Here is a 72,089-nt window from a genome sequence, read left to right on the forward strand (position 1 = left end):
GTTAATTTCACTCCAACCCTTCTTTTCAGATTTTTACTCCTCATTTGATTAGAAACCAAAACCCTAGCAGAGCCCTTCCCCCATCGAAACTAAAACCTAGCCAAGCTTCTTCCCCAAATTCATGGAAGCTCCACCGGCGTCAGTACCGTCTCGCCGCCGATTTGAGTTTGCACAACCACCCGTCACCTTATTCTAGAAGGAAATTCACTTCAATCGTTCGTTTATGTTCGTGTTCCATCATCGCAGCTCACATCAGTTCACCGCGACTGTATGCTTGCCGTCGTTGCTGCCGCGCCTCTAGCCGGATCCTCTGTGTCGCGTGTTCGCGTTTGGTCTCTCTCCTCCATCACTCTCTTGCTTGGCGTCGAGTTCGCCGTCGACGAGGAAGCTTTGCCACCGGTTCTCTAGTGCTTCGCATACGGTTCTTTCTCTATCCCTCTGTCTCTCTTTCACTTTCGATCTCTCTCTCTCTCTCTCTCTCTCTCTCTTTCTCTCTCTCTCTCTCTCTTGCCCTCTTTCACTTTCTTCTGTTGATTGCAGGGAATACTAAATAAGAGCAAATTGGTTGCTATTGATGCTGGAAATAGGGGCTACCCTCCGAATAAGGTATGTAAGTTGATGATTACGATGTTTTTGACACCAAATTTCTGATGATTTGATGATGACACTGATCTGAGGTAGTTAACATCGTTGTTAAGTTTGCATAAGGTCACAAATTGAAAAGTTGTTTTTCACAGTGAGTGCTTTTGAGTTTTGGTGTTTGAAATTTAAGGGAAGAAAATGAAGGTTAGATGGTGAATTGGTGATTGAGTTTTGGAGCACATCACCTAGTCATGTGTTTGCTGTTTTTTTATTGTTTTTCAAGAACCAAAATTGCTTGCAATTCTTTTACTCTGCCAGATATTTGCAATTATGTCACTGAGAGCTAAAAAAAGATAACTCTAACATGGTTTTACTAATCATATGTTTCTTGTGGGGTGTGACAACTGAGAACTGCATACATATCTGTGAAGATGCTCTGTAACATTTGGAAGAAATCAAAGCAGCTTTAAATTTTGATGCTAAACACGTATTTATTTTTCTTCTTGTTACAGAGACTTGATTGCTAATTACCGAAATTCTGTCGAAGAGCTTGTTAAGTCTGAGCCATAGGAGCCTGTCAATTTTCAGGTTGGCTAAAAACCACAACTATTGTATTATTTATCAAGAGATTGTAGCTTCCTTGTTTTACTAGGTGTGTATCTTCAGTTTCTAGCCCCTCCCACCTTGAACATTATTTGAACGCTGCTGAAATCTGAATGTATATTTTTTTTTTGTTTTCAGAAAAGTGGTGCGGCAGTATAATAAGAATGCTACTGAGTTAAATGGTAAGTGGCTTTGAACTAAACATGTGAAGTGAATGCATGTAATGTTGTTTACAAAAGCTATAAAAGAAGAAGTAATTTAGTTATACAGTGTGCTATATTTGGCTATTCCCATTAAGAGTTAGTTCTTGAGGTGATTGGAGGATTGAACGGACAGGGTTTTAACTACTTGTTATACAAGACGCAATCACATTCTATCCTTACCTTTTGCAGTGCCATCAAAATAGATATATTAACCATAAATATGTTATCACTGATAAACAACTTTTGATACCTGACAAGTTTCTGCCTAAATCCTAGTTTAATTATCATAATCTTAACATGCTCTCCATCTGGACTTTGTGCCTCATGCAGGTCTTGAGACTTGCACTATTGCTGGAAAGAAGAATGATAAGGCAATTAATGAAGATCTTCTGAAGGATGAGATTGTTTCTAAACATCTAACTAGGTATTTCATGTTATTGCCAATTGCTTTATTTCTTTCTTTGCTGAATAATTAATTGGTAAGACATGCATGATGCACTTTTTTTAAGACGATTTAGTTTGAGACACATTAGCACTTGTCCATCAATATACTTGGTCTTCATCCTTTCTTACAGCTAATTATGATAGTGTGAATGTCTTGGGCGCTTGGCTGTTAATTCTAGAATGAATGGGGCATGAAATATCCTCCCTGTATATTAATGAATGGCTACAATTTAAATGGCGCATCACTAGATTGTATATATGTGTATGTGTGTCCTTATCCCTTCATGAAATTGAAATTTTGAAATCAAATTAAAGGAAAGTTAAGTGATATATATATCTATGGTTTGATCTCATTGTTTAGTTTGGATTTTTTTTTGTCTGGATTTTGGTTCATAGTTATGTTATAATTTTGGATGAAATGCTTGTTGGATTAAAATGGTAATGGACATGAATGCTGGTTAAGCAGGGTAAAGCATATTTAATTAAAGATTAATTATTTTTTTCTTACTTCAATTTATTTCTTCTAATCATATGTTTCTTGTGGGGTGTGACAACTGAGAACTGCATACATATATGTGAAGATGCTCTATAACATTTGGAAGAAATCAAAGCAGCCTTAAATTACCGAGCTTTAAATCAAAGCAGCTTTGGAAGAATTCCATTGTATTTGGATTTTGGAAAATATAAAGTGGTAATTCTTACCTTTATTCTTTCCACATTTTAGCCTGCTATAGTAATCATTATATAGAATAAATAAATAGTAAAGTCTTCTAACTAAATATTTTAATATTTTAAGATTTGGATTATTTAACATGCGATATATTTCTGAGGTTGTACTTTGTGGAGTTTAAATATTTTACCAATGTGATGGCCACATTCTTACATGTATTCATGATTCTAAGTAAGGGAATATCAGGCTCCTTATTCATATAAATACCTTAATTTTTTATGATACTACAGACAGACCCTTATTCAAAAATGTATATAAAACATCACAAATGTAGGTGCTGGGACAATTTAATGCTCGATCACCAATTTTGTTTTTCTTCTGTTCATTATTCCAACAAATATTTTTTTTCCAGTTTTCTACTTGAATGGATGTTCTCTGTTCATGTACATGATGTTCTGTCCATGCTCCATATTTCATGATTTGATTTGTCAAAATGTGATTTGTTTTATGTTGAAGCTTACATTTGCAGCAACATAAAAATTTCTTTTTCATACATTCCATGTTTTATGATTCTGTTTTGTCAAGTTGTAACTTGTTTATTGTTGGGACTTTACTTATATTTGGAGCAACACGGAAATGTCTTTTTCATATGTTCTTATCTTTGGGGGTAAGAATTAAATAAATTGATAGTATTTCCCAGGTTATTCATTTTGTTATCAGCACCAATTTATGTTAGAATGACATGAGATTTCTGAGTGAGTTTTGCCGATCAATACTCATGTATTATATTGTTTACATTGGTAAGGCTAGTCTATAAATCAAGTGTTTTCATAGACTTCCTCTCCTCCCTCTTTCCGCAAGTTCATAGTGTTTACATAGAATAAATAAATAGTTAAGTCTTCTAGCTAAATATTTTATTTTATTTTATTTTATTTTTTTGCAGAATGGATCCCAAACAGAAGATGAAAGTTATTGTCTGCTTGATTTTACATTTCGAATTAATGAATGACCTTATGGTTAAGTTATTGATGATTTGCTATATTTTGATTATATTGCAATTGAAAAAAAAGAAAAGAAAATGGAATGATAGTTATAGTAGGCAACTAATAAGAGATGTTAGTGTTGATAGAATTATTTATTTTAGTGATCTAGCATGTATAGAAAACACAAGAATGGATAGATGTGCTTTTCTTGCATTGTGTAACATGCTTAAAAGGGTTGGAAGGTTAGAACCAAGTAGGAATATGGGTGTGGAAGAAATGGTTGCCATGTTTTTACATATTATAGCACATGACGTCAAAATTAGAGTAATAAAGAGACAATTTGTGAGATCTGAAGAAACAATTAGTAGGCGGTTTAATGATGTATTGCTTGCTATTTTGAGATGTCATAATCTCTTACTGAAGAAACCTCAACCATTTAGCCAGGATAGAATGGATGAACGATGGAAATGGTTTAAGGTAATTTATTTTGCTAATGTTATTAAATCTCATATGGTTGGTGTTCTTTAGGATTGAGTTAATTGATCTTTGTTTTGGATTTTAGGATTGCCTAGGAGCCTTAGATGGTACTCATATCAAAGTCAATGTCCTTGAGGCTGACAAGCCTAGATATCGAAACAGAAAAGGTGACATAACAACCAATGTGCTTGGAGTGGTTGCTCCCGATATGCAATTTATCTACGTACTGGCGGGTTGGGAGGGTTCAGCTGTGAATTCTAGGGTATTGCGAGATGCACTATTTTGCAATGGGTTTAGTATTCCCCAAGGTATTTTATTGAGACTTTAATATGTTATCAAAGTAACCATTTGATCTTTCATTAATTTTGTTCAATTGTGTATGTCACACTAGGTCATTATTACTTATGTGATGTTGGATATATGAATTGTGAAGGATTTTTGGCACCTTATAGAGGACAAAAATATCATTTGAGTGAGTTTAATCCACATAATCAACCCAGTACAACTCAAGAGTTTTTTAATATGAAACACTCACAAGCTAGGAATGTCATTGAAAGGGCATTTGGAGTATTGAAAGCAAGATGGGGAATTTTAAGGGGAAGATCATTTTATCCTATTAAGACTCAAGGAAGAATTATAACTGCTTGTTGCCTTTTGTATAATCATATTAGAAGAGTGATGGTTGTGGATCCTATTGATGAGATAGAAGATCAAAATATACTTGGAGTAGATGGTGAGACGATCCACCATATTGAAACGAGTGATGCTTGGGGTAGATGGAGAGATCAACTTGCACAAGAAATGTGGAACCAATGGAGGAGAAGACATCATGCTCGATAATTGTAATAATTTTTCTATGTGTGAGGTTGTCTGTCGTAACATTGATTTCATTTTGTTTATGTGTTTGTGTTCTTGTATAAGAGTTGTGCATGTATGTTTATTAGTGCAAGTAATTTTTTACTTTTGAGACTTCTTTGTAACTTTCATTTGGATAATAGTAATGTTTTTTTAGTGAATTTAATTGTGATAATGTTAATTTTAATTAAATATATTTGTTATTAGGGGTATTTTAGTAAATTTGAAAAGATTAGAATCGATAATAATTTTAATTAAACATATTTTTATTAAGGGTATTTTAGTAAATTTTTTATTAGAAGTATTTTTGTAAATTCAAAATGTAAAAAAAGTAATAATTTTAATTAAACATATTATTAAGTGAAATTTAGAATCAATAATAATTTAAGTAAAGATATTTGATATTAGGGGTATTTTGATAAATTTAAAAAAAATAGAATCAATAATAATTTTAGTTAAACATATTTGATATTGGGGGTATTTAAGTAAATTTTAAAAAATAGAATCAATAATAATTTTATTTGAACATATTTAATATTAAGGGTATTTTAATAAATTTAAAAAAATTAGAATCAATAAACAATTTAGCTAAAGGTATTTGATATTAGGGGTATTTTAGTAAATTCTAAAAAAAATTAGAATCAATAATAATTTTAACTAAACATATTTATTATTAGGGGGTATTTTAGTAAATTTATTATTAGAGATATTTTGTAAATTAAAAAAAACAATGTAAAAAATAATATTTAATTAGCTTTATATTTAATTTTTAGTCATTAATAATTTAATTTGAATGAGTAAGGGTAATTTTGACATATTACATAATATGACCAAGAAATTTAAACTCAACCAAACAAAAATTTATTCATTCCTAGGATTATTACATAATATTCCAAGACATTAAATCTTATAAACAAACATAGGTATCTTCTATTCCAAGTAATCTTATTCCTAGGTATTATATTCCTAGGAATAACATTTCTAGTAATAAAATTTAATCTTTGAACCACACACACCCTAAGACATACAAAAGAAAATTACTAAGAGCCAATAGTCTATGTTTGGTTGGAAAAAAAAAATAGAAAGAAAAGAAATAGAAAGAAAAGAAAAGAAAGGAAAGAAATTGAGTAAATTATTATTTTTTTTAGATGTGTTTGGATGAAAAGAAAATAAGAAGAAAAGAAATGTTATAAAAAGACAATTTTATCTTTATATTATAAATTATATAAGAAAAAGTAAAAAGATAATATTAGAAGTAGAGAGAGATTTAGTTTTTTCTCCATTTCTCTCTATTGTTGGAGAGAAAAAAATTGGTGAGTCTCACCAATATTTTTCCACCCATTTTTCTTTCTATTCTATTTATCTCCTCAACCAAACAAAGAAAAATAACAATTTTTTTTTAATTTCTTTTTCTTCCATTTTCACCTCAAACAAACACGGTGTAAGAAAAAAAATTGGGTTTGTATTGATTTAAATATAAGAAGAAAATATATTAATTACCTAATATTTTTCTTTAAAAAATGGAAAAATTAAAAAAAGTTTCATCTAAGCGATTCCTTTGAGAACAATTAGGCACAGTATTTTTGCCACTTTTTTGTTGACTTTTAATTATATGGGTATAAAGGGATGGCAACCTGTATTTTATCTGTGGGTATTTAATTTGATTCCATTCGATCAAGTAGGATTGTCAATTCGATCTGCACCGTTTAGGATAGGGTGTGGGTTAGGTTCTCGTGCGGGTCAGTAGAGTGCGAGTTGAGCTTCAACCCTACCGACCAACCTGCACCCTATGTATATATATATGTTTTAAGTAGATGTGGAACAAAAAACTTCTCACTAAATGTAAAAGATCTTTAGCCATTAAAAAAATAATTAATTGATAATTTAATATATATTTTTCACATAAAAATCAGTTCTATTTTAAATTATCATGAAGATATATAATAATTTTGCATCTTTTTTGTAATCTGTAGGTAAGGTCGGATACCTGCAAATTGAGAACAGATAGGATTAGAGTTGGGATGTTCTAAACTCGCGAGTAGAATAGGATTAAATTTATATAAAAATTTTAACCCACGAATAGAATTAGAGTTGCTTCAAACCTTACTCTACTCTATTATTCATGGCCACTCCTATATAAAAAGAGAGAGGGATCCGTTAATTAATTAATTAATTTAGTCCATTGGTAGTATTTACTATTTAGTAATGTTATGCAAAAAGTTATTGGTATAAATAAATAATGTTTCCTATATGTTTATTTTATTTGTATGTTAAGTAACACTAACTATTTATTTTTGAATTAAACATAAAACTCACATCCGATGCAATCAGTTGCGAAACTTAAAAGAAATTTGTGGAGGGACAAAAATCTTAATAAAAAATTATATAATAATATTTATATTAAAATAAAATTTATAAATATAATTATTTTTTTAATTTATTATTAATATATAGAATTATATATGATTAAGATTATAAAAAAGTAATTCTAATTTTAATTAGTAAAAAAAATTAGATTAAAAAGTTAAATTAATTTTAAATTAAAAATCAATTTAAAAAAAATTAGTTTTTACATGAAAAAAAATTAGTGCACATAAAAACTTATTTTTATTTAGAGAACTAAATTTTTTCTTATCTAAAAACTGATTTTTTTTTTCAAAATATTGATTTTTTTATTTAAATTATATAAAATCAATTATAATTTATAAATTATTTTTTAATATTTTAAAAGATTAATTTTATCTTTGATAATATTTATCTTTCAAAAATTTTAACATTAATTATTTTTATTATTATTTTTATTACAAATTAAATAATATAATATAATAAAACAAAATCTTAAATTTTTAATAAAATAAAAATATTAAAATTTATTAATATAAACAATATTGATATTATAATGATATTAAATTTTTAAAGTTGATTTAAAAATAAAATAATTATTTTTTATTAATAACTGATATTACTACTAGTTATATTATAATTTTTATTATTCTAAAAATAAAATAATACATAAAAATATATGAAAAATTAAATATAATTTAGTATTAATTCTAAAATGATATTTAATTTATAATATTGATTTAAAAATGATTTGTTGTTAATTTAAAGATATGTCATTTGTTATTGTTAAATAAAATATGATAAAAAATTTAAAAAAATAATGAAGATGAATATTAAACTCAAATATATAAATTAAAAATATATTTATTTAATAAAATAAATTAATTTTTTATTTTTTTAAATAAAATTACTAATACTTTTACAAAAATTTCAAAAAAGTCACAGTCCTCTATTGCCTCAACAAAGCTATGTCACTGGATGCCATGGCAAAGAAATATTTGTTAGCTCCAATTATAAATAATAAATTATCAATATATGGCTGGTACAAATTAAATAACATTTTCAATTTATAAAAAGAATAATTTACTGATTTATTTATTAATACAAAAGAAAGCAATAATGGTCAAATAGGTAAAGAAGACACGATGCTACTGTGGCAGAATTGGTGGACGAACATGACAACTTAGAAGTCTAGAACTATCGTCAAACATAAGATAGTGGCACTGGCTGTGAAATTACACGTATACAATTATTTTTATTATTTGAACATATTATGAATTAAGTGTTTTGAACCCATTAGAACTCTTGCAGATAATGTGTTCTGCTGGAAAATTAGAAGGAAAAGTTAAAAAACCAACTCATACAATAACAATTTAATATGTGAATAAAGATGTACAATTATAAGGTTTGTTCGTTTGAATTTTTTTCAACAAGCAAAGTAAATTAAAAGTTTAAATAAATATCTTTAAAAAAAACTATTTAAAACTTGATTTATCTTTTAAAATATTTTTTCAGAAATTAAAATAATTAATAGTGAGATTGTTAATATAAATGATTAACTTTACAATTTTGCTAAGTAATTAACTAGAGATGTAACCAAGCGCAACTAACTAGTATATAGATTGCAAAAAAACCCAACAAAAAGGGGAAAAAAGTTTAAATCCATGTCCGTTGAGTCTTTTTTTTTTTCCGAATTTTCTCTTTGAAATAAATGTAAATTTAAATTATTACGAGAAATATTTAAAATCAAACGAAATAAAACATCTAAATCTTCAAGAAAAACATTTAAAATCAAATGAACACAAAGATTCAAAATTATTGTAAAAAAATTCAAAATTTAACAAAAAGAAATATTCGAAACGTAACAAAAAACATTCAAAACCTAAAAAAAAAGAGATATTTAAAATTATTGAAAAAAATTAAAAAAGAAACATCCAAAACATATAAAAAAGATATATTTGAAACTTAGGAGAAAGAAACATCCAAAACTAATAGAAAGAATCATCCAAAACCTAAAAAAAAAGATAGACGCTCAAAATCGATTGAAATTAGAAGACAGACGCTCGAAATTAATTGGAATTAGAAGTGGTAGAGGACGATGTCGTACTGCGTCATTCACTGCGAGAGGACGGCGTGGTTGGTAGCGGACAACTTGCGAATTCTCATTTGCAAGTGTGTGGCGCATATAGCTGTGGCGCGAGCCGCAATCCACCTCTTCGGTTTCACCGTAGTGGATTTTCTGGCGTTGCTAGCGATGGACGACTTGTGGCTGCTGATGGTAAATGGGTGCTGGATAATGGTGATTGGCGACATGGAGTAGTGGCATGGTTGTGGCATTAGGAGTTGAAGAGGAAGGTGGCGACTTGATGTATGGAGTGAGAGAGCGCGCATTTTTTTTATCGCAAACCTTGTTTTTTGAAATTTAAAAACTAATTTTTTTGAAAAGCTAGCTCCACTTAATTGTATATAGAGTTGGTTAGCTATATTTAATATTTTCACTTAATTTCTTCATTAAAAGAAGAGAAAAAGGACGGAACGATTAGAAAAAAGATGACATCATTATCCACCTTCATAAATATCCAACTTACCCTAATTCGACTACAACAAATAGAGATGGCATTAAAAAAAAAAGCGAAACTACGAGTAAAACAAGGTTTAAAGTACCTTGATGATGTAAAACAGAATTTGCAGCTCAAGTCCTTTTTGGTGGGAATCAATACAATTCTTTCTGACATCAAATCTAAGTTTGGTGTTGGGTGTACGTAGGGGTGGAAAAAGGCCAGGCGGCCTGCCAGGGGCCTGCAGCCTGGCCTGTGGCCTGTTATAAAATAGGTGTAGGCCCAGGCTCTTTTAAAAGCCTTAAAACATTAATAGGCCAGACACAGACTTACTAATTAGCCTTATAGGCCTGTCAGGCCTGCCTGGGTCTGTTAAAATATAATTAAATATATAAATAATTATTTATTATTAATAAAATTATGAGATATTTTAAATTTATTATATTTTATTATAAATATTTTTGTATATTTTAAATATGTTAGAAGTTTAAAATTTTTTATAAATATTAAATATATGACATATTATATATAACAATTTTTATTAAAAAATAAATTTTTTAAATAATATTTTTATTTTTGTAAAAAAAAATTATCAGGCCTTTTAACAGGCTTCAGGCCAGGCCAGGCTGAATAACAGATCAAGCCTAGTACTTTATAAAGAGCCTATAACAGGCTGCAGGCCAGGCTCAAGCCAATCAATTGTATGACAAGCCAAACCTGTTAAGAGTAAAGCCTGGTCTGACCTGGCCTGTTTCCACCCCTAGGTGTACGTTATCCACCAAACAAAAAGTTCCCAGAAAGAAAGTGTCCAAGGGATGCATGGAGAAATAAAAAAATTTCCACTAATTTTTTTTTCAAAATTAAAGGTGGTGTTGATTTGTAATCCAGTGTTACAATGTAAAGTGAACAAAACCTTTTTGAACATATTAAAATAATCTATGAAAACACAGGAAGACGATTTACACTGAGAGGTGAGAAGTTGAAGCAGTATGACCAACTTCTACCTTAACAACAATCAACCGTTAAACTAATGATTCTATTATATATTCTCCAACTGTTAATTATTTCTATGATCAAATTATGTGCTTGTTATAAGAAATTAGAAAAATTATTGTTTAGACAAAATTTCGATAATCCAGTTATTTCTCACTCACTATGATGAGAGTTTTAGTTCCAAAAAAATTATGCGCGAGAATAAGCTCCCATGTTTGACTTTTGGAATATTTTTTCTCAGAAAGCTACATTATTGTACACCAAATCAACATGGTGTATGTCCTAATCTAAAATCAATTTCGTTTTTGTTGGTGCAAAAATGGGCAAAGCAATAGGGACACCACTTTAGCTTTTGGCCAATGACAGTTTGAGATAAAATGAATTGAAGGGGATGGCAAAGCCAATATGATATGTAATGAAGTTGCGTATACATTTATTTTAGTCTCACTTTCCACTAACTATACATCATACACATATCATTTCATATCATATGTGTGTATGTATCATTTCGTACGTGTAAATCCTAATTGTTGCACATTATTTTCTTTTAAGATTTGTTGGTATCTAAAAATACCACTGAGAAAATTTTTCTATAATCCTCGTCTGTTACTCATTTGTCGTAAAAAGAATCTCACATAAGTTTTTACATGATAAATAATAAATAAGGATTAAATATTTTTTTTAAATAAAAGACCAACTTTTTGTTTAATTAATTAAAATATTCAAACTCCACAATAAGCTTTGATTATGAAAAAATTATTTATATCTTAACAAGCAGAGACGAAATTAACAAGCCAATTAAACTAGTTTTCAAATATGGACCTAGCATGTTAACAAACTAAGGCTAAAAAAACCTAACCATAGGCTTTGATAAAAAAAGTAAACAAAAACTAGACTTCAATCTCTTCTTTTTGATTTGCTTTTCTTTATTTTTGAGACATATATGAGATTTAGTTAACGTTTAAAAGAAAGACTGAGATTGGAAGAGAGATTAAAATAAATTCTAATATTGTATTTAATGTAATACATGATTAAAATCGTGTTGTTGGTCGTTCGCCGCCTTTGCGTCTGCTTTGCCACAGCCGTCGCCGTTCCTTATACTGATGTTTTTGGAACCTGGCACATAATCAAGATAATGTAAAACAATAACTCAACTTAGAAACAAGATAACAAAACATTGCACAAGATGACATAGTTACCTTCCTGTGGTTTGTTTTTTCAAGGAAGTAATAAAATTGTTGGTTTGCTTTGGAAAAAGAAAGCCTGAGGTATGATGAGTTGGTACTGCCTAATGTCTTTTTTTTTTTTTTTTCTCTTTGTATTAATGTGATGATTGTGAATAAACTAAATTTTCACCTGGTTGTCTTGTGACAGCTAATAAAGAGTTTCCTATGAATGAAGTATAGAGAGCATAAGAGACAAATTAATGGTCCTATTTGAACATCCAATTTTAAAAGGGAAAATTCTATGGTGCTCATCAAGGATGTTCGCATAACATGTTTATGCGTGTAATTGTTTTTTTTTTTTTTTTGTCAAGTGCATTGGACAATTTCTAATTCTAGGATATTATACCTATGCATTACACACTCACACATTATATAGGTACACTATTAATATACCTATAATCCTCACCGAGGATTCGAACCCGGGTGCAGCTCCAAGCGAGGCAGATGATGTTGCCATTGGTGTAAGGCCTGGGCTGTGGCGTGTAATTGTTAGAACATGACACGTGATAATTGCGTGTTGTTGCTATCGTGATTTTCAAGGTTCTGAAAATCGAACTGGTCATCGAACCGTTCTAGACACTGGTTTATTGGTTTATAGGTTCAACCGGTTCGACTGTGGTTGAACCAAAAAAACCGTTTTATAATAAAATAATAAATAAAATATAAATAAGCACATGAAAATATAATTATAGTGTAATCTAAACTTTAAAATATCATTCAAATTAAAAGTACTACATAAACCAAAATGTTATAATCTCATTCAAATACAAACAACCAATCAAACATAACATAGCAGCATCAAAATGATCCAAGTTTGTCATCAATCATCAAAATCCTCCATAACTTGCTGCAGATTTGCGTCATTGATTTCATCACCTTCATTTCCACTACTTAGACCAGAAAAAGCAAGTGGTGTAGCATAAAATGTACTAGTACTACCACCACCACCACCTTGATCTAAATCAGCATCAATATCATCTAAGAAAATATAACACATTATCAATAAATTAAAGATCAAAACTATTGTAATTTATTGTCTGATCAATAAACTATAATACTCACCAAGCAAGTCTTCAATATTACTTGGAAGATCAGGCTCTTTTTCAACAACCTCTTCCGTCACCCAAAAATCAACCTTATCAATAGTTTCAATATCAATTGGATCATATTGCGACTTTTGCTTTCTTTTTTTCTTTCCTTCCTAACAAATTAAATACAATATATGATAAGCCTAGTATATTAGCTATACAAAATCTAATGATATGAAATGAAAGGATGAAATATATATTACCTGGATTTAAGACGCAAATTATATGTAACATACACAATATCACTTAGCTATACACAATATGTCTTGTTGTATGAATTTGATAAAAAAGACTCCAATTCCTTTCACACCCTGAAGAAGCAGATGCTTGGCTAAGAATGCGAACTGCCATTTTTGTAAACATGGAGCAGAAATACCAAACAACCTCCATCATTCATCTACAAATTACAATCCCATATCTCAAGTATTAGTTATCAAATTAAGAAAAACAAAACATAAAATAAGTAAATAACTAAAGTTTATTATCAAACAGATATTATTATCAGGTTGAAGTTTTTTTGCAGCTGGAACAGCTTCAGGCCTATCAAAGCTTTCCTTTCGATCTCTATATAAGTGTATTTCTTTCATTGCCTCAACTGGATCTATATTATTAACCTTGCAATACAATGTAACAAGATCAAGTAAAACTCGCATAACATCAGGTGATTCTCTATAATTTTCAGAAAAAAAGCAATCAGGATTCAAGAAATAGGCTGCTGCGTGAAGATTTTTTTTCAAATGTTTGTCCCATCTTGAGTTGATAATCTCTATGTAAGGTTGATATTCAGTCTTCCTATGCTTGAACATTTCTTTGATTCCATTTTCTGACCTCAGCATACCTTCGTAAACAATTCCCAATGATGGTTTATCATCGGCATCTACCAACCTCAGCAATTTAATCAACGGACTCACAATTTGGCATACAGTAAAACAATCATCCCAAAATTTATTGTCTAGGATAATTGCACTCACAGCTCTACCATTAGCACTCCTTCCTAATTTGTGTCCGGTAAAGTGTGTATCAACAACCAATTGTTGTAATTCCAATTTGTGCTTAAAGATACTCATCAATGTGAGGAAGATAGTGGCAAAACGAGTTGCACCTGGACGAACAATCTCCCTCCAATAAGTTTTTTGTCTTAGCCAGGACAAGAATACCGTATGATTATATACAAACACGGTAATCTTCGAAGCACGTGTTGCAAGGCTAGAAATATGTGGCATGCTGCTTATATCTTTTAGAATAAGATTCAAGCAATGAGCAGCACAAGGTGACCAGTGAATATTTTCAAATTTCTTATTAATAAGCCTACCAGCAGCAACATAATTCGCAACATTATCGGTCACTACATGAATAACATTATCAGGTCCAATCCATTCAATCACCTCTGAAAACAAGTCGCACAAGCTTGAAGCATTTTTAACCATACTTGAGGCATCTACAGATTTCACAAAGCACAACCCTTTCGAACAATAAACCAAAAAATTAATCAACGTTCTTTGCCTTTGATCTGTCTAACCATCAGCCATGAGAGTACATCTAGTTTTTTTCCAAGCAGACCTATAGCTATCAACAACCATTTGACACTCCCTTTTGAGATCGGCTAATAAGTTAACCCTCAAAGAGTCATAAGAAGGACCTTTATAACCAGGCCCAAATCCAACTACACCATCCAACATATCTTGAAAAAAAGGTGACATAACCGCATTGAAAGGAATCCTACAATGCAAAAGCCATCTAGCCACTTGCTTATCAATTTCATGAAGCACCTCTTTGTTTTGAAACACGCTTTTCAGACTTGGTTGACTTCCCGGAGTTGTTCTTGGTGCAAACATAGGAGGAATAATGGTTTTTGCTTTCTTTTTTGGATCGCCTCCAACAACCTCCTTAGTTGGTAACTGACTCGGAGTTTGTTGTTCCTCTTGCGCTATTGCTTCATGAATTGCATCCTCACACTCATCGGTACCCTCTTTATTGAAATTTACTTTCCTTTTACTAGTTTTACTTTTTTGAATCTCTTTCAATAAACCTTCCATTTGTTTTTTTACATCATACGGGACCTTAGAACACTTCTTAATGTCTCCACCTATCTTCGCCAAATGCTTTTTCATTCTATTAATTCCCCCGCCCTCAAAAGTACTCAGACAAAATAAGCATTGGTAATGCGGTTTTCCATTTATATTTTGTAAAGTAACGTATCTCCAAGCAGGATCAATTTTTCCCCGAATACTAGAAGTTTGTGACTGATTTTCGTTACTCGCGGGAGGAAGAGAACGTTCATTCGAAGCAGAATTATTTTCAACATTATTATTCCTAGGTAGGTCTTGGTTGATACTTTCATTCATACCTAAATATTACCAGCAATCCAACCCAATAATCTCAACTCTCAAGTTCACAACAAATGAACAAACAACATCCAAAATCAGAGTATACAAACAACATCTCAGGTTCAAAAAATTCTTTGTTCATAAAATCATCTCTCAAAATCAGAGTATACAAAATCAGAGTTCACAATGACAAAATCATGTCACAAAATCAGAGTTCACACAATGAGATTTCACAAAATCAGAATTCACAAAATCATGTCACAAAATCAGAGTTCACAGTTTCATCAGATTTCATAGTTTCATCAGAGTTCACATATCAGTTCATAACAGTTTCAGAGACTCAGAGTTCAGTTCATCAAAATCAGTATCAGATTTCATCACAAAATCATGTTCATAACTAAATTAAAAATTACCTGAAAATCTATTGCTTTCTCTCAGAGTTCGAAGGACTTCAGGCTTCACCGCTTCAATGCTTCAACCAAACTCTATTGCTTTCTCTCAGAGGCAGAGCTCGATGGAGGTGACTGGTCGAAGTGGTTGAGGGCCCGACGGAGCTGAGTGCGCGACAGAGCTGACGGCGCGACGGTGCTGACTGCGCGGGGTATCTGACGGCGCGACGGACCCAACAGCGCCACGGAGCTGACGGCGCGACGGTGCTGACGGCGCGACGGTGCTGAAGGCGCGACGGAGCTGAGTGCGTTCAGGGCTTCAGGCGTTCTCTATGTCTCTCACAGTCTCACTCTCTCTGAACTGAGGTGGGTGTTGGTCTATGGGACGCTGGAGTGTTGGATGCAAGTGCGAAGGAAAAAGGGAATTAGGGTTCCCAAAACGTAAAACGGCAGCGTTTTGCTGCACGGCTAAAAAATCGGCCGAATTCTGATTCGGTTCGACCGACCGGTAATCGGTTCAACGCCGGTTTTCAAATTCTGCAGTTTTCCTTATTGTTCGAACCGCTTCAGTGTCCGGTTCACGGTTCGACCGATTTGACCGGCCGGTTCGAACCGATTTCAGAACATTGGTGATTTTCATTTTGTGTGAGTTTTTTTTTTAACTTGCGGGAGAGCTTAATTAACAAAAATAATGTGGTTAACTTAGTTGGATTATTGAGCTGGGTCGTTTGTGAGCCAGCAAATTTTTGTTAGTATAAGAAAATTTGTGTTAGATTATTTGTGTGATGCACGTTAGCATTTAGTATAAAGGTTGTTAAAAAGAACTAGCAAGATACCCGCGCAATGCGCGGGGAAAACAAATGAAGACTATAATAACGTGAATATAAAATATATTTGGGATATTATTTGTTATAAAAAATAAAAAAGCATTGATGTTGTTCGAAAAAGTATATGAAAATTCTTAAGGAAGCAAAAAAGATAACTAATAAAAAAATGCTATAAAATATTGTGTTACGTTGTTATTTATAAGTGATTCAATCAAAATATAAATGATGTTCTAAATTTTCTGCTATTTAACTCAAATATTAGAAATTAACATAGTACGTAATTTATATTAAATTACATTATATTATTTTTCTAAACACTAATAGTGCTCTTTTATTTTTCACACCAATTAACAATTTAAATATAGTTTATATTCACTTCATAATTGTATTTTTCTTTTGTTTTACTCAAGAAGACACGAAGATAAATTGTAAATATAGATAGAAAAAACTAACACATTCAAAAAAAAGTATCAATAATAATAAAAGTAATAAAAATGACCAATTCAGAAGTAACATGTTATGTCTGTTATTAAAAACTTTTACTTTAAAATAGAAAATATACAATACTTTTTCTTTTATATTTGTATCATGAAATATTGAGTAATTAGTAACTTGTATGAAATTTAAATAATTAAATAGAACTATAATACACAGAATATTTAAAACAAAAAACAACTTTATTAAATTGAAAAAGGAAAGAAAAAACCTTAATTACTTCATTATCAAATTGACAATTATTGTTGTTTTTGAAATAGGATTTGGATTTGGCCAGAGTAAATCAAGTGTTTCCATAACCTCAAACAAATACATTATCTAGAGAATAAATTTAAATTAAAAGTAAGAAAAATTATAGCTACTAATAAAAAGATATATCTATCCATTTATATTTTTTTGTTTAAAAGACCTATTTTTAGTAGTATTGTTCGTATATTTTCTTTTGGTGTCATATGCTGCAACAGCTAAACATTTCAACATTAAAAGAACATTTCTCCTTGGACTTTCTCCGAAATTATAGCCTTTGAAAAATCTACTTTACTATGATATATAGAGAAATTACAATGCTCTTGTACAGGAATATTTGTCTTTCCTGTATTTGTTGATATATTTCCATAAAAATGAATATGTATATGTCTGTTTATCTGCTATATCCTTCTTTACTTTTAAAAAACTTAAATTCAGATGTCTATCCTTTAATTGGCTAATAACTTTCACAGTTTCACTATCATACTAAACATTGTCAAAGTCAATACAGATAATTTTAAAATAAGCGAACAAATCAATAGAGAAAATGAGAATTACAAATCTGGAAACTAAAAATCTACGAATTATTTTAAAATATGCTATTAAATAAAAGTAAGTAAGCAATGTAAGCACAATCTTATTCATAACACAACTTTTTTTTAGTATATAAAACTCACTACATGAATCAAGTAATGACATTTAGAATTTAACTCATAATATGCAAAAATATTTTGTTAATGAACTTTGCACTAAACAAATATTAACTTGAGAAAAAAAAAGTGTAGAGAAAGCCAATCTAGAGTAACAATTTTTTTTCACTTTTCATCTTCTTTGAAAAAAAAATGCTCATGTGTTACATTTCCTTCAGCTAAGTCGCCCAGGTATTTTTCATGCTTGAGAGAGATCATACTTCTAAAGTTTTTCCTTCTAAATTGTTCACAATTTTCATCAATACATCAAAAAGAAAAAGAAATGACTTGACAATAATCTAAAATCAGCATATAAAACTCATACATGCAATGTGATGAATTAGAAACAAAAAACTCTTTTGCTTTCTCAAAAATATCGATAACTTTAGGAGTTCAAGAACACAATTTCTCGCAACTATACTCTATGACTCATTTGTTGTCATAAACAGCAAAGCATGAAGCTTAATAAGAATACAAACCCACAATTTAATAAGAATACATCTATGGTAAACACTGTTAAAACAAAAATAATAAAATCTTAAAAATTTAGTGAGATAATTAGAATTAAATATTTGTCCTAAATTCTTTTATAAAATCACTAAATGAAACCAAAGAACTAAGAATTATTCATTCAAAGACAAAATTATATAATGATATTTGTACCTTATAAACATCTTTGTTGAGTTTTGATAATTTTGAAAAGTAAAGTATTTTTCACCAACCTCTCTTATATAAAATAATCAAAATTAGAAAAACAACCATGGTTAGATTGAATTAAACTGGATTTAGTGGTATGTTCTTTCATGATGTGGATATCAATTAAAGTAATAGTAATATAGACTTCAAAGATTAAAAAAAGTAATAAAATAATGATTTCATTAATTAGAGTATATCAAAGAATTGGTTCATGTACATAATTCACAAAAAAATTTGTGACTATCACTTAAGGTCCTAACTTTAAAAAGATTTAGTTAAACAATAACTTTCTATTAATAAATTTAGTCCTGTAAATAACCAATAGTTCATATTTGCAATTTGTAAACAATCATGTTACTTAAATAAAAAAAATTTCTTGGTCTAACATGAAAAAAACAGATCAATCAAGAATCTACGTGAACTATCGAATTAATCCCTCCTATCAACTTTGACTCTGAGTCTATTGTAACATTTCCTAAAGTCTTTAAAATTGACAAAAAATATCCATTGATGTAAAGATAGTATGACTTGCAACTAAACTCATCCGACTAATATGTCTAATGAATTACAATAGAAAATAAATGCTAGAACTCATAAATAAAATGCTAACTATTCCTACTTCTTTATAGATTTGGCCAACTAAAGATAAAATTCTATATATTAAAATATATATTTTTAATTATAAACCTAATAAATTATTATAATTACTTAAATTTCTATTACTTTAACAAATAATTTGTATTTTATAGCAAAATTAAAAAAAAATCTCTACAATTACTTTAACACATAGTTCATGACCCCGATCATGTTATTAATAAAATTGTATGCATAAAGGATCTAAAAAGCTTCCATTTATGTGCATCCTTTTTGAAAAATCTTAAAAGCTTCAAATAATAACTATTCTTATGATATCGGCCTTAATTAAAAATATTAATAAAAAAATCACATCTTAGCTCTACAATTAGTCACACTACACTGCTACTGAATCTTTTAATGCTTCAAATGAACATAAACACAAAGAAGGAATGAAAAAGGACAATTTCATCCAGAAAATTAATATTGAAAAGCTTGAAAAAAAAAAATATTCAAAAGAACATGAAAACATTATTATTGTCAATCATGAGTTAGAGAATGCTTAAATGTGAAAGTTGTGATCATTATTCTGCTCATTTGGTTAGCTTTCTTGGCCGGTTAAATACTTAAATGTGAAAGTTCTGATCTAATGTTTCAGTAAAACAAAACAATGAGCTTTAGCAACCAAATGAAATCTAATAACACCATAGCAAACTAATTTTATAACAATATAGTTCAACTAAGAGCATAACCACATCAATCATTGAAAGAAAATTAAACTTAGATTACAATATTTCAAGTTCAACTATTTTATAAGAATAACCCATCCATCAGAACATCAACCACATAAGATAAAGATCAAATAGGCAATATAAATGAACCTTGTGGTCTTTGAGGTCAATTTCAACTTTGATTTCCTAATAATTGATCCACGTATCTTTTAAGTCAAAATTATAGGTGAGCCAATAGAAAAATCCATCAAATAAAACAGCACCTAAACAAAAAAAAGGCTTTTCATAAGGGAGGGTAGGATTACCAACGTGATTGGTTGGTTCATCAAGCAAGAAAATAGTTGGGTTCATCAAGTAAGAGAATATTTGTTAAATCAATTATGAGGTAGTACAAATGAGTTGAATGCTAAAACACATGCAAGAGTGCCACCCATATTTAGAAGTGTTATGCATGACAAAAATGATGAACTATGCACATTTAGCATTCACATTTGTAGCCTCAGCAATAAAGTGCTGATTAAGCTACAGAATAAAAAGTAAAGTAAAATAAAATAAGAGCCTATATTTTGCTGCAAAAGAGCATATTTAATTTTTACTAAATTATTCTAGAAATGTATAAGCAAATCATTGATCTTTGAAATCTTAATTTGCATTCAAATAATGAACACCCAATTGATTTTCCTTGAAGAATGCAGCAAAAATTATCATAAAAAATTGAATAGTTCTATCATTATATAAAATTCAACCAAAAGAGCTTATACCTGATTAATTCTATATACTATCTCTTAATAAATAAAATTTTCATTTATTTACCCCTTTTTTTATGCATTATACTTGCTTTTGTTGTTATGGTTTTCATTGCCACCTGAGGTTCTTCCTTTGATTTTCTGAAGCCTCATTTTCAACTTCCATAAGGTCGACTCACTCTAAAGAATGCAAAAACATTCATTAACATAAGTAAATTTTTTTTTCCTAATTGCTTTTAGTAAAACCAAGAGAAACAGATCTATTGTTTCTTTGTCTCTTCTTATTTAAGATTTATGAAAGGAAAAAAATGGATGATATTATGACACTTGGGACAAAGTATACAGATAAATTATCTGAGCAGAGATCTACCTCTTCTAAAGCATAATAACGGCACAAAGCATAAGGATGATTGAATACAGTTCATCTCCAATTATATTTTCATCTAAAGATAACCAAGAAATACAATTAGTATTTAAAAGGATTAACAGATTAATGGAATTGATTGAAGTCCAATGAGCTACTTGATGCCACGTAAGTCTCCAGATATGAAAAAAAATGGTTATGTAATCTGCCACATTTTTTTTAACAGTTCAACAGTTAGGAAAATAAAATATTAACATGCTTTAACTTGTCTAATTCACATTATATTCAGAGCATGAAAAGTATATCCGACTGAAATTGAAACCCAAGAATGCTCTTAATGTTTATCTAATCTACTGAACATATCAAACTCATTTAGCTTTGCCATCACATTTGTCTTTGGTTGTAACTTTTCCAAATTCGACAGCATTGACACTATCACATGGACCAACCTATGGATAGAAGAAACTATCCAATCTATCAATTACTTGGAAAATGCATCTCTTCTAAGCTCAAAGTGTGACTAATAATTAATCGTTATTGTTATAGATTTTTAGTTCTACCCTTTTCTTATTCCTTATTTCTCAGTCAAATCCTATAGACAGATTTAAAAATGAATCAGAGATTAAAGAATAAAGATAGAAAAGTCACCTTTAAGATTGTGTCAATAGTGTAAACCCTTGCCAGATAATACAACATAAAATAGTCTTGTCATTAAACTTCAGTACAAATACACCTTTGATCTTAGCTTTAAGTCGAGGGTGAATCCCTGGAGGTGAAATCAATTAGATAGATCTTGGCTTTAAGTCCTTCCATAAACCACCAAATTCAGATAATAGCAAAAATCAAAGTTTACCTATATATTCATTATTCTGTTCTCTATTCTGATAGGTGTAGCCAAACTTGTCATATACATCTCTTTCTCTCTTTGTAAATTGACATGAACTATTTCACATTAAATAATGAGCTACAGAATCATTAAAGCAAGTTAGAAAATTATATTGGTATTTCAACCCAAATATAGGATAGACAGACATTTGCATCTAACCTGATTTGATTTGTATCTCAAGTTGTTCCATCTCATCATTATTCCATCCACTTTGGTCTTCCTCAATTGTTCTTTCCTCTCCATCTTCTTCCTCTTCTCCTTGTTCTTTCTCATCCTCCTCACCATAATCATTGACATCAAAATCATCTTTTGCATGCTCCATCTGCATCACAAAAACAACAGTCAATCACAAATAGAAAATAATAAACCACTATACTTGTAAAATATTTTAGAAATCTTGCATCACCAATACTTACCTCGTCAAGCTCCATATCACAGTAGTCATCCGAAACATTGTCACTTTTTCACATCTTCATAGATGTCTTTGCAGATAATCCCATTGTCAAGCCTAACTTTCAAAAAAATAAAAAGAAAACTTTTCCATCAAATTTAGAATAAAGTTAAACCTCGGTTAGGAAACTAACATTCCAGAGGGAGTAAATGAGTAAGCAAACAGGTAAAGTAGCCCTTAATCCATGTGAAACCTTAGCACTAAAAGTAACACCAAGAAGCAAGTAATCAAAGAGGCTCTATCTCTATTCGTCTTGGCAACTACAAATAGTTCAAGTCGCACAGTCAATGTTCCACTTGCTGCTCATAAAAGATGAAGTTTTCTATGCTCTAAATTGTTTTAGAATTCAAATTCATTAACATGAAACCGAAAAAAATAACAAAGAACAAATTGGAATAGGGGGTGATATATTTGACAACAACACTGTACATTAATTTCCAAAGCAAAGAACAAACCTTCAGTTAAAAAATTTATAAATGGTTATGGGTTTACCATTTTCCCCATTACAGTATCTTATTTTTTTCATCCTAAACCACACATGCCAACATGCATTGGAGTAATAATTAAAATAACACTAAAAGGCACCTCTTTAGTCCTAATTTGTGGGTGGAATAATAATCAAAATGATGGAAATCGAGCAAATGTCAAAGACGACCAGATAACCATTTCAAAAGTTTTCAATGATTTTGCAACTATCATGTTCGTGCATCACAGGTGCTACACTCAGAACACTCTAGTACACATTATTGTTTCCTTTCCTTTCTTTGTTGCTGCATTTGGATCTTCTCATGCTATTCTCTTTCCATGTTGTTGGTCATGTTTCAACTTTTGCCATTAAAATTGAATGTTTATCTTTTAATGGTAAAGATTGCAACACAACTTAAAACATCAGAAGATCCGAATCCTTTTGCATCTCCTTAACATATAGAAAGCATAATTTCTTAAGGAAGAGACAATACTATCTCCTCTTAAAGAATTTGGCTCTGATCTACTAATACAAAACATGAGTGTTGTCTCTCATATGCTTCATGCAGCAGATCACCAAGAGAGTTTTTTTTCAAACGATAAAAATAAAAAACAAAAAAACAAAAAATAAATTAATTTAAATTTTGATACCAGAGCATAACCGCAGATGTAAGGGAGAGACGAATGAATCCCCAGAGATTCTCAAAGGCCTATACTGAGAACCCACTCCACGCGTCCCTGTTTGTGCCGCTCAGGATGTACACAATCTGTGGCACCACTATGAACCGCCACGACCGTCTCCCACCCCAGCCACAGCAGATAACAGCTTCTCATGCTTTTCATTGTACACCTGAGGCTTCGCACCATCCTCGATTCCAAGCTTCCAGTGATCTCCAAAGTCAGATTTCTTCGTAGGAGTCTCAGAGTACAGATCCTATATTAGATTTTTATGCAACAATGAGATATAGGTACAGCTTCTCCTTGACCCATGTTTGGCTACATAGCATGAATAGAGTCACCAATCAAGGTCACACGAAGATAAAGGGCGGAGCAAGATGTTGAGCTTGTAGGTGCCGAGTGAAATGGCGGAGCAAGAATTGGAGTATCAAGGGGTTTAGGGTTTGTTTTGAAGTGGAAGCTACGTTTTGGGGAGTTGAAATCTGGTGAGACTTGAGAGTAAAGAGGAGAAAGGGAATGAATTTGAAATGGTGGAGATATCTCGTCCTAAAATAGCCTCTTCTTCAGTTGCAAGTAGCAAATCTCCCTCATAAAAGATGATCTTCGCGATGATGAAGATCCCTGAAGTTTTGTTTTCTTTGCTTTTGTTGCTTCTTAATGTTCAATCACCAAAAGTAAAAGGGAAGAGAGGGAATTTGAATTTGAGATGGATTTGCGCGGAAAAATTCCCGCTTCAAGGCATACTGGAGGAAACACTGTTCTTTGCCTGCCACCTGTCGTTACCACGGATGATGCTAAATTGGAGGGAATACTGTTCTTTGCTTCGGGGACTGAACTGCATAAGTATTATATATTAAATAGACTTATAGAGTTGTTAAATTCTCAATTATCAATCTTTATAAATAATGAACAGAATTTGCTAATGACTTTCCATCAATACGTACTGTGTAGAAAAAGATTGAGACTGAGTAAGCAATAACAGCCAAGAAATGTACGTATGACTTGTGGGGTTGTTGTTCATGGGAGAAATGTAATATTTACTGTGTTTATTATTATAATATTCTACTATTAATAAAATAGTTCGTTTTAGTTGTTTATAATATTTTTCAGATTGATAGGTAAAAAAATAATTTATTATAGATCAAAATTTTATTTAAAAATTTATTTTTGACTAATAGATTATTGCATACAAAAGATGAAATTTAAAATTTCGACACATGTTTAAACAGATTAGTTAGACTAGACAAACACAAGTTAGTTTTGCTCGATTAATTAGCTCTTTTGACCATGTGATGATTTTTTGCATTTTTTATAGAATAACTGAATTAGATCATAGATTTTTTTGTAATTTTTATTGTGATGAAGTTGATATTTTTTGAATGTGGATTGTGGATTTGTAGTATTTTTGTAGCATGCTCAAAAAAAGGAGTGGTGGTTGTGTGAAAAATAAAATTTTTAAAAAAGAGTTAATATTTAATAATATTAATAGTTTTCAAATTTTTCTTTTTTTGGTCATGAAACTTTTTTTTATTTTTTTATTTCCAAGCTCGGGTCCTTTTATTTATTCTCTCTAGCATAAAATTGCAAGGCCAGCATCAAATCCAACCCATCATCCATGCCCATCGCATTCCAGCCCACACATTTATGCTTGGTTTGGTAAAGCTTTTTGAAGATGTGCTTGTACTTTTTAAAAGCTCAAACTCCTCATTTTGTGTTTGGTAAATCAAAAAATCATGTGCTTGTGCTTGCAGCTTTTAAAAGATCGGGGTACTTTTGAAAGCACCTAGGATAGAGCTTTTCAAAGTTGGCTTGTACTTTTCAAAATTTAAAAGTCTAATATAACCTCATATGTTAACTAATTTTCAAATTTAATGTTTGCATTTATGTCTATTATAGTATTTTTAAATTTTAAAAGCTATTTTACCAAACACAATTGATGTTGCTTATGTTTATTAAAAGTTGTTTTTGATTTGATTTACCAAACATAAATGCTACAACTTTTAAAAAGCCATCTTTTAAAAGTTAACTTTTATAAGCTACTTTTAAAAAGTAAAAGCTTTACCAAACTAAGCCTTAGTCTATATTTGGATAAAACATTTGTTATTACTATAATATAATATTTTTAAAACATATTTAATCTATATTTTAAAATTAAATAAAAAATAAAAAGTTAGCCGTTGTTGAAATTCTTAGAAGTAATTTTTTACAAAGTAAACCATATATAATCTAATAAAAAATATTATTTATATATTAAAATTAATTATTATATATAAATATATTATTTAATTTATTTTTAATATATATTTTATATTTTAATATATATTCTATATTAGTAAAATCATTTTATTATGTACCTAATTTGATCAAAATAATGCAAACAAAGCAATCAAATAAGGCGGTTGCTAGGGTGCTGAAAAGGTTTTTTTTCTTCTGGTGCCGAAAGTATGTGGCACTTTGAAGTGGAGGACACGTGCTTTTGTTGCCTCCAAAGTGCCGACATTTGATGCGCCAAAGCTGATGGTGATCAGTTGATGATGTTTGCCCAAAATTTAGTTAAATGATAATAATGTCATGTAAACGATGGGAGTTAAATAATGGGGCCTATTTTTGAGGACCCAGCAAGTATTGGAGGTTACCTTATTGAAGGCAAAAACGCGTGAACATAATATTTGACATTGAAATCCGTTTTTTGTTTAACGTTTTGGACCATGAAAAATTTTTTTGGGCATACAAATGAAATTGGATAGTGAAAATACTGTTACGGTAATAATAAACAATTAAAATATAAAACCCAAGAAAATAGATAATAACAATAATAATAGTTATAATATTTAAAAAAAAAAGAGAAGACATGTCCGAAGTTAAAGATTTAGGGTACAAAGGGAAAAGGTGCTTCTTACTGTTCTATAGTGTTCAAAATCCATGTTATTTTGTTTTAAAATTTTGTTCTATGCATTAAAGGAAATTAATAACTTTTATTTTTCTGAAAAAATAATATTTATTTAGATATTTAATTTTTCAAGTTTAATAAATTTTAATTTTAAATTAAATAAATTAAAATTTTTAAATAATAGTATTTTGAGTTTAAATATAACTGTTGAAAGTCTATGTTAAATTAAAAAATTATGTTTAAATTAAAATTTTTTTGAAAATAAATTTTGTATGAATTTATTTAAATAGATATAATTCAAGTTATCAAATTTTAAATTTTGATATTTGCATTAAAGTATTTGTTTAATAATTTAAATGGGATATTATTTAATTTTCAGTTTGGTAATAAATTTGTAGCTTTTTTATTTAAATAAAATATTAAATTTTTGGTTGAAAATGTTTTGTCCAAGTAAATAAAAAGCTTGTTTGAATGAGTTTTTATGATATATTTTGTTTTCAAACGATATTTTTTTAAAGAGTTTTGCTAACTTGTACTCTAATAAGCATACTATAAAAAAATGTTTTATAAAAGTTAATATAAAAATTAATTTTTTTACGTTTTCAATACATTACATATATTAAAAGTATTAAAAATTTTCTATTATTATATTTTAAAATGTGTCTTTAGGACAGAAGTTAGTTAATTTTTTTAAAAAGATTTTATTAAAGAGTAAAAGTAATTTTATATTTAGTTATCTCATGTAAAAATATTTTTTATCTAATAATTATATTTAGGTACAATAACATAAAAATATTATTTGTTTATTTATTATGTTAAAAATATTATTTTTAAGTAAAAAATAAAAATATATATAAATTATAACTTCTAAATTTTTTTTAATACCTTTATTTTATTATTAAACATTTTTCTGACACACTAAAAAATAAACTCAATAGCTTTTACACACACAAAATCGAAGGCCCAATTGACCAAAAGAGATAAATAGCTTGTTCTTACATACTACCCTAACTATTTTATTTTGAATTTATTATTAATTTATTATTACAATTATTCTTCGATTTTTGTTTTTGTTTCTATTATTATTCTTATCATATTATGTGGCCCATATTTATTTTCTGACCAAACTTTGTATTCCCAACCCAATTCCATCAAAAACCAAACAGCCCATACCCAATAACAACAAAAACCAACAAAAACATGTGTCACATTAACAAATAATAACTTCTTAATGCTTTCATATTATGGGATTCCATACCATAATTAATCCATTCAAATTTCTGCCACCACTACTATTTTTCAGTCTATGTCTACTACTGCACCAACAACTATAACACGTGTCAAGATAACTTCCTTTCAGCAGGTGCTGAAAAAAATTTGCTTCAGCACCGTAGTCTAACCCAATAAATAATACCACGTAATCATGAACACCACAAATCTCGTACACTTGAAAGTACCTTACCCTTTCATTAAAAGCTTTGTTTAATTTAATGTACCTAAAATAAATAAATAAAGAAAAAAAAAACCTTTATCACTTACAGCATTAGAACACCCCCAGTAATCTAATTCTAAAGTGTTCTGGGGGTGGAACCTTTGAAGCTACTTCCTCAGTTTCAGAATTACAAGCTCCTATCTTCCTAAAATAATGGCTTTGCTTTCTCTCAACGTGGTTTCAGTTCCACCAAGAACAACAACAATCTCAAGCACAAGAACAAGGGTGCCTTCACTTCCTTTCTCATTCACTAGTAGGTTGACTCACCACAGCACTTTCTGGTTTTCTTGGTTGTTGAAAGACTACAACATTGGGTTTTGCAAAGTGCCATTTTTAGTGTTCTTATGTAACATGCACTAATTTGCTTAGGTTTAGTTTTTCATGAATCAAATGACACTCAATTTTGTTATTTTTAGGCTTTTTTGGTGCTTGTGGCTTCATGGGGTCTAATGGTTTTGTTGTTTTTGTGTGAAAATTGATTTCAGGGAGGAGGTTAACTATTAGAGCAACAGAAACCGATACAAATAATGGTAATTTGTGCTTTCTTGAGTTACCATTTTGATCTTCTTTTTTCAATTGGTCATGTTTTTCTTTCTTTGTTGGGGTGTTGGGATTGAGCAGTTAAGTCTCAGGCACCGGATAAGGCTCCTTCGAAAGACGGTTCAAGCATCAATCAGCTTCTTGGTATTAAAGGAGCTGCTCAAGAATCAGTGAGTTCATCAACTCTCTGTTTTTTGTTGACTTGTGATGGTTACAAATTTGGGTTTCAATTTTCATTATGAATGCACAAAATGATCTCAATTAGATTTAATAAATGAAGCTTGATTAGCACCACAATTTCATTCATTTTTATTTTCTTCACTTATTTAAAATTGAGAAGTAGGAGTTCAAGAATGAATGACAAGCAAGTGTAATTGTTCTACACAGAATTTCTAATTCTTCATGCTGTTCTTATATTCCAAATCTGACCACAACACGACGCGTATATATATGTTTCTTAACAGTCTTGATGCTATTTGAAACTTGTTTCTACTTTTGTAAACTCTCTCCTCATGCGGAGGGTGAACTACAATGCACAACCTTGTAAATTAGGGCGCAGTCTGATGGGAGCCTCGTGTATACATTCTTGAAATGTAGTTGAACATGTTGAAAACAAATTAAGTTTGAATCTGTTTATAAAGTAGTAACCCGAAAGTTTTTGGCGGCTGAAAATTTATTGCTTTGTTTACGTGTACTTGTTAGTTAAGATTATGAAATGATGAGACAACTTTGGTTTTGTACTTATTCTTTCTATTTATGCTGTGCAGAATAAATGGAAGATTCGCCTTCAACTTACAAAACCTGTCACTTCAGTCTATTAGACGTATGGGTAGGTACCGCTTAGTCTCGAGATCCATCTGATTAAAAATTTTCCAGTTTGATGTGTATAATTACACACATGGAGCTCATTCATAAAAATCATATCGTTTTTACCCTGATTCCAGACATACCCTTATATAGCATCAATTTCCTGTAGGGTAGTTGCTAAAATATTTCTGTTATAGGCAGGACATGACTTCCCCATAGTTTTTTACCTTGCCATGGGCGGATCACTTCTGTCATACATATATTCTGTTAAATTCTTCTCATTCTCTTTTCCATTATTGTTAATGTGTCATATTATTTTTTCTTTTTTTTTTTTTACTTTTATTGTCCTTTGGCTAAGTTTTACTTACAATTTAGTTAAAACGAAATCAGTTTACCATGGTAGAGTACATTTTGCTTATATAATATTTGTAGATTATGAGTTTTTATAGTTTTAACTGATAACCTGATTTAGTTAATTCATTGGCTTTGTTTTGTCTATCTGCTGATCTTGATTCATGTTTGATCATGTTTGATTTGTTTCTAAAGCATCATTTCTATGATTGAACTGTCTTTGACAAGTTCTTAATAATTTTATTGCTGCAGGTGGGCTGGTCAGGCTTTGTTTGGGACACTCACATCAGACATTATTGTCCTGACGTTGCTATACAGCATTGCTGGAGTATGTCGTTAAAATACAATATTACTTAGCATAGTGTCATGATGTGATGTTAAGAGGGTGCAATACATTTGTTGCTAATATCTTTGGTCTGTTACACTCTAGTTGGGCATTGCCATCGTCAACGACTTCAAGAGTGTTGAAGGGGATAGAGCTCTTGGGCTTCAGGTCAATTCTGTTACCCTCTTCCTTTCCATTACTGTAACATGAGATTTCAATTTTTTTCAGAAATTTTGGTCTTGCAAATTCACTAACACTCAAGTTGATGCTCTTACCTTCTCTATTGGCAATCTAATATGCACAGTCTCTTCCGGTTGCTTTCGGTACTGAAACTGCAAAATGGATTTGTGTTGGTCCTATTGACATTACACAATTATCTGTTGTTGGTATATTTTTTATCCCTCCAATACTTAGATATTTGATCTGCATTCCAAGGTTCTTTTTCGTTTTAATGTACATTGTACTCTATCTGGAAATTATTCATTATACTAAACGATTATTGTGTATCTTTATTATTTGTGGGTTGTAACCTTGATGACAGTTAAATTTAGTTTTCCAAGATAGAGTTGAAATAAAAATGCATTTAAAACTATAACGTCCATATTACAATAGGTCTAAATCATATTAAGCCATGCTTTTGTCAACAATAGTGTCTACTCTCTAGTCTCTACATTCCAGATGGTCCTTTTGACATTTTTGGTACACTCCCAAATCAATGTATATAAGAATTGGATTTAGGGTTAACCACAAAAAATATCCCGGAATTTAGACGCGAACAAATATATACTCGAATTTTAATATCGACAAAAATGGCTTCACATAATTTAAAAACACAACCAAAATACCCAACAGTAAATATATATTTTCAAAAAATATCTTAGATATTGAATTTAGATGCAATTTTTTGTAAGTATGATTATAAAAATAAGATATTATTATACTTAAAATTTGATAATTTTTCGTTAAGTATATATTTTTTTATAATTTTTTTGTTAACAACTAATAATACTTTTAAAAAATCACAAAGCAATATATATTTAACAAAAAATCACTAAATTTTAAGAATAATAATATCTCATTTTTCTAATCATGTTTGCAAAAAATAGTATCAAAATTCAATATTTAACGTATTTTTCGAGAAATACATATTTAATGTTAGTTTTTTTTGCAAGATTATCTAACATTAAATATGTATTTTTCAAAAAATACATTAGAGATTAAATTTTGATACAATTTTTTACAAGTATAATTAAAAAAATGAGATATTATTATTCTTAAAATTTGGTGATTTTCGTTAAGTATATAATTTTTTTGTTAACAATTAATAATACTTCTAAAAAATTGCAAAAAATATACTTAAAAAAAATTACCAAATTTTAAGAATAATAATATCTCTTTTTCTAACTATGTTTGTAAAAAATCACACCAAAAATCAATCTTTAAGGCATTTTTTGAAAATATATATTTTGTTGGTAGTTAACCCTTCGCAGTTTTTTGGTGGTTAACCCTTGGCAGTGTATCAGAATTGTAAAAAAAAAAAAACTGCCATTTACATGGAATTAATGGTCTAGAACGTGGCAGATGATTTATAAGTAAAAAAAAAAAACGTAAATATCTGAAATCCCGCCTCCATTAGGTTTTGAAATGAAAACCCTCACCGAACCCCATCCCCGCTCTTTCCCTATCCTCCCTCACTCCTTTCCCGCCTCTCCCTCTCTTTCTCTCTCTTCCCCATTTTCTTCCTTAAAATCCCTAATCCCTCCATTTCTTCACCATTCTCCATTCTCTCTCTCTCTCTCTCTCTCTCTCTCTCTCTCTCTCTCTCTCAGCCGTTGCCATGAACCGAAGGGTTAGAACAACCATCCCTCAACACCACCACAACTTCCACAAGTACCTAAAACCGGGTGCCCTAGCTCGAATCCGCGATTCGCGCATCATCAGCGCCAGATCTCACCGGATCGGCTCCATCTGCCAGATCCCTCTCCGTCGCACTTCTCCTCCTTCCTCCCCGTTGCATGCGCCGCAGGACACCGCCGCCGCTCAGCCTCAGGCCAACGCTGCCGCTTCCTTTGACGGTTTTCCGTTCTTTGTTGCCAGGATCTACGGACCTCGCTGTCCGCAGCGGAAGAAGCTCATGGCCGCCAAGTCCGTTATGTTCGTTCCCGTCAGTCCTGCCGCGGACTCTCCCGATCTGGTCATTGACTCCTTCGGCAGTGACTTCATTGTGGCCAATTGAAAACGTTGCTTCGTTTCTGATTTTCTTCTTTCAGAGTCGGTTATTCGGCTATATCATGTAGAGTGGTTTAGATGTGTAGATCGACGTGCTCTTTGTAGTACTTCTGTCCGATTATATGTGCAAAAGAATTGTTTAGATAGGGTTCAAACTCAAATTAATAAAGTGCAATCAAATTTCCAACTTCACATCAGTTTTTTTTCTTTTGTATTTTAGTTATGGACGTGTTGCTGATTTATCTGCGATCATGATGATTGAATTTGAATGGTCGATAGATTCGATTTTGAGGAAAATTGGAATTACAATCTCTGATTTCGGTATTTTCTTTATAATGCAGATCCTCGTAAGGGGCTTAAGATTTCAACAGTATGCTTGTTTATAAGCATTTACTTCAATTTGTTTGATGATCAATTGACTTATGATAGGTTCATGTTGAATTTACTATATTGTGATGCCATTAGTAATCAGTGATAATAGTGCTATTTATTTTGCCACTTGTCCTTTACAGTTTTCTCGTGTTTATTAATGTGATAGATTTATTACTGTTGCGATAATAATGTTGAATTTACTGTTATTTATGTTGACCTAGGGAGTTTATATGTTACTAGGATTGGAACCTAGATTATTATATTTAGTAAGATACTAACAAATGCAGCAAATTAAATTACAGTAAGTTATGAACATATGGTGCACAACTTAGCTAAAAAAATACATTTTTGGGACCTTTCTCTTGGATTCAGATCAAGGAGAATTTAAAAACTTGTGAATAGTAGTAAGATCCTAGTTTAAATAATACATAGCAACGAAAGAGTTGTTCAAGTATAAAACATCCAAGGTCTTTAATCTGAATGAGTTGAAGGATTGAAACACCAAAACAAAGGGAATTAGAATATCAAGGAAACAGGGTTAAGATAGTTCTAAATGGGTACATTGTTCCACAATTCAGGTAGTATGAATAAATAAAAATACCTTCTCTTTCCTAGGCCATTACTTAATTTACAATTTTACATTCATACTTGTCTTTGAATATTTTTTATTTTATTTTTTTCCAATTAAACATCTTGTTTGATCAGGTGGATCCAATAGGATGTGAATATAAGTGACTTGTCATGTTTCAGGTTCAGGATATGAATTCTGCTATGGAAGCCTCAAGGAGATCACGGAGTGCTTTTGCAGCTGCTAATTCAAACCTTGGTGAGGGTAAGTGAGGGTAAGTATGCAGAGGGTTTGTCATCCATCAAGAAGGCTCTTGACTTTAGCTTTCAGGATATAGAAGGTTTACTGCAATTGGTTCGACCTGCTATGGAGGCAATAGCTCGGTGAAGCATCCAGGCAGTTGCAAGATCATCTAGCCTGTTAAGCATTGCTTGTTGGTTAAGTCTATGCCTTCGCTGAGACAAATGATGGGCTGAACCGTACTATGAAGGGCACGGTTTATCATATAAAATCTTGTGTATATACATGTCTGCGATGCATACACACAGAAATGGGGATCAGATACCAAGAATGAAAAGTGTGGCAAATCTCTAGAGAGTATGGAGGTATCAAAATTCTGGAGTTGGAGTTTCTTTAAAGCAAGTTCTTAGCTCCTTCGAAATTCTTGCCATTGCTTGGTCTTTTCTCTTTTCGAGGGAGTATTATTATTATTATTATTATTATTATTTTGCGACCCAAAAATGTAAAGTTATATATGCTAGAGAAAGGGATTTTGTAGAGCTTTGCATTCAAATGTAGTCACCCATGTTCCAGTTGAAAATAGAGTCACTCTTGGATCATCACTCCAAAGGAAGGAGTTGAAGGGAGTTGAATGTAAGTGAGCCTTTTCTCTTGTAGTTTGGTTTCCTTTGCTAAATCCTCTCAATTGAAAAATCCATGTTGATTTTACCATTGATTGGTTATCACTTGGGTCAATCAGTAGTATAACTGAATTTTTGGATTGAGAGAATCCATTTCACTTTCTGATTCTTATTCAACTTGTATGTAGGTTGCCTTGTACAAATTTAGGATCACTGGCGAAACTTTTTTTCTTTTCTTTCTTTCCTCGTCCTCTTTTTATATATATATAAAAGGCTATTGGTAGTTGATAGAGAACAGAAGACAATAAATAACAATTGGCAGTGGGAGCATGTACAGCAGGAAATTCACTTTTTAATTTGCAGTTTGTAATATTATCAATTTTTCTGATATAATATAATATAGGAAAGTTTTCAAATGATCCAGTCACCTTTATTAGTTCACCAAAAATCCAGCCTGCAGTACCGTAGAGATAAATAGTTAAAAATCTTAACGGTTTGGATTTGTTGTAATTATTACGCGCTAGAATCGTAGTAGAATAGTCTATTTTGTTCCTTATACCTGTTCAAAGCTTGACCTGAAAAGCAATTGGGATATTGACATAGAGGGCAGTTATCGTATGTGTTGTGAATATATGTAGCTGCAACTGTGCGCTCGGCTAACAAGTAGAGCCGCAGTAGTCAGGGATTTTTTTTGGACTAAGGCATGGGCCTTTGTTTTTTTTGACAAGCATAGAGATTGATTGGGCTTTGTAAGATTTAAGTATTGATGGTTGTTTCACTATTTTATTTCATGGAAACAAAATCAGATCTTTACAATTTTCAACAACACCTTCATTTATGCTACTGTTCAACCACAACAAAAATTACCCAATTCAACTACGACATGTCATTACACCTTCGACAAATTAAACATTCACCCACCAATTCAAGACACAGAATAGACAATCGGTACTAAGTAACAAAGACTTTCACATAGGACCCTCACTTGGATCGGAACCACCTGACGGCCGGAGTATATGACCTATTGAACTGACAGTAGAGGCCACAAGATAGCAACAACCAACACCCAAACGATGCCTTGTTGGATTTCTCGAATGTCGTTGGCAGGAAATCGATCGCAGGAAGGGAGCGACTGACCCTCCGACGCTGACGACCTACCTCGCCCACTTTCACTCGGCCGCAGCGAATGACGACCTTCACTAACAAACGGGGGATCACGCCGTCAGAAGAAAGCAATCTGTTGGAGCCGCCAATAGCTGCATGCGACACCGATAGCTGCCGACATAGACGTCACAAACGTTCTGGGAGCCAGTGTCAAGTAAGACATAAATGCAACTGAGAGACGCTGGGGGGTGAGGCCAGCAACATCACCTTCGAAACTTCGGGTTTTCAAAACGACCACATTTTGAATTACATACCTATAACACAATTTCAACTTTTCCCACCAACCCTCCATGTGTCATATCTATAACGGGCTTCACTTACTTTCCCTAACTATATCACTAAACCCATTATTACTACAACAGTGCCAACAAAGACTTCTTAAAGGCCCACACTAAACAAAACATTCTCAAATTTTATGTTAGCGCTGATTCCTTAAATGTTGCACATGTTAGGCCCATTGCCTCACTGAACAAAAAAATTCACATAAGGCCCAACAACGCCAAATCATTAAGCAGCTGGCTCAAATGCAACTTGGCTATTTTTTTCCTTTAAGCTGATCACACAGTACTGCTCCTATGGTGACTTTTCACTTTATTTCAGGGATATTAACGATATTACACAGCGTGCTACAAGACAAATTTAAAACCTGTTACCTTACCGTACCTGGATCTTTGGTGAACCAATAAAAGTGACTGGATCATTTGAAAACTTTCCTATAATATAATATCTCAAGAACAAGGTTGCTCTACTGATTAAGACACACGTTAGAAATATAATATAACGCTGATAGTCATAAATGGACTAAAAGAAAATGCTTGGCTTGAAATATAGATTTTATTTCTCAACACCTTCGTCGGATTATAGGATCGTATTGTTATATTATAAAAAATGTTATACACACACTCACACTGACACACGAAGTTGATTGAATGATGTTCGTTTTTTATATCGATAGTAGATTAAATTAGATTTAATTACTGGCAGCACTAATAACCTATGATGCATAGATGGGAATGTCTTTGGTGGGGAAAATATAATATGGTTATTAAAGCATCATGTACAAAGATTCTTGATGTAGGGTGTCAATTGTTGCAGGACACAAGTTATTGGTATCGTTAAATTTGACCCAACATTAAATATAATTGTAAACCGGTATATGAAATGGTCTAATTACCTACAATTTTATGACCCGTTTTTTTTTTTTTTGTTGAAAAAGGGTTTTGATGGATTTTTTTGTTGGATTTAGCCACATAGCCTGGACCCACAGCCCACCTAAAAAAATATTGTAATACAAATCCATATCCTCAAAAATTAGATAAATGAAAAAGTAAAAATGAATTATTTTTAAATTAAGATAATTTGATGCATATATGATAAAAATTATAAATTTACCCGTAATTAATTACTTACTTTACATTTTATAATTCTTCTCATTTTAAAAGAATTTTTTAAATAAAAATACTATATATATAAAAATAAATCACTAAATTAATTATTATATATTTATATATAGTAAAAATTTATGTACACTTAATTTTAGGAAAAATTTATAATTAAAAGTCGTTAGATGATAATTTAGTGTGTATTGTTGTAATAATTAATTTTCAATAACGCAGATCATCCATATTGAATCACCAAAAATATAACATAATGCGGAAGCGTACCTGAATTCATAAACATGAATCATACGATCGGAAGAATTTGGATCTTGTGGTTCTTTCGATCTTCCTCAACCAAAGCCTTCTGTATTCCTAGGTGGCTGAACTGTAACTCTTTTGATGGGGAAAGAGCAACAAATGCGACTTTGGTATATTGGGACCGAAACCCTGAAGGTCTATTTATATTTGAGCATGACACCCATTAAACCCTAAAACCCAAATAAAATAGTATCTAAAGCCCAAAAGATAACATATCTAAAATCCAAAAAGATAATTATCTAAGGAACAAAAGATAATATCCGATTTTATTCTCATTTAATTCCAAATCAAAAGTAATAATGACTTATTCAATTAGCATTTATAACAATAAATGAGATCATCATTATATAAGTCATTTAATTTAAAATAGCATCATTTGTGATTATAATTGATATATGTATTGCCCACAAATATGTTAGGAAATTAAATAATTTCCTAACAATCTCCCACTTGGACTATACATATATTCTTTCTTGACATAATCACATTTTATAAACTTTATGCGCGCATCTGAATGCTATTTCTTTCATTACTTTAACAATCTGGTCCGTCTCATACATTAGATATGGAACCATCGCAGCTTTTATCACATTAAATGCCGTGACTAAACCACGCTAATCACCATCCTAATATACTTAACGACATAGATCAAATTTGGATGAGTAATATGGAAATTACATGCCAAGTGATCTCATGCATGTCTACTTCCAATTGGTCCAACTTTATTGAGATCAAACACAATACAAATATTGCAAAATGAACATTTCACATAACATGAAATAAACCATCAACTTAATTCTGCAGAAAAATAACTCAATATCTGTCATAGGACATATAGCATAAAATAAACTCCCACTAAACCAAGGCATCACAAATATTGACACCCATCCGAATAGTGTGCTCATGAAAGACTTTAGGGGTCAATCCCTTGGTTATTGAGTCTGCTAGCATATATTCTGTTCCTATATGTCCTATGGAAATCTGTTTTTCTTAAACTTTCTCATTGACAACTAAGAACTTGATGTCTGTATGCTTCGATTTTGTCAAGCTCTTATTGTTGTTGGAGTATAATACTGCTGATTTATTGTCACAAAATATCTTTAATGGCCTTTCAATGTCATCTACTATATGAAGTTCAATGACAAAGTTTTGTAACCATATGCCATAAAATCGGAATCAGAGTACCTAATGATCTCCAAATTTTCTGATCTCCGATAAATAAGCATGTAATCCTTTGTTCTCTTTAGATAATGCATTACGCGTTTAACAGCTATCCAATGATCCATATCCGGATTGCTCAAGTATCTACTCAACACTCCCACTATAAATGATATATTGGGACGTATGTAAACTTTGAGCATACATTAAACTCCCTAGTGCTGATGCATAAGGTTTATCATGCATTGCTGTCCTCTCAAGATCACTTTTAGGGCATTGTTTGAGACTGAACTTGTCTCCTTTAGCTACGGGTGTGTCCATTGGTCTACAATTTTCCATGTCATATCTACTTAATATCTTTTCGATATAGTTCTTTTGTGATAATCCAAGAATACCTTGAGAACGATTTCTTAGTATCTCGATTCCTAATACAAAAGAGGCATCACCAAGATCTTTCATTTCGAATTTGTTCGATAGAAATTTCTTAGTTTCATGCAACAAACCTATATCGTTGCTGGCAAGTAGAATGTCATCAACATATAAGACCAAAAGGATATATTTACTCCCACTGTACTTGCGGTATACACACTCATCTATGATATTCACCTCAAAACCATATGAGGTAATGACTTGATGAAACTTGTGATACCATTGACGGGAAGCTGTTTGAGACCACAGATGGATCTCCTTAATGAAATTTCTTGAGGTTGTTGAGCTTGCTGTATGGGTTGGGATTGAGGAGGATTCTCATTGTACTCTTGTACTATAACTGTATCTTTGAACAATAATAAGCACAAGGACCTGATCATTGTCAGTTACAGAATCCTCATCAAAAGCAACATTCCTAATATTTCCCTTCCCCCCAAACTCAACATCCTCAAGAAATCTCACATTTCCCATTTCAAAATAGACCTTGATGCAGGATTGTAAAACTTGTACCCATGTGAGCGTTCAGCGTAACCAACAAAGTAGCAACTAATTGTCCTTGAGTCCGATTTTCTTTCATGCGGCCTATAAGGTCGCGCCTCAGCTGGACATCCCCAAATATGCAGATGCTTTATACTGGGCCTTTTTCCAGTCCAAATTTCATATGGGGTTTTGTTAACTGCTTTGCTTGGCACCCTATTAAGGATGTACACTGCGGTCTTTAAGGCTTCTCCCCAGAGTGATTCAGGCAAGGAAGAATGACTAATCATACTTCTCACCATGTCCTTAAGAGTTCGGTTCCTTCGCTCTGCAACACCATTCATGCTAGGTTTGCCTGGCATGGTGTATTGCGAAACAATACCACACTCCTCTAGGAAAAGAGCAAAAGGCCCGAGACATTGCTCACCTGACCGTCATATTTTCCGTAGTATTCACCACCACGATCAGATTTGACAGCTTTAATTTTCTTTCCAAGTTGGAAGTTTAACTTCAGCTTTGAAAGACTTGAAAACATCCAAGGCTTGAGACTTTTCATGAATTAAATATAGATACCTATAATGAGAGTAATCATCTATGAACATAATAAAGTATCGTTGTCCATTCCAAGAGACAGTAGAGAATGGGCCACATATATCAGTATGTATCAGTTCTAAGACATCTTTAGCTCTCTCGGCACCTAATTTCCTTTCGTTTGTTGTTTTCCCCTTTATGCACTCAATACAGACTTCAAAGTACGCAAAATTTAGGGGTCCGAGAATTTCATCCGACACGAGCCTCTGAATTATCTGTTTAGAGATGTGGCCTAGGCGTTTGTGCCATAATGATGCCGAATTCTCATTTAGTTTTTGTTTTGCACCCGTTTGCAGTATTTCATTATTATAGGAATTTAAGTTAAGCCTATATAGATTATCCACCAAATGACCAGAGCAAATATTATTTGAATTGTAAAAGAGACTTACTTTATTGTCTCCGAATGAACAAATTTGTCCAAACGAGAAACAGAAACCAAATTTCGTCTAAATGACGGTACATAAAATGTCTCTAATAAATCCAAGTAAAATTTACTCGTGGAACATAATCTAAAGGTTCCTATAGCTTCAACCGCAACTATATTGCCGTCTGCCATGTAGATGTATCTTTCAGCATCACTTAGCGGTCGGCTCCACAGGCAACCTTGCATAGTGACACTTACATGAGTAGTAGCAGCAGAATCTACCCACCAAGTATCAACAGGTGCATAACTTAAACTAGCCTCAGAACAAACGAAAGTAAGAATTATACCTTTCTTTACACGCCAAGTGGCATATTTGGTACAATCCTTCTTCATGTGTCCCACCTTCTTACAGAAGAAACAAGTTGAAACTTGATCTTGTTTCTTAGTCTTTTCTGCTGAGAAGGCACATCCGCAGTAGTATCACGCTTTCTTTTGTACTGAGAAGATGAAGCCATGTGAGCACTTTCAGTCTTATCTTGCTGTAGCCTCTCTTCTTCTTGCACACAGTGAGATATAAGCTTATTTAAGGACCAAGTGTCCTTCAGAGTGTTATAACTCACTTTGAATTGCCCAAAGTGTGCAGGAAGAGAAATCAAAATGAAATGCACGAGTAGATCTTCAGACAACTCTAACTTTAGTACTTTCAATTTTGAAGCAAGATGAGACATTTCCATAATGTACTTTCTTATGTTCCCTTTATCTTTATACCTCATGGAGACAAGTTTGCTCAAAAGACTACTTGCCTCTGCCTTTTCATTCTTAGTAAAGAATTTTTCAACACCCTTTAGGAACTGTTTGGCATCTTTATCCTCAGTAATTGAGTCTCGAAACACCTCAGGAATTGAGCGTTTCATGATCATAATGCTCATTCGATTGGATCTCTCCCACTTCTCTATTTAACCTCATTGAGATTTTCCGGAGTGGAAGTGGGTTTCTCCTCTCGAAGAGCTGTATCTAGATCCATACAATCGAGGACAATCTCCACGGTATCTTTCCAAACTTTAAAGTTTGAACCATTCAGCATAGGAATACTGCTAATTTATGCAGAAACATTGGTAGCTAAAGCCATAGTTTCTAGATTAGAACAAATAAACATGCAGTAAACATTAGTTAATTAATGGAAAAAAAATCCATATTGAGATATCTAGCACAACATTAATTTTTAATTTTTGGATAGAAAAATTAACTGTAAGGGATACTCTCATTGCAGTAATCAAATATTGTCAAAATTCCTGTCACACATTAAGCCTTTCTTTGGACCGACTTAATGCACACATGGAGACTTAAACTTCGCAACCTATTTATTACCGCATATATTTTCTATTAATTGGCCAAACAATAACATTCCTTTGGGCCGATCATTGATCGCATAATTAATAGAAAATAAACAAAAGTGTGCAATGCTTATTATTTGGCCAAACAATAAACTTCCTTTGGGCCGATTATTGTTCGCATAAATAATAAGTATTACTTTATTCTTAATTAGTTATCCAAACATGTATTTACCATCAATATGTGTATGTAATTCGGCCAAATATAGACCTTCCTTTGGGCCGACCAATATTCGCATGAATTACATAACATCATATTCCTTATGTTTTGAATAAATCAATTTTCACAAAAGGGGCTACTTTGGCAGCATAATGTTCAATCAATTTATTTCAAAACCAAATCTTTATAAAATAGATGGGTATATTAATCCAAATTGTTACTAGTTTCTTTATGTAATAATTTTATTATTATTATTATTATTATTATTATTATTATTATTATTATTAATATGTACATATAACTTGGCCAAATATAAATCTTCTTTTATATCAATTAATATTTACATAAGTGATATATACATATTAATTCTTATATTCCAAGAAAATAATCCATTAATTTTATACCAAATTAATGGCACACACAATTAAATCTGAGACAATTATAATTTAATAAATATAAAATACACATATTCGATTAATATATCAATTGTCATGCTTGACGTAACAGGATCAAAATTTATAAAATTTTCTTGAGAACCTTGTGGTATATATAAATTCACAGTGTTGCGTCAATTTCAGAAGGACAACAAGAATCAAAGATTTCATATAATTGAATGATAGTTATAATAATAATAATAATATGACGAATGATTCTTCTCATATATATATATATATATATATATATATATATATATATATATTCACTGTATATATTATCATTCCATTAATAAATATTAAAATCCGCTCACCTCATGGATTTAAATTTGATTCCACAAAACTAAATCGATAAATCGAATACAAACAAAAATTATCTATGTTAAATCATTAAAAAAAAAATACCGGATGCGAAAGCGTACCTGAATTCATAAACATGTTAAATCATACGATCGGAAGAGTTTGGATCTTGTGGTTCTTTCGATCTTCCTCAACTAAAACCTTCTTTATTCCTAGGTGGCTGAACTGTAACTCTTTTGATGGGGAAAGAACAACAAAGACGGCTTTAGTATATTGGGGACCGAAACCCTGAAGGTCTATTATATTTGAGCATGATACCCATTAAACCCTAAAACCCAAATAAAATAGTATCTAAAACTCAAAAGATAATATATCTAAAATCCAAAAAGATAATTATCTAAGGAACAAAAGATAATATTCGATTTTATTCTCATTTAATTCCAAATCAAAAGTAATAATAACTTATTCAATTAGCATTTATAACAATAAATGAGATCATCATTATATAAGTCATTTAATTTGAAATAGCATCATTTGTGATTATAATTGATATATGTATTTATAACATGTATTTGGATTAGCGTTTGTCAAACTGGAGTTTGAATAAAATTGATTTTGTAGAATTAATTTTGGGTAGAAATGAGTCTGTGACAATATGATTTATATTTGGCAATTCTATAGTAAAATTGATTTTGATAAAATAATAATATTTGAATAATATTAGTTAAAATCACTTTTAGATAGATAATTAGTTAATTACTAAAAAAAATATAATATTAAATTATAATATTATTTTTTTAATATATTTAATCTTTCTATACTTCTTTTAGTATATTTTTTATATAATATTTTTTATAATATTCTATTTTAGTAGGTTATAATTTTTTACTATAATAATAAGATTAATATTTATTTATTAAATAAAAAATAACATATAAAAATAGATAATTTTTTAAGTTTTTTTATAATAAAAATTAATATTTATTTATTAAAATAAAAATAACATATAAAATAATATATTTTAATATTTTTTATAAGTACTCTCAATAATTTTATTTTGTTTACTGTTTTGAGTTCTAATTTTTTATTAATTATGTTTTTATTATTATTTATGGTTAATTTTTTATTTAATTTATCATTTCTAATAGGAACAATAATACATATTATAACAAGTTAGAATAATAAATAGAGAACAATAATTATAATAATAAATTTTACAATGTTAAATAAAAAAATATTTTATAATTTTTTTAGTACTCGCAATATTTTTTTATTTAGTATTATTTTGGACAGTAAAATTTTATTACTTATGACTCTATTGTTATGTATGATTAGTTTTTTTATTTACTTTGTCGTTTGTTAATAAAATCAATTATTCATATTATAACAGAATTACAATAACAAATTTAATAAAAAATTTAATGAAAAATAAAAAATTAAAATATGAAAGAAAATACTAAAAGTTGATTAAAAAAATTAAAATATTTGGAATGACTTGAAATAAATCTAAAATTTTTTTTGAAAAAAAAACTATTAAAACCAATAATGATCGTCAAAGTAAACGCGCGATGAAGTAAACGCAGAAGCAACCATTTCTTATTTTAAGTAAACGGGTTTTTAGGTTACAAAATTACTTATACAATTTAAAAAGAAGGTTGGCAAACATATCATTCATAGATTTTTATTTCAACGGCTGAATTAGAAATGAATCATAATCCCTCAATCATAACACATGGGATATATCTCATTATCAACACATTGACCGCTCATTAGAATTACACAGACATCAGTATATTATGAAGCAATTATTATATAAGACAATAATCACATTAATATTAATTAACAATTACTATTTTACTAGAAATCATCTAGTTGCACAATCAAAGTAAACTTAATGCAGAGATAGACAATAGCTTATGAATTTATCATGATATTCAAATTTGATGCAATTGAAATCAAGATTGAATTTTTGGTTAGGAGTTATCTCATTGTCTAATTGTTAAAATTACTTTTATCCTCCCACCATGATGAAGACAATTGCTTCACTTATTTCCTTGTTCATATCAATGATATAATAGTATATACACACACCAAGAGAAAAATACAACACTCTAAAGCAAATTTTTAAATGAATATTAACAAGTAATAACCACACCAATGATGTTCTGATCTTTTTGTAGTTAGCTAAATATAAAAAAAAAAGAAAACTTATGCTTTAAAACATGCAAAGAATTTGGCTGGTGTACAATCATTACTACGAAACTTTGCAGCTGTTTCCTCTAACTCCATAAATTCTTCCCTCTTTTGAGCTTCAACCATTGTCCTTTTTTCTTCTGCTGGCCTATGAATATCAGTTATCTTATTCTTCATCTTTTCTGCATATTCTGCTTTCTTTCTTTTCAAGTTTTCTTGTTAAAACAATTTTTTTAGTAATGTCATGTGTTAGTTGAACACATACAAGTCTTTAGTGAAATTTTAAAAAAAGCATTCTCTTTGCAAATGATAATCTATGTATAGTTAAAAAAGTTGATGACCTCAATTATCTTGAGTTGTGCCTCCACAGACTTTCTTTTTACTCTCCCACAATCCAACGGCTGAGAGCTTCTTGTATGCCCTGTTTGGTTATTTCACTTTCATTACTCAATAATAGAGAATGGAGTTGGAAATTTGTCTCAGTCAAATTTACATGGGTAGGTCTCCAAGTGAAGTATATATATATATATATATATATATATATATATATATATATATATATATATATATATATATATATATATATATATATATATATATATAATACCTTCAACTAAGGGTCCAATTCAACACTTTAAAGTGATGCAAATGACAATAAGAAAGCTTTCAAGGCAGTAAAACTTCAATAGAGAACCTCATTGCTTTCTTCCAAAATGTATACGAGGATATCAAGTTTTTAAAGCCATTCTTGATGGCAAAATTAAAGGCAGTGTAATTACCAATGGAATCAAATAATTTCAAACCAATGAAGAGATCAAATTATAATTTTGAGCTACTTGAATGTTTAAGAAATTAAATTCTAAACTTTAAAATAAGCCAAAAAAAAACAAAAAAACGAGTGATAGAAAATTAAGAATTTAAAAATCTTAAATTGAGGAAAAAATGTAAAAAGATGTAAAAAAACCTAATATGCACTGACAGATGGACGAACAATTCTAGGATGAGATAAAGAACTTGATGAGATTGTATGGGGATAATGCACAACAATTCTAGGATTCCAAAAAATTGTGTTATACAGCCCAATAAAAAATACCGATAATAGCCAGATGATTACAACTAGTGCAAACACGAATGCCACTTTGTGTGTGCCAATGTGTTGAAGAGCAAACAGCCCAACCAATATGCCACAGGCAAGCAGGACAAGCTCACCATCAGTTAATTTTCTTTCCGTAATTTGTAACCCTGATACAGATGCTAGAACTGCAAGGTAAAGATCAAGCTAATTGTTAGTTTCTTATTAGAAGCAAGCCTTCAAGTAAAAAAATCAATCGAGTTCTGTCATACTATTATTATATTGGAAGCAGTTCACAACAAAATAAGATGCTACAAAGCTCCGGGCATTGATGATTGAATTTTTGATGGTGTAGAATTTTATAATAAATTCTCGTTGCAAGTATAGTTTCTAAACCAACAAAGAATATTTTCATACAAAAATTTGGTTGTCACAAATAATAAACCCCTATAAAAATAAACCGAAATATTCAAACCTCGGGTCGTCTCTCAAAGGAATTGTAGGAAAGTGTTCTTGCTATTGGTTATGAGTTGTATATTTTAGAGTTTTGGATAAGGAACAAGAAATGTAAATTGCAAAGGGAATAAACTAACAACTAAGAAAACTCTTGGCAAGGTATGAGAACTAGAAGTTCTATCCTTATTATCCTCCTTAATTGTGACATCAATTGTCCATTGCTCCCACTTAATCAACTTCTAACTATGAAGGAAAGTCAAGTGGATAAATCAATTTGATTCCTCAAATCCTAGTCAACTCCTAAGGAAAGACTAGCTTTAGTGGAATTCAAATCAATTAGCAACTTTTAATTATCAATCAACAAAAGCATTAGATAACTCAAGAGTCACTAATTATTCAACAAAAGCCACGAGGAGAAAAACCTAACTCATAACTAGAAGAAGCATTTCGTCAAACACATAAAAGGCAATAAAAGTAAACATCATAAATTGCAAGGATTAAAGGAACTACAACTAATCAAGACAAGAGATCAACAATATAAAACTAAAACAAGCATTAAAAGACATGAGAACAATAAATTGCATTGAAAGGAAATGTAGATCTACAAAGAAATTCATAAACTACAACTAACAATGCAAAAGAATTACAAGAGAAGTAGAATGCTACAACTACAAGAGAGCAATTAAAGATGAAAAAAGAAAATCAAAGCAAAAGAGAAGAAGTAGAAGAAGTAGATCTAGATCTAAACCTAATCCTAATTCTAGAGAGAGGAGAGAGCTTCTCTCTCTAAAAACTAACTCTAAACTACTTCTAAAACTAAACTATGACTAATTTTTTCCTTTGACTCCTCTTGATTTCTGCATATAATAGGCTCAGAAGTGAGTTGGATTTGGGTCTGGGAAGCCGAAAATTCTCCCCTAATGTTTTCACTTTAATGAGGTCCCGTGCGAGCATCGACGCGTATGCGTGGGTCACGCGTACGCGTCGCTTGATAATTTGCTATCCACGCGTACGTGTCATGTACGCGTACGCATCGCCATGCAACTTCAAATTCACGCGTGCGCGTCGATCTCGGCATCCCAAATCCTTGTTTCTTCCATGATTTTTTTTACTTTGCATGCTTTTCTCTTCATTCATTTGATCCATTCCTAACCTTTTCAACCTGAATTCACTTAACAAACATATCAAGGAATCTAGTGGAATCAAAATTAATCAATTAAAGGTCTAAAAAGCATGTTTTCACACTTAAGCCCAAATTAGGAGACAATCATGAAACCATGGCATTTCATTGAATAAATGTAGGAGAAGTAGATAAAATCCACCTAAATTAAGCACAAAATATATCACGAAATAGTGATGCATCAAATCTTCCCACACTTAAACCAAACATGTTCTCATGCTTAACCAAGAGAGGAACAAAGGGTACTATCATTTATTGAAATGTAAACTAACTAAATGCAATTTACCTATATGCAACTATCTAAATGGATGCAATTGCTTGGTCAAAATAAATCAATTCCCAAGAAAACATGTATGAGCATAAGGGCTAATGCAATAGCAATCAAACTAAATCCACAATTGAATTGAGTTATTAAAGATTTTATAAACTTGCAAGAAAAGTAATAACCATAGGTGAAAACATGTAATTGAACAATCGAACCCTCACCGGATGTGTTTGCACTCTAGTCGTTCAAGTGTTTAGGGTTGATTCACTCAATTCTCCCCTAATCATACTTTCTAAGATTTATTTTTCATCTAACAATCAACAGTTATTTCATGCATGTATACAAATATCATGAGGTCTTTTCTTAGGTTGTAATGGGGTAGGGTCGAGGTAGGATGCATATGGTCAAGTGAGCTTAAGATTTGAATCTTTGATCAATTTAAATTTCCTACCTAACCTATGATAACCTATACAATTTAAAAGCTAACTTAACTACCCATTCTTCACTTTTTCACATACTCATGCATTCTCTTCTTGATCCCAACTCATATGCATTGATTATTATTGAGCTTCGCTTTGGGGTATTTTGTCCCCTTTTTATTAATTTTCTTTTTTTTTATATTTTTCTTTTTTTTTCTATATTTTTTTCTTTTCACTATTTATTTTTTTCTTTTTGTTTTTCTCATTTTTTTCAAACTAAAATATATACAAGAGCATCAATGCATATGGTTTTACATTTAATTAACGCATGAGTATGTACCCAATTCCCAATACATTCAACAAAACTACAACACACACACCTTTTTTCAACCAATGTCCCAAGTTTTCCCACACTTGAATGTTACACACTCACTAGCCTAAGCTAATCAAAGATCCAAATAAAGGACATTTATTGTTTTTCTGCTTTAAGGCTTGTAATGTGCTAAATTAAGAACAAAGGGGATTTAAAATAAGCTCAAAGTTGGCTAACAAAGGTTGATGAAAGGTAGGCTATTTGAGTAAGTGAACTACATGAAACAATGATCTCAATCATATAAATGCATGAATACACAAAATAATGGACATAAAGAATAAAATAAATCAAAGATTACAATTATAGGAAGAGAATAATGCACACAAGAAGGAAATAAAGTGGTTATAAGATGTAACTACACTATTAGGCTCAAAACTCACAAGCTTGTGTTCTTAGCCCAAAACATGTTCCACAAGATATAATTCAAGCAAGTTCAATGGAATTACAATTTTTCACTCAAATCAATTGGGCCCTATAAGTAAATTTCTTGGAAAATTTCATAATTTTGACAAAGCTTATTATGTATATATATGCAAAATAAGAAAATACAACTAAAAGTCCTAAAAGACCTAAAATAAAATGCAAAAGTGTTGGAATTAGAAACTTGTCACCCAAAAATGCTGACTGGTCGGACGACCTCCCCACACTTAAAAGTTTGCACCATCCTCGGGGCATTCAAGATGAGCAAGGGGGTACGGCGACTCTCCGAATTGCCACCTTCCGCTGGTAGGTCAACCGGTTGCTGCATGTTCTTTCTCCCGCTTCCATTTTTTGCTTATGATGACTTATCCTAAAATTAGAAAACAGGATATAAGAAGACAAGTGAATGCAAAAGCAAGGACGCCTCAATTGTTGGAATGAGGTAAATCACTAGAATGGAGTGAGTGAATCAGTGTGACATTAATGAAAAATAGGTGTGTGGGTTTTAGATTGCATGCGGTCTAAAACACACACTAGCACAAAAAGAACTGTCACAGTTACACAAAAAGGAACATGCACTTCACTCATCCTAATGTGCTTGAGATGCTCTTAACTCGTAGGTTAAAACAACCCAACAAGCAATAAAGAAGCATGAAAGCATTCAAGCCAAAAATATATGGATGCATATGATCATGAAACACAATGCATTAAGATAAATGCACAATATCCACTAAGAAGTTTCCTAATCAAAGAAATGAATTCAAATTACATGGTGGCCAAATCATGCAATTCAAAAGAGTTAAAAGGCTCTAAAAGCAATGTCATTCACTTGGTATTCACAAAAGTTAAGCATGAAAAGTTTTAAACTAAGTAATGAATTGTAACCTCAACAAAGAGATCCAACAATAGAGATTAACAACAATGATGTTAAACCAACATCTCATCAGTAATCAGCAGCAATAAATAGTAAACAAGATCAATAATCCAACACATATAATGAAAATAGAAAAATTAAACAAAAATAAAACTAACCAAACAACTAACTAACTAAAAGGAATGGTTATAAATGGTGTTTGGTAGTGTTGGATGAGGGGTGAGAAAAGGGAGGAAGAGAGAAGAAGGAAAGAAATGGAAAGAAGATGAGAAAAGAAGTGTGTGAAACAAGGCAATCCATGCGTGCGCGTCGTACGACGCGTGCGCGTGAAGTGGTGAAATGGGAGCGACTCGTACGCGTTGGACATGCGTACGCGTGGATGGCTTATTCAGAGAGCGACGCGTGCACGTGAGACACGCGTACGCGTAGGTAGGCTTGTGCCAAAGGCACAAAACTGGTACACTTCAGGCACAACTCTCCGGTTTTTGGCTGGGAGGTGAAAATTTTATATCCACGCATACGCTGGGTGACGCGTGCGCGTGGATAGGCGTAAAGCTTGGGGTCATGCATACACATGGGGCACGCGTACGCGTGGGTTGGCGCTCTGTTTTTCAAAATTCTTCCAATTTCTTGCACCAAACTAAGCATTTCAAACCTCCAAACATTTACCAAAACACCCTAAAACTTTATTTAACATGCTAAACTACCAACTAATAAACTCAACTAACCAATCAAAACATGAAATTAAACTAATTTTACCAATATTTACAAAAGAGGAAATGAAAAGATTTTACCATGGTGGGGCGTCTCCCACCTAGCACTTTTGTTTATTGTCCTTAAGTTGGACTTATGGGGAACTCCTCCTCAAGGTGGCTTGTGCTTGAATCCATCCTTGAACATCCACCAATGCTTAGACTTCTGATGAGCGGATAATTTATACGCTTTTTGGCATTGTTTTTAGATAGTTTTTAGTAAGTTTGAGCTACTTTTAGGGATGTTTTCATTAGTTTTTAGGCAAAAATCATATTTCTGGACTTTACTATGAGTTTGTGTGTTTTTCTGTGATTTCAGGTAATTTCTGGCTGAAATTGAGGGAGCTGAGCAAAAATCTGAGTTAGGCTGAAAAAGGACTGCTGATGCTGTTGGATCCTGACCTCCCTGCACTCGAAATGGATTTTCTGGAGATATAGGAGTCCAATTGGCGCGCTCTCAATGGCGTTGGAAAGTAGACATCCAGGGCTTTCCAGCAATATATAATAGTCCATACTTTGTGCGAAGATAGACGACGTAACTTGGCGTTGAACGCCAAGTACATGCTGCTGTCTGGAGTTAAACGCCAGAAAAACGTCATGATCCGGAGTTGAACGCCCAAAACACGTTACAACTTGGAGTTCAACTCCAAGAAAGGCCTCAACTCGTGGATAGCTTTAGTCTCAGCCCCAGCACACACCAAGTGGGCCCCAGAAGTGGATTTCTGCACCAATTATCTTAGTTTACTCATATTCTGTAAACCTAGGTTACTAGTTTACTATTTAAACAACTTTTAGAGACTTATCTTGTACCTCATGACATTTTCAGATCTGAATTACATACTTTTTGACGGCATGAGTCTCTAAACTCCATTGTTGGGGGTGAGGAGCTCTGCAGCGTCTCGATGAATTAATACAATTCCTTTATTTTCCATTCAAACACGCTTGTTCTTATCTAAGATGTTCATTCGCGCTTAATTGTGGAGAAGGTGATGATCCGTGACACTCATCACCTTCCTCAATCCATGAACGTGTGCCTGACAACCACCTCCGTTCTACAATAGATTGAATGAGTATCTCTTAGATTCCTTAATCAGAATCTTCGTGGTATAAGCCGGATTGATGGCGGCATTCATGAGAATCCGGAAAGTCTAAACCTTGTCTGTGGTATTCCGAGTAGGATTCTGGGATTGAATGACTGTGACGAGCTTCAAACTCCTGAAGGCTGGGCGTTAGTGACAGACGCAAAAGAATCAATGGATTCTATTCCAACCTGATTGAGAACCGACAGATGATTAGCCGTGCTGTGACAGAGCATAGGAACGTTTTCACTGAGAGGATGGGAAGTAGCCATTGACAACGGTGACACCCTACATAGAGCTTGCCATGGAAGGGACCTTGCGTGTGGGAAGAGGATTTCAAGGAAAAGTTGAGATTCAGAGGACAAAGCATCTCCAAAACTCCAACATATTCTCCATTAATAAAGTAACAATTCCTTATTCCAAATACTTTGACTTCTTATCATTAAAACCAATTAATCTTATTGACATCCTGACTAGGATTAATAAAATAAACATTGATTGCTTCAAACCAACAATCTCCGTGGGATCGACCCTTACTCACGTAAGGTATTACTTGGACGACCCAGTGCACTTGCTGGTTAGTTGTGCGGATCACAAATTCGTGCACCAAGTTTTTGGCGCCGTTGCCGGGGATTGTTGAGTTTGAACAATTGAAGGCTTATTTTATTTCTTAGATTAGGAATAATTTATTTTTGTTGTTATAGAGTCATTAAATTTTGATAGGATAGTCTCTTTTCAAAAATTTCTTTTCAAAAAAATTATTTTTCTTAATTAATTGTTAATTTTTCGTGAGTCTAGTGTCTTGTTCTAAGTTTGGTGTCAATTGCATCTTTTATAATTTTTTTCTAAAATTTTCGACTTGTGTTCTTTGTTCTTCATTGATCTTCAAGTTGTTCTTGTGTATTTTTCTTGATTGATCTTTAATTTTTCTTGTTCTGTGTCTTTTCTTGTTTTTTCTTATACTAATCCAAAGCATTAACCTTCTAAAAGGAATATACCCATTCAGAACAATTGTTACCTTTTCTGCCCATTTGGTTAGAATATTGGTTTATATTCTTGATAAGGGAGCACCAATACTTTTGAAAATCTTTTTCAAAATTAATTTTTCTTTGATTTAATCTTGTGCCAAACTTTAAGTTTGGTGTTTTCTTGTTAATCTTTTCATAAATTTCGAAAATTTATTTTGATTTTCTAAAAATTTTAAGTTTGGTGTTCTTTCTTTTGTTCTTGGTGTTCTTGTGAATCTTCAAAGTGTTCTTGAGTTTTTCTTGTGTCTTGATCTTAAAATTTTTAAGTTTGGTGTTCCTTGGTGTTTTCCCTCCAAAAATTTTCGAAAATAAGGAACATTGGATCTAAAAATTTTAAATCTTGTGTCTTTTGCATATTTTTCTCTTTCATCATAAAATTCAAAATTCAAAAAAAATATTCTTCCTAACTAATTTTAAACTATTTTTTTCGAAAATTTTATATAAAAAAAAATTCAGATTTCAATTTCAAAATATTTTTCAATTTCTTTTATTTGTTTCGTTTTTATTTTATTTTATAAAAATTAATTTTTTTATAAAATAAACAATAGCAACATACATATCATCTCTTTTATTCCATTATGGAATTAAGTGGGAATGATCAGTCCAGGAGGACTCTGGGGTCATATGCTAACCCCACTACTGCTTCGTATGGGGGTAGTATCTGTATACCCTCCATTGGAGTTAGTAGCTTTGAGTTGAATCCTCAGCTCATTATCATGGTGCAGCAAAACTGCCAGTATTCTGGTCTTCCACATGAAGAGCCTACAGAGTTTCTGGCATAATTTTTACAATTTGCTGACACAGTACATGATAAAGAAGTGGATCAGGATGTCTACAGATTATTACTGTTTCCATTTGCTGTAAAAGATCAAGCTAAAAGGTGGTTAAATAACCAGCCTAAGAACAGCATAAAAACATGGAAACAGCTGTCAGAAAAATTCCTGAATCACTATTTCCCTCCAAAACGGATGACACAGCTAAGGCTAAGCATCCAAGGCTTCAAACAAGGAGATAATGAATCCCTTTATGATGCCTGGGAGAGATACAGAGAGATGCTAAGAAAATGCCCCTCTGAAATGTTTTCAGAGTGGGTGCAATTAGACATCTTCTACTATGGGCTTACAGAAAAAGCTCAGATTTCTCTAGACCACTCAGCTGGTGGATCTATACATATGAGAAAAACAATTGAAGAAGCTCAAGAGCTTATTGATATAGTTGCCAGAAATCAGCATCTGTACCTAAGCAGTGAATCTTCCATGAAAGAAGAAGCTAAAACAGTAACTGCTGAACTCAGTCCTGTAGATCAGGCTAATGAATTCAATCAGCAATTAGACTTTCTAACTCAACAGCTAGCCGAATTCAAGGAAATACTACAGGAAACAAGAATGGCTAACAGGAATATGGAAGTACAGTTAAGGCAAACAGAAAAGCAACTGTCAAAACAAATAGCAGAAGAATGCCAAGCAGTTCAATTAAGAAGTGGGAAAACATTAAATACCTCACTTCAAAATAGCAGGAAGCCAAGAAATGAACAGATGGCTACTCAAAATCCCTCTGAGGACAATCAGAGCCCAGAGAGGAATAATGCTGGCGCTGAACGCCCAGACCATGCTCATTCCTGGCGTTTAACGCCAGAAACAAGCATGAATTCGGCGTTGAACGCCCAAGGGAAGCATAGTTCTGGCGTTCAGACGCCAGTAACAAACAAGGAGTTGGCGTTTAACGTCACTCCAGCTTCCACCCCTGGCATTCAAACGCTAGTGGAAAATCAGTCACATACAAGTGCTGATAGCAACCCTTCTAAAAAGGCTTCCCAACCCACTTCTACAGGCAATCAACCTGCAGCAACTAAGGTTGAGGAATACAAAGCCAAAATGCCTTATCCTCAAAAACTCCGCCAAGCGGAACAGGATAAACAATTTGCCCGCTTTGCAGACTATCTCAGGACTCTTGAAATAAAGATTCCGTTTGCAGAAGCACTTGAGCAAATACCCTCTTATGCTAAGTTCATGAAAGAGATCTTAAGTCATAAGAAGGATTGGAGGGAGACTGAAAAAGTTTACCTCACTGAAGAATGCAGTGCAGTCATTCTGAAAAGCTTACCTGAGAAGCTTAAAGATCCTGGGAGCTTCATGATACCATGCACATTAGAGGGTAACTGCACCAAGACAGCTCTATGTGATCTTGGGGCAAGCATCAACCTAATCCCTGCATCCACTATCAGAAAGCTTGGCTTGACTGAAGAGGTCAAACCAACCCGGATCTGTCTTCAACTTGCTGATGGCTCCATTAAATACCCATCAGGCATAATTGAGGACATGATTATCAAGGTTGGGCCATTTGCCTTCCCTACTGACTTTGTAGTGCTGGAAATGGAGGAGCACAAGAGTGCAACTCTCATTTTAGGAAGACCATTCCTAGCAACTGGACGAACCCTCATTGACGTCCAAAAAGGGGAGATAACCCTGAGAGTCAATGAGGATGAGTTTAAGTTGAATGTTGTCAAAGCTATGCAACATCCAGACACATTAGACGACTGCCTGGGTGTTGATATTATTGATTCCCTGGTGGAAGAGGTCTATATGACTGAGAGTCTCGAATCAGAGCTAGAGGACATTTTTAAAGATGTTCAGCCTGATCTGGAGGAACCAGAGGAAATAAAAGAACCTCTGAAAACTCCTCAGGAAGAGGAGAAACCTCCTAAACCCGAGCTCAAACCACTACCACCATCCCTGAAATATGCATTTCTGGGTGAAGGTGACACTTTTCCTGTAATCATAAGCTCTGCTTTAGGGCCACAGGAAGAGAAAGCATTAATTCAAGTGCTAAGGACACACAAGACAGCTCTTGGGTGGTCCATCAGTGATCTCAAGGGCATTAGCCCAGCCAGATGCATGCACAAGATCTTACTGGAGGGTGACGCCAAGCCAGTGGTTCAACCACAAAGGCGGCTGAATCCAGCCATGAAGGAAGTTGTGCAGAAAGAGGTCACTAAGTTACTAGAGGCTGGGATTATTTATCCTATTTCTGATAGCCCCTGGGTAAGCCCTGACCAAGTCGTCCCTAAGAAAGGTGGCATGACAGTGGTTCACAATGAAAAAAAATGAACTGGTTCCTACAAGAACAGTTACAGGGTGGCGTATGTGTATTGATTATAGAAGGCTCAATACAGCCACCCGAAAGGATCATTTTCCTTTACCATTCATAGATCAGATGCTAGAAAGACTAGCAGGTCATGAATACTACTGCTTCCTGGATGGATATTCAGGTTATAATCAAATTGCAGTAGATCCCCAGGATCAAGAGAAAACGGCATTCACATGTCCATCTGGAGTATTTGCATACAGAAGGATGCCATTTGGCTTGTGCAATGCACCTGCAACCTTTCAAAGGTGCATGCTCTCCATCTTCTCTGATATGGTGGAGAAGTTTCTGGAAGTCTTCATGGATGACTTTTCAGTATTTGGAGACTCATTCAGCTCCTGCCTTAACCATTTAGCACTTGTTCTGAAAAGATGCCAAGAGACCAACCTAGTTTTAAACTGGGAAAAATGTCACTTTATGGTGACTGAAGGGATTGTCCTTGGGCACAAAATTTCAAACAAGGGAATAGAGGTGGATCAAGCTAAGGTAGAGGTAATTGAAAAATTACCACCACCTGCCAATGTTAAGGCAATCAGAAGCTTTCTGGGGCATGCAGGATTCTATAGGAGGTTTATAAAGGATTTTTCAAAAATCGCCAAACCTCTGAGCAATCTGCTAGCTGCAGACACGCCATTTGTGTTTGACACAAAGTGTTTGCAGGCGTTTGAGACCCTGAAAGCTAAGCTGGTCACAGCACCAGTTATTTCTGCACCAGACTGGACATTACCCTTTGAACTAATGTGTGATGCTAGTGACCATACCATCGGTGCAGTATTGGGACAGAGGCATAACAAGCTTCTGCATGTCATTTATTATGCTAGCAGTGTTTTAAATGATGCCCAGAAAAATTACACAACCACAGAAAAAGAATTACTTGCAGTGGTTTATGCCATTGACAAGTTTAGATCCTACTTAGTAGGATCAAAAGTGATTGTGTACACTGACCATGCTGCTCTTAAATATCTACTCACAAAGCAGGATTCAAAGCCCAGGCTTATAAGATGGGTGTTGCTTCTGCAAGAGTTTGATATAGAAATAAGAGACAGAAAAGGAACAGAGAATCAAGTAGCTGATCACCTGTCCCGGATAGAACCAATAGCAGGAGCATCCCTCCCTCCTACTGAGATCTCTGAAACCTTTCCGGATGAGCAATTGTTTGCTGTTCAGGAAGCTCTGTGGTTTGCAGACATTGCAAACTATAAGACACAAGGTTCTCCTTTTATAACCATGGAGAGGAAGCATGAAGAGCTTCTCTCAGTTCAGAGTCAAGAAGAGTCCACACAGTCAAACTCTAAGTTTGGTGTTGTGAGGCCACAACCAAACTCTAAGTTTGGTGTTAAGACCCCATATCCAAACTCTAAGTTTGGTGTTGGCAACTATACAACATTGACCTGATCACCTTGTGGCTCCATGAGAGCCACTGTCAAGCTATTGACATTAAAGAAGCGCTTGTTGGGAGGCAACCCAATTTTATTTATCTAATTTTTATTTTATTATTATTTTGTGTTTTATTAGGTACTTGATCATGAGGAGTCACAAAAAAATCATAAAAATTAAAAACAGAATCAAAAACAGCAGAAGAAAAAAAATTCGCACCCTGGAGGACGCACAGGCTGGCGTTCAACGCCAGTAAGATGCATCTGGCCGGCGTTCAACGCCAGAACAGAGCACCATTCTGGCGCTGAACGCCAGAAATAAGCAACATTCTGGCGCTGAACGCCAAGAATGTGCCTAGAGAAGAAAAGCTGGCGCTGAACGCTAGTAACAAGCATGAAACTGGCGTACAACGCCAGAAACATGCTTTACATGGGCGTTGAACGCCCATAATGTGCACCACACGGCGTTTAAACGCCAGAATGGTGTGCAAAGGCATTTTACATGCCTATTTGGTGCAGGGATGGAATTCCTTGACACCTTAGGATCTGTGGACCCCCACAGGATCACCTCAGGATCTGTGGACCTCACAGGATCCCCACCTACCTCGCCCTGTCTCTCTCTCTCCATTCATGGTCATCTCTTCTGTTTTTCATTCACCACTCACTTCTATCCACTCTTCCCCACTCCCCTTCAAAATTCAAAACTCTTTCCCACCCAAACCCACCCATATAGCCAAATACACACATCCCTCCATCTCTTCTTCTTCTTCATCATCTTTTCTTTCTTCTCTTGCTCGAGGGTGAGCAATTTTCTGAGTTTGGTGTGGTAAAAGCATAGCTTTTTGCTTTTTCATTACCATTAATGGCACCTAAGGCCAGAGAAACCTCAAAGGGAAGACAAAAGCTTCCACCTCTGAGTCTTGGGAGATGGAAAGACTCATATAAAGCCGTCATAGCTCAGTGGTAGAACATGTGGCTGCAAATCAAGAGATCCCTGAGATACCTCAGGGGATAAATTGTCCTCCACACAAATATTGGAAGCAACCAAGGGTAGAAACACCAAAATTACTAGGAATCATTCAACAGAAGCAAGGAAGAGACATAGAGGAGCTCAAAGAGCACCATTGGACCTTCAAGAAGGCGCCACCCTCACTCAGGTGGATTCATTCCTTGTTCTTATTTCTTTCTGCTTTTCGGTTTTTAATATTGTATTTATCTATGTTTTGTGTCTCTAAATTCATGATCATTAGTATGTAACCATGTCTCAAAGCTATGAATAAATTCCATTAATCCTTCACCTCTCTTAAAAAAAAAATGTTTTAACTCAAAAGAACAAGAAGTACATGAATTTTGAATTATCCTTGAATTTAATTTAATTATATTGATGTGGCGACAATACTTTTTGTTTTCTGAATGAATGCTTAAACAGTGCATGTTTTTAATCTTGTTTTTTGTGAATGTTAAAATTGTTGGCTCTTGAAAGAATGATGAACAAAGAGAAATGTTTTTGATGATCTGAAAAATCATGAAATTGATTCTTGAAGCAAGAAAAAGCAGTGAATAGCAAAAGCTTTCAAAAAAAAAAAAAAGAAGGAGCAGTAGAAAAAGCCAATAGCCCTTAAAACCAAAAGGCAAGGGTAAAAAGGATCCAAGGCTTTGAGCATCAATGGTTAGGAGGGCCCAAGGAAATAAAATCCAGGCCTAAGCGGCTAAACCAACCTGTCCCTAACCATGTGCTTGTGTCATGAAGGTCCAAGTGAAAAGCTTGAGACTGAGTGGTTAAAGTCGTGATCCAAAGCAAAAGAGTGTGCTTAAGAGCTCTGGACACCACTAACTGGGGACTCTAGCAAAGCTGAGTCACAATCTGAAAAGGTTCACCCAGTTATGTGTCTGTGGCATTTATGTATCCGGTGGTAATACTGGAAAACAAAGTGCTTAGGGCCACGGCCAAGACTCAAAAAAAAAAAAAGAAAAAAAAGTAGCTGTGTTCAAGAATCAACATACTTAACTAGGAGAATCAATAACACTATCTGAAATTCTAAGTTCCTAGAGAAGCCAATCATTCTAAACTTCAAAGGAAAAAGTGAGATGCCAAAACTGTTCAGAAGCAAAAAGCTACAAGTCCCGCTCATCTAATCATAATTAATATTCATTGATATTTTGGAATTTATAGTATATTCTCTTCTTTTTATCCTAATTGATTTTTAGTTGCTTGGGGACAAGCAACAATTTAAGTTTGGTGTTGTGATGAGCGGATAATTTATACGCTTTTTGGCATTGTTTTTAGATAGTTTTTAGTAAGTTTGAGCTACTTTTAGGGATGTTTTCATTAGTTTTTAGGCAAAAATCATATTTCTGGACTTTACTATGAGTTTGTGTGTTTTTCTGTTATTTCAGGTAATTTCTGGCTGAAATTGAGGGAGCTGAGCAAAAATCTGAGTTAGGCTGAAAAAGGACTGCTGATGCTGTTGGATCCTGACCTCCCTGTACTCGAAATGGATTTTCTGGAGCTACAGGAGTCCAATTGGCGCGCTCTCAACAGCGTTGGAAAGTAGACATCCAGGGCTTTCCAGCAACATATAATAGTCCATACTTTGTGTGAAGATAGACGACGTAACTTGGCGTTGAACGCCAGGTACATGCTGCTGTCTGGAGTTAAACGCCAGAAAAACATCATGATCCGGAGTTGAACGCCCAAAACACGTTACAACTTGGAGTTCAACTCCAAGAAAGGCCTCAACTCGTGGATAGCTTTAGTCTCAGCCCCAGCACACACCAAGTGGGCCCCAGAAGTGGATTTCTGCACCAATTATCTTAGTTTACTCATATTCTGTAAACCTAGGTTACTAGTTTACTATTTAAACAACTTTTAGAGACTTATCTTGTACCTCATGACATTTTCAGATCTGAATTACATACTTTTTGACGGCATGAGTCTCTAAACTCCATTGTTGGGGGTGAGGAGCTCTGCAACGTCTCGATGAATTAATACAATTCCTTTATTTTCCATTCAAACACGCTTGTTCTTATCTAAGATGTTCATTCGCGCTTAATTGTGGAGAAGGTGATGATCCGTGACACTCATCACCTTTCTCAATCCATGAACGTGTGCCTGACAACCACCTCCGTTCTACATCAGATTGAATGAGTATCTCTTAGATTCCTTAATCAGAATCTTCGTGGTATAAGCCGGATTGATGGCGGCATTCATGAGAATCCGGAAAGTCTAAACCTTGTCTGTGGTATTCCGAGTAGGATTCTGGGATTGAATGACTGTGACGAGCTTCAAACTCCTGAAGGCTGGGCGTTAGTGACAGACGCAAAAGAATCAATGGATTCTATTCCAACCTGATTGAGAACCGACAGATGATTAGCCGTGCTGTGACAGAGCATAGGAACGTTTTCACTGAGAGGATGGGAAGTAGCCATTGACAACGGTGACACCCTACATAGAGCTTGCCATGGAAGGGACCTTGCGTGTGGGAAGAGGATTTCAAGGAAAAGTTGAGATTCAGAGGACAAAGCATCTCCAAAACTCCAACATATTCTCCATTAATAAAGTAACAATTCCTTATTCCAAATACTTTGACTTCTTATCATTAAAACCAATTAATCTTATTGACATCCTGACTAGGATTAATAAAATAAACATTGATTGCTTCAAACCAACAATCTCCGTGGGATCGACCCTTACTCACGTAAGGTATTACTTGGACGACCCAGTGCACTTGCTGGTTAGTTGTGCGGATCACAAATTCGTGCACCAAGTTTTTGGCGCCGTTGCCGGGGATTGTTGAGTTTGAACAATTGAAGGCTTATTTTATTTCTTAGATTAGGAATAATTTATTTTTGTTGTTATAGAGTCATTAAATTTTGATAGGATAGTCTCTTTTCAAAAATTTCTTTTCAAAAAAATTATTTTTCTTAATTAATTGTTAATTTTTCGTGAGTCTAGTGTCTTGTTCTAAGTTTGGTGTCAATTGCATCTTTTATAATTTTTTTCTAAAATTTTCGACTTGTGTTCTTTGTTCTTCATTGATCTTCAAGTTGTTCTTGTGTATTTTTCTTGATTGATCTTTAATTTTTCTTGTTCTGTGTCTTTTCTTGTTTTTTCTTATACTAATCCAAAGCATTAGTCTTCTAAAAGGAATATACCCATTCAGAACAATTGTTACCTTTTCTGCCCATTTGGTTAGAATATTGGTTTATATTCTTGATAAGGGAGCACCAATACTTTTGAAAATCGTTTTCAAAATTAATTTTTCTTTGATTTAATCTTGTGCCAAACTTTAAGTTTGGTGTTTTCTTGTTAATCTTTTCATAAATTTCGAAAATTTATTTTGATTTTCTAAAAATTTTAAGTTTGGTGTTCTTTCTTTTGTTCTTGGTGTTCTTGTGAATCTTCAAAGTGTTCTTGAGTTTTTCTTGTGTCTTGATCTTAAAATTTTTAAGTTTGGTGTTCCTTGGTGTTTTCCCTCCAAAAATTTTCGAAAATAAGGAACATTGGATCTAAAAATTTTAAATCTTGTGTCTTTTGCATATTTTTCTCTTTCATCATAAAATTCAAAATTCAAAAAAAAATATTCTTCCTAACTAATTTTAAACTATTTTTTTTCGAAAATTTTATATAAAAAAAAAATTCAGATTTCAATTTCAAAATATTTTTCAATTTCTTTTATTTGTTTCGTTTTTATTTTATTTTATAAAAATTAATTTTTTTATAAAATAAACAATAGCAACATACATATCATCTCTTTTATTCCATTATGGAATTAAGTGGGAATGATCAGTCCAGGAGGACTCTGGGGTCATATGCTAACCCCACTACTGCTTCGTATGGGGGTAGTATCTGTATACCCTCCATTGGAGTTAGTAGCTTTGAGTTGAATCCTCAGCTCATTATCATGGTGCAGCAAAACTGCCAGTATTCTGGTCTTCCACATGAAGAGCCTACAGAGTTTCTGGCACAATTTTTACAATTTGCTGACACAGTACATGATAAAGAAGTGGATCAGGATGTCTACAGATTATTACTGTTTCCATTTGCTGTAAAAGATCAAGCTAAAAGGTGGTTAAATAACCAGCCTAAGAACAGCATAAAAACATGGAAACAGCTGTCAGAAAAATTCCTGAATCACTATTTCCCTCCAAAACGGATGACACAGCTAAGGCTAAGCATCCAAGGCTTCAAACAAGGAGATAATGAATCCCTTTATGATGCCTGGGAGAGATACAGAGAGATGCTAAGAAAATGCCCCTCTGAAATGTTTTCAGAGTGGGTGCAATTAGACATCTTCTACTATGGGCTTACAGAAAAAGCTCAGATTTCTCTAGACCACTCAGCTGGTGGATCTATACATATGAGAAAAACAATTGAAGAAGCTCAAGAGCTTATTGATATAGTTGCCAGAAATCAGCATCTGTACCTAAGCAGTGAATCTTCCATGAAAGAAGAAGCTAAAACAGTAACTGCTGAACTCAGTCCTGTAGATCAGGCTAATGAATTCAATCAGCAATTAGACTTTCTAACTCAACAGCTAGCCGAATTCAAGGAAATACTACAGGAAACAAGAATGGCTAACAGGAATATGGAAGTACAGTTAAGGCAAACAGAAAAGCAACTGTCAAAACAAATAGCAGAAGAATGCCAAGCAGTTCAATTAAGAAGTGGGAAAACATTAAATACCTCACTTCAAAATAGCAGGAAGCCAAGAAATGAACAGATGGCTACTCAAAATCCCTCTGAGGACAATCAGAGCCCAGAGAGGAATAATGCTGGCGCTGAACGCCCAGACCATGCTCATTCCTGGCGTTTAACGCCAGAAACAAGCATGAATTCGGCGTTGAACGCCCAAGGGAAGCATAGTTCTGGCGTTCAGACGCCAGTAACAAACAAGGAGTTGGCGTTTAACGTCACTCCAGCTTCCACCCCTGGCATTCAAACGCTAGTGGAAAATCAGTCACATACAAGTGCTGATAGCAACCCTTCTAAAAAGGCTTCCCAACCCACTTCTACAGGCAATCAACCTGCAGCAACTAAGGTTGAGGAATACAAAGCCAAAATGCCTTATCCTCAAAAACTCCGCCAAGCGGAACAGGATAAACAATTTGCCCGCTTTGCAGACTATCTCAGGACTCTTGAAATAAAGATTCCGTTTGCAGAAGCACTTGAGCAAATACCCTCTTATGCTAAGTTCATGAAAGAGATCTTAAGTCATAAGAAGGATTGGAGGGAGACTGAAAAAGTTTACCTCACTGAAGAATGCAGTGCAGTCATTCTGAAAAGCTTACCTGAGAAGCTTAAAGATCCTGGGAGCTTCATGATACCATGCACATTAGAGGGTAACTGCACCAAGACAGCTCTATGTGATCTTGGGGCAAGCATCAACCTAATCCCTGCATCCACTATCAGAAAGCTTGGCTTGACTGAAGAGGTCAAACCAACCCGGATCTGTCTTCAACTTGCTGATGGCTCCATTAAATACCCATCAGGCATAATTGAGGACATGATTATCAAGGTTGGGCCATTTGCCTTCCCTACTGACTTTGTAGTGCTGGAAATGGAGGAGCACAAGAGTGCAACTCTCATTTTAGGAAGACCATTCCTAGCAACTGGACGAACCCTCATTGACGTCCAAAAAGGGGAGATAACCTTGAGAGTCAATGAGGATGAGTTTAAGTTGAATGTTGTCAAAGCTATGCAACATCCAGACACATTAGACGACTGCCTGGGCGTTGATATTATTGATTCCCTGGTGGAAGAGGTCTATATGACTGAGAGTCTCGAATCAGAGCTAGAGGACATTTTTAAAGATGTTCAGCCTGATCTGGAGGAACCAGAGGAAATAAAGAACCTCTGAAAACTCCTCAGGAAGAGGAGAAACCTCCTAAACCCGAGCTCAAACCACTACCACCATCCCTGAAATATGCATTTCTGGGTGAAGGTGACACTTTTCCTGTAATCATAAGCTCTGCTTTAGGGCCACAGGAAGAGAAAGCATTAATTCAAGTGCTAAGGACACACAAGACAGCTCTTGGGTGGTCCATCAGTGATCTCAAGGGCATTAGCTCAGCCAGATGCATGCACAAGATCTTACTGGAGGGTGACGCCAAGCCAGTGGTTCAACCACAAAGGCGGCTGAATCCAGCCATGAAGGAAGTTGTGCAGAAAGAGGTCACTAAGTTACTAGAGGCTGGGATTATTTATCCTATTTCTGATAGCCCCTGGGTAAGCCCTGTCCAAGTCGTCCCTAAGAAAGGTGGCATGACAGTGGTTCACAATGAAAAAAATGAACTGGTTCCTACAAGAACAGTTACAAGGTGGCGTATGTGTATTGATTATAGAAGGCTCAATACAGCCACCCGAAAGGATCATTTTCCTTTACCATTCATAGATCAGATGCTAGAAAGACTAGCAGGTCATGAATACTACTGCTTCCTGGATGGATATTCAGGTTATAATCAAATTGCAGTAGATCCCCAGGATCAAGAGAAAACGGCATTCACATGTCCATCTGGAGTATTTGCATACAGAAGGATGCCATTTGGCTTGTGCAATGCACCTGCAACCTTTCAAAGGTGCATGCTCTCCATCTTCTCTGATATGGTGGAGAAGTTTATGGAAGTCTTCATGGATGACTTTTCAGTATTTGGAGACTCATTCAGCTCCTGCCTTAACCATTTAGCACTTGTTCTGAAAAGATGCCAAGAGACCAACCTAGTTTTAAACTGGGAAAAATGTCACTTTATGGTGACTGAAGGGATTGTCCTTGGGCACAAAATTTCAAACAAGGGAATAGAGGTGGATCAAGCTAAGGTAGAGGTAATTGAAAAATTACCACCACCTGCCAATGTTAAGGCAATCAGAAGCTTTCTGGGGCATGCAGGATTCTATAGGAGGTTTATAAAGGATTTTTCAAAAATCGCCAAACCTCTGAGCAATCTGCTAGCTGCAGACACGCCATTTGTGTTTGACACAAAGTGTTTGCAGGCGTTTGAGACCCTGAAAGCTAAGCTGGTCACAGCACCAGTTATTTCTGCACCAGACTGGACATTACCCTTTGAACTAATGTGTGATGCTAGTGACCATACCATCGGTGCAGTATTGGGACAGAGGCATAACAAGCTTCTGCATGTCATTTATTATGCTAGCAGTGTTTTAAATGATGCCCAGAAAAATTACACAACCACAGAAAAAGAATTACTTGCAGTGGTTTATGCCATTGACAAGTTTAGATCCTACTTAGTAGGATCAAAAGTGATTGTGTACACTGACCATGCTGCTCTTAAATATCTACTCACAAAGCAGGATTCAAAGCCCAGGCTTATAAGATGGGTGTTGCTTCTGCAAGAGTTTGATATAGAAATAAGAGACAGAAAAAGAACAGAGAATCAAGTAGCTGATCACCTGTCCCGGATAGAACCAATAGCAGGAGCATCCCTCCCTCCTACTGAGATCTCTGAAACCTTTCCGGATGAGCAATTGTTTGCTGTTCAGGAAGCTCTGTGGTTTGCAGACATTGCAAACTATAAGACACAAGGTTCTCCTTTTATAACCATGGAGAGGAAGCATGAAGAGCTTCTCTCAGTTCAGAGTCAAGAAGAGTCCACACAGTCAAACTCTAAGTTTGGTGTTGTGAGGCCACAACCAAACTCTAAGTTTGGTGTTAAGACCCCATATCCAAACTCTAAGTTTGGTGTTGGCAACTATACAACATTGACCTGATCACCTTGTGGCTCCATGAGAGCCACTGTCAAGCTATTGACATTAAAGAAGCGCTTGTTGGGAGGCAACCCAATTTTATTTATCTAATTTTTATTTTATTATTATTTTGTGTTTTATTAGGTACTTGATCATGAGGAGTCACAAAAAAATCATAAAAATTAAAAACAGAATCAAAAACAGCAGAAGAAAAAAATTCGCACCCTGGAGGACGCACAGGCTGGCGTTCAACGCCAGTAAGATGCATCTGGCCGGCGTTCAACGCCAGAACAGAGCACCATTCTGGCGCTGAACGCCAGAAATAAGCAACATTCTGGCGCTGAACGCCAGGAATGTGCCTAGAGAAGAAAAGCTGGCGCTGAACGCTAGTAACAAGCATGAAACTGGCGTACAACGCCAGAAACATGCTTTACATGGGCGTTGAACGCCCATAATGTGCACCACACGGCGTTTAAACGCCAGAATGGTGTGCAAAGGCATTTTACATGCCTATTTGGTGCAGGGATGGAATTCCTTGACACCTTAGGATCTGTGGACCCCCACAGGATCACCTCAGGATCTGTGGACCTCACAGGATCCCCACCTACCTCGCCCTCTCTCTCTCTCCATTCATGGTCATCTCTTCTGTTTTTCATTCACCACTCACTTCTATCCACTCTTCCCCACTCCCCTTCAAAATTCAAAACTCTTTCCCACCCAAACCCACCCATATAGCCAAATACACACATCCCTCCATCTCTTCTTCTTCTTCATCATCTTTTCTTTCTTCTCTTGCTCGAGGGTGAGCAATTTTCTGAGTTTGGTGTGGTAAAAGCATAGCTTTTTGCTTTTTCATTACCATTAATGGCACCTAAGGCCAGAGAAACCTCAAAGGGAAGACAAAAGCTTCCACCTCTGAGTCTTGGGAGATGGAAAGACTCATATAAAGCCGTCATAGCTCAGTGGTAGAACATGTGGCTGCAAATCAAGAGATCCCTGAGATACCTCAGGGGATAAATTATCCTCCACACAAATATTGGAAGCAACCAAGGGTAGAAACACCAAAATTACTAGGAATCATTCAACAGAAGCAAGGAAGAGACATAGAGGAGCTCAAAGAGCACCATTGGACCTTCAAGAAGGCGCCACCCTCACTCAGGTGGATTCATTCCTTGTTCTTATTTCTTTCTGCTTTTCGGTTTTTAATATTGTATTTATCTATGTTTTGTGTCTCTAAATTCATGATCATTAGTATGTAACCATGTCTCAAAGCTATGAATAAATTCCATTAATCCTTCACCTCTCTTAAAAAAAAATGTTTTAACTCAAAAGAACAAGAAGTACATGAATTTCGAATTATCCTTGAATTTAATTTAATTATATTGATGTGGCGACAATACTTTTTGTTTTCTGAATGAATGCTTAAACAGTGCATGTTTTTAATCTTGTTGTTTATGAATGTTAAAATTGTTGGCTCTTGAAAGAATGATGAACAAAGAGAAATGTTTTTGATGATCTGAAAAATCATGAAATTGATTCTTGAAGCAAGAAAAAGCAGTGAATAGCAAAAGCTTTCAAAAAAAAAAAAGAAGGAGCAGTAGAAAAAGCCAATAGCCCTTAAAACCAAAAGGCAAGGGTAAAAAGGATCCAAGGCTTTGAGCATCAATGGATAGGAGGGCCCAAGGAAATAAAATCCAGGCCTAAGCGGCTAAACCAACCTGTCCCTAACCATGTGCTTGTGTCATGAAGGTCCAAGTGAAAAGCTTGAGACTGAGTGGTTAAAGTCGTGATCCAAAGCAAAAGAGTGTGCTTAAGAGCTCTGGACACCACTAACTGGGGACTCTAGCAAAGCTGAGTCACAATCTGAAAAGGTTCACCCAGTTATGTGTCTGTGGCATTTATGTATCCGGTGGTAATACTGGAAAACAAAGTGCTTAGGGCCACGGCCAAGACTCAAAAAAAAAAAAAGAAAAAAAAGTAGCTGTGTTCAAGAATCAACATACTTAACTAGGAGAATTAATAACACTATCTGAAATTCTAAGTTCCTAGAGAAGCCAATCATTCTAAACTTCAAAGGAAAAAGTGAGATGCCAAAACTGTTCAGAAGCAAAAAGCTACAAGTCCCGCTCATCTAATCATAATTAATATTCATTGATATTTTGGAATTTATAGTATATTCTCTTCTTTTTATCCTAATTGATTTTTAGTTGCTTGGGGACAAGCAACAATTTAAGTTTGGTGTTGTGATGAGCGGATAATTTATACGCTTTTTGGCATTGTTTTTAGATAGTTTTTAGTAAGTTTAAGCTACTTTTAGGGATGTTTTCATTAGTTTTTAGGCAAAAATCATATTTCTGGACTTTACTATGAGTTTGTGTGTTTTTCTGTTATTTCAGGTAATTTCTGGCTGAAATTGAGGGAGCTGAGCAAAAATCTGAGTTAGGCTGAAAAAGGACTGCTGATGCTGTTGGATCCTGACCTCCCTGCACTCGAAATGGATTTTCTGGAGCTACAGGAGTCCAATTGGCGCGCTCTCAAAAGCGTTGGAAAGTAGACATCCAGGGCTTTCCAGCAATATATAATAGTCCATACTTTGTGCGAAGATAGATGACGTAACTTGGCGTTGAACGCCAAGTACATGCTGCTGTCTGGAGTTAAACGCCAGAAAAACGTCATGATCCGGAGTTGAACGCCCAAAACACGTTACAACTTGGAGTTCAACTCCAAGAAAGGCCTCAACTCGTGGATAGCTTTAGTCTCAGCCCCAGCACACACCAAGTGGGCCCCAGAAGTGGATTTCTGCACCAATTATCTTAGTTTACTCATATTCTGTAAACCTAGGTTACTAGTTTACTATTTAAACAACTTTTAGAGACTTATCTTGTACCTCATGACATTTTCAGATCTGAATTACATACTTTTTGACGGCATGAGTCTCTAAACTCCATTGTTGGGGGTGAGGAGCTCTGCAGCGTCTCGATGAATTAATACAATTCCTTTATTTTCCATTCAAACACGCTTGTTCTTATCTAAGATGTTCATTCGCGCTTAATTGTGGAGAAGGTGATGATCCGTGACACTCATCACCTTCTTCAATCCATGAACGTGTGCCTGACAACCACCTCCGTTCTACATCAGATTGAATGAGTATCTCTTAGATTCCTTAATCAGAATCTTCGTGGTATAAGCCGGATTGATGGCGGCATTCATGAGAATCCGGAAAGTCTAAACCTTGTCTGTGGTATTCCGAGTAGGATTCTGGGATTGAATGACTGTGACGAGCTTCAAACTCCTGAAGGCTGGGCGTTAGTGACAGACGCAAAAGAATCAATGGATTCTATTCCAACCTGATTGAGAACCGACAGATGATTAGCCGTGCTGTGACAGAGCATAGGAACGTTTTCACTGAGAGGATGGGAAGTAGCCATTGACAACAGTGACACCCTACATAGAGCTTGCCATGGAAGGGACCTTGCGTGTGGGAAGAGGATTTCAAGGAAAAGTTGAGATTCAGAGGACAAAGCATCTCCAAAACTCCAACATATTCTCCATTAATAAAGTAACAATTCCTTATTCCAAATACTTTGACTTCTTATCATTAAAACCAATTAATCTTATTGACATCCTGACTAGGATTAATAAAATAAACATTGATTGCTTCAAACCAACAATCTCCGTGGGATCGACCCTTACTCACGTAAGGTATTACTTGGACGACCCAGTGCACTTGCTGGTTAGTTGTGCGGATCACAAATTCGTGCACCAACTTCCAATAAGCTCCATCATTCAAAATTAATATCTCCAAACTTTGATGGAGTTCTTCACAAACCATGGGCTCCCAAAATTGAGTCTCCTTGTGCGATCCGGGATCCCACACTTTGTTTTTACACCCATCTTTAAATTGATCATCATTATTCTATTTGGGTGGTAGGCAAGATGAATTCTTAATGAAGTGACCAAACATCCTTCTAGACCCACCTACTTGAGCACTAATCCAACCCTTGTATTTAACCATTGAAGTATCAACCATAATGAGCCTTGCTTTGCAACACCAACCACGGAACATTCTTCTCTTACGCTTCATCCCACAAAGTTCCCTAAGTTGACTATCTGTTTCAAGCAAGCCATATTCGAGTGGGACAATAAAGCTAATAGAGATAAATTTCACCAACTCAAATGTAGGAGTAGATGACAACCTAGGTAAAGGAGCTTCCAAGGATCTTGACAAAGTGTATCCCATCCTCCTTTTTCTAAGGACCTCCACCTCTTCACAAGATTTCTCAAATTCAATCCTTTGCTCATCAATTGGAGAAGGTTCTTCAAACTCAAAGGATTCTTCACCAATAAGACTTGATGCTTGATCTTTTTTGCCAAGGGAACTCAATTCTTCTACTATCCCATCCAATTCTTCATATGGGATATGCCTTGGAGGTTGTGCACATTTCGCCTTAACATCAAATTCAATCTTCTTGGAGGGATTTTCTTCGACTCTATGTTCCCATGGAGGTTCCGCATCTCCTAAGTCTTCAACCACTTCTTCCTCTTCTTCAACAATTAAAGCTTCCTCCAATTGTTCTAATACAAAGAAACATTTCTCATTTTCCACTGGAGTTTCCAATCTCTCTCTCATGCTATGCTCTTCATTTGATTCTCCACATGTAGCCATGGGAGTACTTTGAGTGCCCAAGCACTGGGAGACTAATCGGTTTACCACCTCTTCCAAGGCAGCCATGAATCCTAGTACCTCCCTTTGCATTTCTTCTTGCCCTTGACGTATCAAAGTGAGATAGTCATCCATTGGAGTTTAGGGTGGATAGAAGGGTTTATTATTTTGGAGAAAAGGTTCATGATAGGAAGGTGATTCTTCTTGATAGGTATGGTTCAATATTCTCCAATTGTTTTACTTGTTGCATGATACACTCTATGGTTGCTCCTCCACAATCATCCTTGCATACGTTTCGCTTGTCCCATGAGTCTATCTTTTGATGGATGGTTGTTTGAAGCCGGTCCATTGTTTTCTTGAGGTGATCTTATTCCAACTTGCAAACATAGGTAAGATCATCTTGCTCTCGGATCGATGGACATGAGTATTCTTCCATGGAGGGTTGTGGTGGAAAGTAGAATTCATCTTGTTGTTGAAAATTAGTATACATTGGAGGTGGTTCATCTTGGTAATAGTATGAAGGAGGCAGTTCTTGGAAGTGTTGATATCGTGGTGGTCTCATATATGGTTCATATGGCTCAAAAGGTGGTTGGTATTGTGGATATAAATTAGGGTCATATGGAGGTGTTTGGTAGAAAGGGGCTTGTGAGCATGGTTGATGGCTATGTTGAGGATATGGCTCATAGACATATGGTGGTGGTTCTTGATAGTCACAAGGAGATTCACCATATCCATTTGATTGATACGCATCATAGAATGGCTCTTGTTCATAGTGTATTGGTGGAGGTTGTTGCCAAGAGGATTGATCATATGCATATGGCTCCTCCCACCCTTGAGTGTCCCATCCTTGATACACATCCTCATTGAAGCTTCCATTTCCTACAACATGGTTAGAACCAAACTCATAGCCAAAATGAGAATTCATGATGAAAAGGGAAAATAAGAAGCAAAAGCTATCAAGAAACTATGAAACAAAGTTACAAAACTAGAAAAAACTAACAAGCAATCCAAAAATCAAGCTATTCACAATATTCACATATGTATAATAACCAATAACAAGGCACACGTTTGCAATTCCCCAGCAACGATGCTATTTTGATGATCGTATTTTTGATGGTGTAGAATTTCACAATAAATTCTCGTTGCAAGTATAGTTTCTAAACCAATAAAGAATCCTCTCCTACAAAAATTTGGTTATCACAAGTAATAAACCCCTATAAAAATAAACTGAAGTATTCAAACCTCAGGTCGCCTCTCAAAGGAATTACAGGAAAGTGTTCTTGCTATTGGTTATGAATTGTATATTTTGGGGTTTTGGATAAGGAACAAGAAATATAAATTGCAGAGGGAATAAACTAACAACTAAGAAAGCTCTTGGCAAGGTATGAGAACTAGAAGTCCTATCCTCATTATCCTTCTCAATTGTGACATCAATTGTCCATTTCTCCTACTTAGTCAACCTCTAACTATGAAGGAAAGTCAAGTGGATAAATCAATTTGATTCCTCAAGTCCTAGTCAACTCCTAAGGAAAGACTAGCTTTAGTAGAATTCAAATCAATTAGCAACTTCTAATTATCAATCAACAAAAGCATTAGATAATTCAAGAGTCACTAATTATTCAACCAAAGCCAAGAGGAGAAAAATCTAACTCATAACTAGAAGAAGCATTTCGTCAAACACATAAAAGGCAATAAAAATAAACATAAAAAATTGTAAGGATTAAAGAAACTACAACTAATCAAGACAAGAGGTCAACAATAGAAAACTAAAGCAAGCATTAAAAGACATGAGAACAATAAATTGCATTGAAAGGAAATGTAGATCTACAAAGAAATTCATAAACTACAACTAACAATGCAAAAGAATTACAAGAGAAGTAGAATGCTACAACTACAAGAGAGCAATT

At 33.7% G+C, this 72,089-nt stretch overlaps 4 protein-coding genes and 1 long non-coding RNA gene across 15 annotated transcripts in view; 3 read left to right on the top strand and 2 right to left on the bottom strand.

Annotated features, from left to right (window-relative positions):
• The window catches only part of LOC112750475 (protein ALP1-like), a 5,003-nt gene extending 25 nt beyond the window's left edge, over positions 1 to 4,978 (top strand). The window contains exons 1-9 of one of the 8 annotated variants that reach the window (XM_025799251.3): positions 1 to 421; positions 541 to 606; positions 1,095 to 1,170; positions 1,324 to 1,367; positions 1,719 to 1,812; positions 2,414 to 2,523; positions 3,446 to 3,962; positions 4,048 to 4,270; positions 4,354 to 4,978. The exon at positions 1 to 421 is cut by the window's left edge and continues 25 nt beyond it. In XM_025799251.3, the coding sequence (XP_025655036.1) occupies positions 3,447 to 3,962; positions 4,048 to 4,270; positions 4,354 to 4,802 (1,188 nt within the window). In that variant the 5' untranslated portion in view covers positions 1 to 421; positions 541 to 606; positions 1,095 to 1,170; ... (2 more) ...; positions 2,414 to 2,523; position 3,446 and the 3' untranslated portion in view covers positions 4,803 to 4,978. Of the gene's footprint in view, positions 422 to 540; positions 607 to 1,094; positions 1,235 to 1,323; positions 1,368 to 1,718; positions 2,524 to 3,445; positions 3,963 to 4,047; positions 4,271 to 4,353 lie in introns of all 8 variants that reach the window. The other 7 variants (XM_072219931.1, XM_025799242.3, XM_072219939.1 and 4 more) reach the window with 7 other exon arrangements.
• A 6,624-nt stretch (positions 4,979 to 11,602) lies between these two features.
• On the bottom strand, positions 11,603 to 12,144 carry LOC140177929 (uncharacterized). Its single transcript, XR_011869596.1, has 2 exons — positions 11,911 to 12,144; positions 11,603 to 11,827 (listed from the first exon to the last, which is right to left on the bottom strand). It is a non-coding gene; the product is annotated as an uncharacterized lncRNA (long non-coding RNA).
• A 613-nt stretch (positions 12,145 to 12,757) lies between these two features.
• On the bottom strand, positions 12,758 to 15,136 carry LOC112727871 (uncharacterized). Its single transcript, XM_025777798.1, has 3 exons — positions 14,545 to 15,136; positions 13,516 to 14,463; positions 12,758 to 12,915 (listed from the first exon to the last, which is right to left on the bottom strand). Exons 1-3 carry the CDS (start codon positions 15,134 to 15,136, stop codon positions 12,758 to 12,760), a joined length of 1,698 nt encoding a protein of 565 aa, XP_025633583.1.
• Positions 15,137 to 27,840: 12,704 nt separating this feature from the next.
• On the top strand, positions 27,841 to 34,438 carry LOC112750507 (chlorophyll synthase, chloroplastic). Of its 4 annotated transcripts, XM_072219946.1 has the most exons (9): positions 27,913 to 28,223; positions 28,456 to 28,500; positions 28,592 to 28,680; positions 29,278 to 29,339; positions 29,921 to 29,996; positions 30,099 to 30,161; positions 30,298 to 30,379; positions 33,345 to 34,035; positions 34,211 to 34,438. In XM_072219946.1, the coding sequence occupies exons 1-4, from the start codon at positions 28,124 to 28,126 to the stop codon at positions 29,329 to 29,331; spliced, it is 288 nt and encodes a 95-aa protein (XP_072076047.1). In that variant the 5' UTR covers positions 27,913 to 28,123; the 3' UTR covers positions 29,332 to 29,339; positions 29,921 to 29,996; positions 30,099 to 30,161; positions 30,298 to 30,379; positions 33,345 to 34,035; positions 34,211 to 34,438. The 4 variants fall into 4 exon arrangements, 3 of the variants coding, with proteins under 3 accessions (XP_072076046.1, XP_072076047.1, XP_072076043.1); XM_072219945.1 differs by lacking the exons at positions 33,345 to 34,035; positions 34,211 to 34,438 and having other exon boundaries at positions 27,841 to 28,223; positions 30,298 to 30,486; XR_011873971.1 differs by lacking the exons at positions 33,345 to 34,035; positions 34,211 to 34,438 and having other exon boundaries at positions 28,022 to 28,227; positions 30,298 to 30,486.
• On the top strand, positions 31,831 to 32,229 carry LOC140177287 (uncharacterized). The gene has a single exon (XM_072210441.1). It carries the CDS (start codon positions 31,831 to 31,833, stop codon positions 32,227 to 32,229), a length of 399 nt encoding a protein of 132 aa, XP_072066542.1.
• Positions 34,439 to 72,089: the final 37,651 nt, after the last annotated feature.

This window comes from Arachis hypogaea, chromosome 2 (genome assembly GCF_003086295.3).
Source record: "Arachis hypogaea cultivar Tifrunner chromosome 2, arahy.Tifrunner.gnm2.J5K5, whole genome shotgun sequence".
NCBI lineage: Eukaryota > Viridiplantae > Streptophyta > Magnoliopsida > Fabales > Fabaceae > Arachis > Arachis hypogaea.

Excerpts from the sequence above, each read along its gene's own strand:
- LOC112727871 (XM_025777798.1), bottom strand. The coding sequence starts at position 15,136 with ATGAAAAAGCATTTGGCGAAGATAGGTGGAGACATTAAGAAGTGTTCT. Across the intron at positions 14,464-14,544 it reads ATGTACTCTCATGGCTGATG|ATGCCTCAAGTATGGTTAAA; the intron begins GTTAGACAGATC and ends TGAAATCTGTAG. Across the intron at positions 12,916-13,515 it reads TCAACCTGATAATAATATCT|ATGATATTGATGCTGATTTA; the intron begins GTTTGATAATAA and ends ATATTTTCTTAG.
- LOC140177287 (XM_072210441.1), top strand. The coding sequence starts at position 31,831 with ATGAACCGAAGGGTTAGAACAACCATCCCTCAACACCACCACAACTTC.
- LOC112750507 (XM_072219945.1), top strand. The coding sequence starts at position 28,124 with ATGGCTTTGCTTTCTCTCAACGTGGTTTCAGTTCCACCAAGAACAACA. Across the intron at positions 28,224-28,455 it reads ACTTCCTTTCTCATTCACTA|GGAGGAGGTTAACTATTAGA; the intron begins GTAGGTTGACTC and ends AATTGATTTCAG. Across the intron at positions 28,681-29,277 it reads AAGGAGCTGCTCAAGAATCA|AATAAATGGAAGATTCGCCT; the intron begins GTGAGTTCATCA and ends TATGCTGTGCAG.